At 37.8% G+C, this 72089-nt stretch overlaps 3 protein-coding genes and 1 pseudogene across 7 annotated transcripts; 1 reads left to right on the top strand and 3 right to left on the bottom strand.

Moving 5' to 3' along the window:
* Positions 1-23323: 23323 nt before the first annotated feature.
* LOC104095103 (large ribosomal subunit protein eL13y-like) lies at positions 23324-26906 on the bottom strand (annotated as a pseudogene).
* LOC104095102 (small ribosomal subunit protein uS11m-like) lies at positions 26839-30989 on the bottom strand. 5 transcript variants are annotated; one of them, XM_009601149.4, is made up of 3 exons: positions 30849-30989; positions 29609-29724; positions 26839-27709 (listed from the first exon to the last, which is right to left on the bottom strand). In XM_009601149.4, the coding sequence occupies exons 2-3, from the start codon at positions 29709-29711 to the stop codon at positions 27111-27113; spliced, it is 702 nt and encodes a 233-aa protein (XP_009599444.1). In that variant the 5' UTR covers positions 29712-29724; positions 30849-30989; the 3' UTR covers positions 26839-27110. The 5 variants fall into 5 exon arrangements, with proteins under 5 accessions (XP_009599444.1, XP_009599445.1, XP_009599446.1 ...); XM_009601150.4 differs by having other exon boundaries at positions 29609-29716; positions 30849-30965; XM_009601151.4 differs by lacking the exon at positions 30849-30989 and adding an exon at positions 30747-30844 and having other exon boundaries at positions 29609-29716.
* Positions 30990-50795: 19806 nt separating this feature from the next.
* On the bottom strand, positions 50796-51293 carry LOC138907481 (uncharacterized). Its single transcript, XM_070198080.1, has one exon. The coding sequence runs from the start codon at positions 51291-51293 to the stop codon at positions 50796-50798; it is 498 nt and encodes a 165-aa protein (XP_070054181.1).
* A 15796-nt stretch (positions 51294-67089) lies between these two features.
* Positions 67090-68456, top strand: LOC138907480 (uncharacterized). The gene is made up of 3 exons (XM_070198079.1): positions 67090-67282; positions 67846-67979; positions 68208-68456. Exons 1-3 carry the CDS (start codon positions 67090-67092, stop codon positions 68454-68456), a joined length of 576 nt encoding a protein of 191 aa, XP_070054180.1.
* Positions 68457-72089: the final 3633 nt, after the last annotated feature.

Below are 72089 nucleotides of genomic sequence, written 5' to 3'. Positions count from 1 at the left end.
ACTATCTGTAAAAGTGTGAAAAATACAGATAGAACTATTTGCAAAATGATTATTGCATGTTTTACTGGCCAACTCCGTGGCTGGTGGGATAATTATTTGACTGTTGAAGAAAAGGGAATGGTTATTAATGTAATAGCCACTGACGAAGGAGTTGATAACTTAGGCATGGCTCTTGTGAAAAATAGAGAAGATGCTGTTTATACCCTTGTTCTTACTATTTTAGAGCATTTCAATGGTAGATTTACCAATCAACATGAGACAATTCGTACTCTACTTAATGGTCTTAGATGTAGGACCTTAGGTGAATTCAAATGGTATAAGGATACCTTTATGAGTAGAGTTATGGAATTACCCGAGAATAAGTACGGCCATTGGAAAGCTAAGTTTATAGATGGCATTCCCTACTTATTTGCTGAAAGAGTTAGAAAAACTCTAAGAGGTAGCTACAGTGAAATTCCGTACAAGGATTATACCTATGGTAAATTAATAGGAATATGCACACATGAAGGGTTAAACCTGTGCAATGAGTTAAAATTGTTCAGACAACTTTAGATGGATAAGCTTAAAGAGAAATCTCAATTAGGAGACTTTTGCACTCAGTTCGGATTACCCGAGACTTCTACTCATAAGAAGAAGAAACACAAGTATCACTTAATCTTCCTGAGTCTGGACTTATTAACAAGACCTGAGAATCTACTTTGGTCCACAAATAAACAACATGAAAGATTCCTTAATACGATCAGAACTCGAGACAATACAACACATCAAGACTGAAATCAAGCACCCAATAGTCCTTTTCAATTCTCAAGAAAACTCTTCTCACCACATCCAAACCATCTGAACGCATACCGCAATCACGTCATACACATCACATAGCCATCCAACCATTCACCAAGCCATAAATTTCACTCAGAGGGACAGTACCGAACATAGAAGCCCAAAAGCACATGATCATACAACTGAAACTACCGAGCCTAAGCTGCGGTCCAAATCGGGCCTCAAGTCCTCCAGACGGCTCATCACCAAAACACAGAAAACACATCTTGCACCTCATCCATGAAATCCACAAGTCATCGATGTATAGCTGAAACCGAGCGCTCACATGTGCATACGAGTGAGTGGAAATAATTCAAAGAGATATGCTTCAAGCTACATCAATGTCGCACGATAAGGAAAGAAAGATAGAAATTTTATCCTAGATGCCCTATCGCCTCTCGAAGATAGGTATGGACGTCATCATACCGATCCTCAAGACTCTACTAGAAACTTTCTCATGGCTCGTAGAACCTATGAACCTAGAGCTCTGGTACCAACTTGTCACGACCCAAAATCTAACTAGTCGTGATGGCACCTAACCCAACCTGCTAGGTAATCCAATTAACAACAATCCAAATCAATGAGATTTACTGGAAAAAAATAATGATAATATAACTGAACTTTTATACAAAAATCCCAAGGACTGCAAGTTCAAATCATGAGCTTCTAAGATTTAGAGTTTACAAAGCTAGTATGAAATAAATACATCATCTGTTCGAAATGAACATTAACATATTTATAAATCTAAAGCTACCAAGAACAAGAGGCAGTTGTAACCGGAATGCAGGTGAATTTCAATGCTAGCTCCCACCATATACAACAACATCAGCTCTAGAATCTGCACGCAAGGTGTAGAACTGTAGTATGAGTACAACCGACCATATGTACTCAATAAGTAACAAACCTAACCTTAGGTTGAAAGTAGTAACGAGCTTGGACACCGGTCACAGTCCAACACCAATAGCCAATAAAAACTCATAACAACATAATAAAAGTAGTACAAGAAATAACTCAAGGATATGATGCTCAGCTCGTTCACAGTTACGGAAAATAGACATGCTGTTCAAGTATAACAGTAAAACAAAAATCTTTCACCGAAATCACCAAAATATGAGTAAGTCAGAAATCTATGATTTTTTCCCAAAGCCTTTCGACAACATATGAGATATTTCAATCTCAGATAGCATGAGGAAAGTACATCTCTATGCCTACATGTCAATGTGCATGTGAAGTCATGAATATCACAATATCGTACAGCATGAGGAAATGCATCTCTATGCCTACATGCCAAGTATGCATGTCGAATGTGATAAACTCATGTGCTAATGCTCACGGGGTATTCAACCTCCCTTAGCATGCTCAGTCACTCAGCACCTCCCAATCACTCAACACTCTCAATCACTTAGCACTCGCACTCAGTAGATACTTGTGCTCACTGCTGGTATGTCAGACTCCGGAGGGGCGGATCCTACCCAAGCGCTAATATAAAGCGAATCTGGCCTGCTGCAGCATGCAGCCCGATCCCACAATAATAAGCCTATAAGTCCTGCTGCGGCGTGCAGCCCGATCCATATAATAATACTCCCTCTGTTCCAGTTTATCTGAACCTATTTCCTTTTTGGTCCGTTCCGAAAAGAATGACCCCTTTCTAAATTTGGTAACAATTTAGCTTAAATTTACAATTCTACCCTTAATGAAAAGCTTTTATAACCACACAAATACTCTAGGTCCCTTTTTTGATTTGTTTAGGACTACAAATTCCAAAAGTCTTCATTTTTTCTTACACTTCGTGCCCAGTCAAACAGGTTCACATAAATTAGAACTGAGGGAATAATATTTATAAAGTCAATATAGTCTGCTGCGGCATGCAACCCGATCCCATAATCATCACTCACAATCAAGCCCTCGACCACACTCCGTCATCAATCTCTCCAGTCTCTCGGGCTCGCAAATCTCATGCCAATAAGCCAAAACAAAGATAACATGATGTGACAACAAATAATAACAGAGACTGAAATATGATATGCAAGTGAATGAATATGACTAAGTATGTAATTGCAATTTAAGCAAATAACTCAACAACATAAATGACCTCAGTGGGTCCTAGCAGAATAAGTACATAGATTAAACATGATTTCTAACATGGATCACAGCTCCATTACTGTAACACGTAGGAATTTCATGGATAGAAACAAGATTAGGTCACTACACAGTACCACAGAATTAATCGAGTCATAATTCACACGGTGCACGCCTACACGCCCGTCACCTAGCATGTGCGTCACCTCAACACCAAACACATAACACGTATGTTCAGGGATTCATACTCTCAACACCACATAATTAGGTCACTACATAGTACCACAGAATTAATCAAGTCATAATTCACACGGTGCACGCCCACACGCCCGTCACCTAGCATGTGCGTCACCTCAACACCAAAAACATAACACGTATGTTCAGGGATTCATACTCTCAACACCAAGTTTAGAAGTGTTACTTACCTCGAACAAGCCGAGTCCAATACCGAGCAAGCCAAACAATACTCTAGCAACGCCATCCCACGCGTATCAACTTTCGAACGGCTCGAAACTAGCAAAAAGCAACTCAAATACATCAAATAATGCCTAAGAAAACAAACCCAATAGATAAATGTCGAATCTTTAATCAAAGCCCCAAAGTCAACCAAAAAGTCAAACTCGGGCCCGCACCTCGAAATCCGACAAATTCACAAAATCCGATAACCCATTCAATTACGAGTCCAACCATACTATTTTTACTTAAATCCGACTCCAAATCGATGTTCAAAATTTGAAAATTCACTTTATGAAATTTTAGATTAAAAAACCCAATTTCTCTTTTGTAATCATCAACCAAATGCTAAAAACGAGGATAGATTTATGAAATTTAATCAAAACCGAGTAGAGAACACTTACCTCAATCCATATGGTGAAAATCGCCTTAAACATCATCTCAAATCCGAGCTCCCCAACTCAAAATATGAATAAATTGACCAAGCTCTCGATTTATAGCTTATGCCCAGCCATTTTTGCTTTTGCGAACAAATGAGTCGCTTCTGCGACAATACATCCGCTTCTACGGAACCAGCTGAAAACTCGACCCTCGCACATGCAGACAAAATATCCGCTTCTGCGACATCGCAGGTGCGAGCAATCATCCGCTCATGTGCAAGACCTCGCTTCTGCGCTCCAGCCAACCGCACTTGCACATCCTCACATGCGCTCAAAACTCCGCTCAGCGATCTTTCCTCACCCACCCTTTTCCTGCTTCTACAATGAACATCCCGTATCTGCGAAGTCGCTTCTCCAACCAATACTTCGCAGATGCGGCTACACCAGCACCAGAAATTCCTTTAGCAATACAACAAGAGATAAAATGATCTGAACCACGTCCGTAACTCACCCGAGCCCCTCGGGACCCCATCCAAATATACCAACAAGTCCCATAACATAACACGAACTTATTCGAGGCCTCAAATCATGTATAACAACATCAAGACTACGAATCACGCCTCAAATCAAACTTAATGAACTTTGAATCTTCCAACTTCCAAAACTCGTGTCGAACCTTATCAAATCAACTCAGAATGAAATCAAATTTTGCACACAAGTCCCGAATGACATAATGAAGCTATTCCAATTCCCATAACTACAATCCGAACCTGATATCATCAAAGTCAAGTCCCGGTCAAAATTATGAACATTCCAAACCTTCAAATTGCCAACTTTTGCCAAATAGTGCCCGAAACATTCTAGAAATATCCAAATGCAACATCGGGCATACACCCAAGTCCAAAATCACTATCCGGACCTAACAGAACCATCAAAACTCCAATCCGAGGTCAAATACTTAAAAGTCAAATATGGTCAACTCTTCCACTTAAAGCTTCAATCATGAAATTCATTCTTCCAAACTTATTCCGAAACACGTAAAAACCAAAACCGACGATTCACACAAGTCATAATATATCATATGAAGCTATTCAAGACTTCAAATGGATGAACAAAATTCAAATACTCAAAATGACCGGTCGGGTCGTTACACCAAATTTGTCTTCTTCAACACTTTTTAAGGACTTAGATTTACAAAGCTAGGATGAAATAATACAAAATCTATTTGGAATGTACATACATAGAATTTGAGTCTAATACTACCAAGGACAAGTGGTAGCTAAATCCGGAAGACAGGTACATCTTCAATGCCAGCTCCTGCCGTACACATCAGCATCAACTTCAAGATCTTCACACAAGGTACAGAAGTATAGTATGAGTACAATCGACCCTATGTACTCAATAAGTAACAAACCTAATCCCAGGTTGAAAGTAGTGACGAGCTCGACATATGGTCAGTGTCCAACACCAATAGCCAATAACAACTCGTAATAATATAATAAAGACAATAAAGTGAATAACGTAAAAGATATTATGCTCAGCTCGTTCACAGTTACAAGAAAGTAAACATGTTTTTCAAGTATAACAGTCAAGGTCTAAATCTTACCACTGAATCAATTAAACATGAGTTTATCAAAAGGACTATTTTTCTCCAATTCACAACAACAGATAAGACTTTTCGTTTACCAATTAGCATGAGGAAAATATATCTCTATTCATGCATGTCAATATACACGTCAGGTCATCAAATGTCATATTACCGTCTAGCATGAGGAAAATACATCTTTATGCATATATGTCACTATATATGTCAAATCATCAATGTCATATCACCGTCTATCATGAATAAAATACATCTCTATGCTTACATGTAAAATATACACGTCAAGTAATCAATTTCATAGTGATATCATCAAGTACACTCACTCTCAGCACACTCAAGATGCCTGACTCAAATACCCCCACTTCATCACACATGCAATCACTCAACACTGTACGGGTGCCTGACATCAATGACCCTCACCAAAGCAAGTGTATATATCATTGTGCATGCACTCACTGTTGGCATGTCAGACTCTAGAGGGGCAGATCCTGGCCCAAACGCTAATCAAAAGCCAAAATGGCTTGTTGCGGCGTGCAAACTGATCCAAATATCAATCAACAGCCAATATGGCTTGTTGAAGCGTGCAACCCGATCCAAATATCAATAAATAGCCAATATGGCCTGTTGCGACATACAACCCGATCCCAAATATCACTCATAATATGGCTTTGCGGCTCATATCAGTCAACAACCTCTCAAGTCTCGAGGGCTCACAATCTCATAGAACTCAACCCAACAGTATCACATATGGAAGACAACAACTACGTATGATGTAACAAATCATAAATGTACATAGACTAAGGTATGACATGCAAATGAGGAATCATGACTGAGTAAATAACTGTAGTTACAACATATCGATCAAAAACAGCAAGAATAGCTCCATTATATCTCAACCAAATTGTGATGACCCGATAGGTCATCTTTAAATTTAACATTCAATTCTATGCTCCAAGACCTCGAATAGCACTATTTAATATTTCTCGACTTGCGTGCAAAGTCCGTATATTTTTTCCGGAAAGTTTTATGTGAAAAATTGATAAAAATGAGAGAATAGTGCTTTAAAACTCACTTAAGTTGACTTCGATCAATATTTTGAGTAAACGGATTCGGATTAATGTTTTGATAGTTCCGGTAGGTTCATATCATAATTTGGGACTTAGGTGTATGTCCAGAATTAAATTTGGAGGCCCCTAGCTTGCATTATCATCATTTATTGAAAATTAGAAGTTTGAAAGCTTAAAGATTTCAAACTTTGATCACAAATTGACTTTTATTGATATTGGGCTCGGATTTCAATTCCAAAAGTTGGAATAGCTCCGTTATGTTGTTTGGGACTTACATGCAAAAATTTAGGTCATTCCGGACTATTTTGACGTGTTTCGGCGCGAGTTTTAGAATTGAAATTTTCATAAATTCATTAAGTTCGAATCGAGGTGTGAATTGTAGTTTTGACGTTGTTTGACATGATTTGAGACCACGAGCAGGTCCGTATGATATTTTAGGACTTGTTGGTATATTTTGTAGAGATCTTGGGGGCCTCGGGTGGATTCCGGATGGTTAACGGATCAAAATTTGGACTTAAGGAAAATCAGGAATTTTGACCTTCTGCTGAGGGGCTGGGCAGTGTGTGTAGGTGCGGAGCTTTTGCCGCATCTGCGAAGCCGCAGAAGCGGCTTGTTGATCGCAGAAGTAGAACGCGGAGGGGCGAGCTTCTTCGCAGAAGCGGACTTTTGTCCGCAGAAGCGTAAGATGTCGCAGAAGCGGGGGCAATCCTCGCATATGAGAGACCGCAGATGCGGCTAAGTGTATCGCATATGCGGAAACACTCGCAGTGTTGAAAACATAGGGGTTCTGACATTTTTATCATTTTGGACATTTCAAGCACGGTTTGGGGCAATTTTTCAGAGGGAATTCACGGGAAAACTTGAGGTAAGTTACTTTTGATCATTGTTAGTCAATAATATTGAATTATCATCGAGTATTTCGATTGGATTACGTGTTTTTGAGGTGAAATTCGAGGATTTGGGCCTAGGGATTTGAAAATAAGACTTGGAGATTTAGAGGTCGAGTTGATGTCGGAATTTGGTAAAGTTTGTATGGTTGGATTCGTGGTTGAATAGGCATTCACATTTTGTAACTTTTGTTGGGTTTCGAGATGTGGGTCCCACTGTTGATTTTTGAATTGAATTTCGGATTTTAATTGGAAAATTTAGTATTTTCATATAGAATTGGTTTCTATAATTCGTGTTGAGTATATTGAATTGTTTGTGACTAGATTCGAGGCATTTGGACACCATTTCGCGGGGCAGAGGTTTATTAGAATCTTGAATTGGTTGCAAAGCGAGGTAAGTGTCGTGGTTAACCTTGACTTGAGGGAGTAGGACTTGTTTGTCTATTTGCTACGTGATTTAATGTGCGGGTACAACGTATATGTAAGGTGACGAGTACTTATGCATTGTGGTTGAGTCAAAGCATACAGGTGGAATTTGTTTATTGTGAATAATTACCTATTTAATTAAGATATTCTTGCTTAAGTTTATTATTATTTATTTGATCATTTTTCATGAAATTATTGCTAATTTAATTATTGTTGAATATTTTGGAAGGTGAGTCCGGTATTCTGGTATTGAATTGATTGATAAGTATAGATCCCCGCATTTAAATACTCTTTCGAATTTATATTATCATTCTCATGGTAAGGAAGAGTGTAAAAGCACGAAGGGTGATGCCGTGCCATTTTCACATTATTATTTATTCATTTATAAATTGAGGAAGAGAGTCAAAGTGAGGAAGAGAGTCAAAGCACGAAGGGTGATGTCATGCCATTTAAATTATTTATTCATCATACTATGGCTAGAAAGAGAGTTAAAGCACGAAGGGTAATGCCGTGCCATTCATATTATTTATTTATCATTTCATGGGAAAGATGAGAGTAAAAGCACGAAGGGTGGTGCCGTGCCATTTTTATACTTCAGCTACCTATTTTGTTGGTGGTGCATTATTTCGCTGCTACGTGACACTCCCCTGGCTGAAATTTGTATACCATTTCCCTTCACATGTTCCCTCCCAAATTTTAAAATTTGTTAATTACTGTGTTCAATATTGCTTCGTATATGTATATACTTGCACAGGATGTTTACGTATGTGTCTTGTCATAGCCTCGTCATTACTTCGTCGAGGTTAGGCTCGACACTTAAGGAGTACATGGGGTCAATTGTACTCATAGTACACTCTGCACTTCTTGTGCATACGTTGGAGTTGGTCCTAGCAGCGTACCATAGGCTTGCTCAGATTCAGCTACCCAGAGGAGACTTGAGGTATAACTGCATAGCGTCTGCAGTTCTGAAGTCCCCTTCTACTTTATCTTAGCTGTGTATTATCTTTCAAACAGCTTGAATTTTATTCAGACCTTTATTTGTATTATTCTAGTAGCTCGTGCACTTGTGACACCAAATTCATGGGTGTAATTGGATGATTCGGTTGTTATGGTCTTTCGCACTTTATTTCAGTAATTGACTACCGTTTAATTTATTTGTTTAAAAATAGTTAAGATAATTCTAACGTTGGCTTGCCTAGCAAATAAAATATTAGGTGTCATTACGGTCCCAAAGGTGGGAATTTCAGATCGTGACAAGTTGGTATCAGAGCAATAGGTTACTTAGGTCTCATGAGTCACGAGAAAGCTTAGTAGAGTCTGAAGGATCGGTACAGAGACGTATGTACTTATCTTCCAGAGGCTATGAAGTTTAGGAACAATATCACTTTTATCTTATTATGTCGTGCGATTTTATTCTATCATCGATGATTGAACCATTATATTCTTGTTCTCTCACAGATGGCGAGAACACGTACTATATCTACCGCCGGATAGGAGCTAGAGCCCCCGGTGGCAACTATGACCAGGGGTAGAGGCTGAGGCCAAGGTGGCGCCAGAGGCCGAGGTAGAGGCATAAATAGAGCTCAGTCTAGAGCTCGAGCAACAACACCTGTTGTAGAACCTCAAGTGGATTTGGAAGCGGAGGTTCAAGCTCAGACAATACCTATTGGACCAGTTTAGGTCCCGGAAGGATTCATAGCTCTCCAGTGCTTCAGGACGCTCTAGTCCATTTGGTGAGCCTTATGGAGGGTGTGGCCCATAATGGTACATTTCCAGTGGCACCAGCCGTCTCATAGGTTGGGGGAGGAGCGCAGACTCCCACTACTCCTGCTCCGGAGAAGATGGCTCCCCAGTATCAGGCTCCAGCAGCCCCGCCAGTTGGGGTAATTCAGCCGGTGGTTGTGGCACAGGACGGTGATAGGCCAGTCATGTCTTTTGAGGCTTTATTGAGGTTGGACAAGTTTACTAATCTCTTTCCAGTTCACTTTAGTGGTTCACCTTCTGAGGACCCATAGGATTATCTTGATCGCTGCCATGAGGTACTGCGGAACATGGGTATAGTCAAGACCAATGGGGTGGATTTTACTGTGTTTCGGATGACAGGTTCCGCCAAGAGGTGGTGGAGAGATTATATGTTGATCAGACCAGATGGATTGCCTGCACTTACCTGGGATCCGTTCTCTCAGCTATTTCTAGAGATGTACCTCCCTGTCACACTAAGAGAGGATTACCGCAGGCAGTTTGAGCGTCTCCAGCAGGGCAGTATGACTGTTACTCTGTACGAGAGCCGTTTTGTGGATCTAGCCCACCATGATACTATCTTTCTCCCTACTGAGAGGGAGAGGGTGAGGAGATTTATTGAGGGACTCACTTAGCTTATCAGGCTTTAGATGGCCAAGGAGACCGGAAGTGATATTTCCTTTCAGGCAGCTGCAAATGTTGCTAGACGAATAGAGATGGTTCTTGCTCAGGAAAGGGGATAAGTGTCTGATAAGAGACCTCGTCAATTCGGTGGGTTCAGTGGTGCCTTGTTTGGAGGCAGGGGTAATTTTGGTAGAGGCCATCCTCCCAGGCCATTTCAGTCAGCACATTTCATTCCAGTAGCAGTTACCTATTCTTCAGAGCGGTTAGCGGAGATTTACATCTGCGAGATTGCCCGCCTTCACGGTGTGCCAGTGTCTATCATTTCTGATCGAGGTACGCAGTTCATCTCGCACTTATGGAGGGCTATACAATGTGAGTTAGGCATGCGGGTTGAGTTGAGTACAACATTTCATCTTCAGACGGACGGATAATCCGAGCACACTATTCAAATATTGAAAGATATGCTTCGCACTTGTGTTATGGATTTCGGAGGTTCTTGGGATCGATTCTTGCCGCTTGCAGAGTTTGCCTATAATAACATCTACCAGTTGAGAATTTAGATGGATCCATATAAAGCATTATATGGGAGGCGATGTCGTTCGCCAGTTGGCTGGTTTGAATTGGGAGAGGCTCGGTTGTTGGGTACCGATTTGGTACAGGATGCCTTGGATAAGGTCATGATTATTCAGGATCGACTTCGCACAGCTCAGTCTAGGCAAAAGAGTTATGATGACCGTAAAGTTCGTGATGTTGCATTCATGGTCGGAGAAAGAATATTGCTCCGGGTTTCACCTATGAAGAGTGTAATGAGGTTCGGAAAGAAGGGCAAGTTGAGCCCTAGGTATATCGGACCCTTTGAAATTCTTGAAAGGGTGGGTGAAGTAGCCTACATGCTTGCACTACCAGCTAGTTTATCAGTAGTTCATCTGGTGTTCTATGTGTCTATGCTCCAGAAATATCATGGTGATCCGTCCCATGTGTTAGATTTTAGTTCAGTCCAATTGGACAAAGATTTGACTTATGAAGAAGAGTCGGTAGCTATTTTAGCCCGACAAGTAAGACAGTTGAGGTCTAAAAGTTACCCATCAGTTCGAGTGCAATGAGAGGTCAGCCGGTTGAAGCATCTACTTGAGAGTCCAAGTTGGACATGCGGAGTAAATATCCACACCTTTTTACCAGCCTAAGTACTTTTTTCTAATTCCGTTCGAGGACGAACGTTTGTTTAAGAGGTGGAGAATGTGATGACCCGATAGTTCATCTTTAAATTTAGCATTCAATTCTATGCTCCGAGACCTCGAATAACACCATTTAGCATTCCTCGACTTGAGTGCACAGTCCGTATATATTTTTCGAAAAGCTTTTATGTGAAAATTGATAAAAATGAGAGAATAGTGACTTCGATCAATATTTTGAGCAAACAGACTAGGATCAGTATTTTGACAGTTCTGTTAGGTCTCTATCGTAATATGGGACATGGGCGTATGCCCATAATTTAATTTCGAGGTCCCTAGCTTGAGTTATCGCCATTTATTGAAAATTAGAAGTTTGAAAGTTTAAAGATTTCAAAGTTTGACCACAAATTGACTTTTATTGATATCGGGCTCGGATTTCAATTCTAAAAGTTGGAATAGCTCTGTTATATCGTTTAGGACTTCCATGCAAAAATTTAGGTAATGCTGGACTATTTTAACGTGTTTCGGCGCGAGTTTTAGAATTAAAAATTTCATAAATTCATTAAGTTCGAATCGAGGTGCGAATTGTAGTTTTGACGTTGTTTGACGTGATTTGAGACCCCGAGTAGGTTCGTGTGATGTTTTAGGACTTGTTGGTATATTTGGTAGAGGTCCAGGGGGCCTCGGGTGGATTCCGGATGGTTAACGGATTAAAATTTGGACTTAAGGAAAATCTGGAATTTTGGCCTTCTGGTGCAATTGCACCTGTGGATTTTTGACCGCATGTGCGAGCTCGCAGAAGCGAGACGAGCATCGCAGAAGCAGCCTGGCAAGGGGCTGGGCAGTGTGTGCAGGTGCAGAGCTTTTGCCGCATCTGCGAAGCCGCAGAAGCGGCTTGTTGATCGCAGAAGCGGAACGCGGAGGGGCGAGCTGCTTCGTAGAAGCGAGCAACCTCTTCGCAGAAGCAGACTTTTGTCCGCAGAAGCATGAGATGTTGCAGAAGCAGAGGCAATCCTCGCATATGCGAGACCGCAGATGCAGCCAAGTGCATCGCAGATGCGAAAACACTGGCGATGTTAAAAATAGAGGGGTTTCGTCATTTTTGTCATTTTGGACATTTCAAGCACGGTTTGGGGCGATTTTTCGAGGGAATTCACGGGAAAACTTGAGGTAAGTCACTTGTGATCATTGGTAGTCAATAATATTGATTTATCATCGAGTATTTCGACTAGATTACGTATTTTTGAGGTGAAATTCGAGGATTTGGGCCTAGGGATTTGAAAATAAGATTTGGGGATTTGGAGGTCGAGTTGATGTCGGAATTTGGTAAAACTTGTATGGTTTGACTTGTGGTTGAATGGGCATTCACATTTTGTAACTTTTGTTAGGTTTTGAGACGTGATCCCCACTGTTGATTTTTGTATTGAATTTTCGATTTTAATTGGAAAATTTAGTATTTTCATATAGAGTTGGTTTCTATAATTTGTGTTGAGTATATTGAATTGTTTGTGACTAGATTCGAGGCACTCAGACACTAATTCATGAGGCAAAGGTTTATTGGAACCTTGAGTTTGTTGCAAAGCGAGGTAAGTATCGTGGTTAACCTTGACTTGAGGGAGTAGGACTTGTTTGTCTATTTGCTACGTAATTTAATATGCGGGTACAACGTATATATAAGGTGACGAGTACTTATGCGTTGTGGTTGAGTCAAAGCATGCAGGTAGAATTTGTTCATTGTGAATAATTACCTATTTAATTAAGATATTCCTGCTTAAGTTTATTATTGTTTATTTGATCATTTTTCATGAAATTATTGCTAATTTAATTATTGTTGAATATTTTGGAAGGTGATGCCGGTATTCTAGTATTGAATTGATAGATAAGTATAGATCCCCGCATTTAAATACTCTTCTGAATTTATATTATCATTCTCATGGTAAGGAAGAGTGTAAAAGCACGAAGGGTGATGCTGTTTCATTTTCACATTATTATTTATTGATTTATAAAGTGAGGAAGAGAGTCAAAGTGAGGAAGAAAGTCAAAGTACGAAGGGTGATGCCGTGCCATTTAAATTATTTATTCATCATACTGTGGCAAGAAAGAGAGTTAAAGTACGAAGGGTGATGCCGGGTCATTCATATTATTTATTTATCATTTCATGGGAAGGATGAGAGTAAAAGCACGAAAGGTGGTGCCGTACCATTTTTATATTTCAACTACCTATTTAGTTGTTGGTGCATTATTTGGCTTCTACGTGACACTCCCCTGGCTGAAATTTGTATACCATGTCCCTTCACATGTTCCCTCCCAAATTGTAAAATTTATTAATTATTGTGTTCAATATTGCTTCGTATATGTATATACTTGCACAGGATGGTTACGTATATGTCTTGTCATAGCCTCGTCACTACTTCGTCGAGGTTAGGCTCGACACTTACGGAGTACATGGGATCGGTTGTAATCATACTACACTCTGCACTTCTTGTGCAAATTTTGGAGTTGGTCCTAGCGGCGTACCATAGACTTGCTCGGATTCAGCTACCTAGAGGAGACTTGAGGTATAACTACACAGCGTCCGCAGATCTGAAGTCCCCTTCTACTTTATCTTAGCTCTGTATTATCTTTCAAACAACTTAAATTTTATTCACATAATTATTTGTATTATTTTAGTAGCTCGTACACTTGTGATACCAGATTCGGGGATGTATTTGGATGATTCGGTTGTTATGGTCTTCCGCACTTTATTTTAGTAATTGACTTCCGTTTAATTTGATTTGTTTAAAAATGATTAAAATTATTCTAACGTTGTCTTGCCTAGTAAGTGAAATGTTAGGCACCATTACGGTCCCGAAGGTGGAAATTTCGGGTCGTGACACAAATAAGCACATAGCCTAAACATAATTTCTAACATGAATCATAGCTCAAATAATCAAGCGAGTAAAGGAAACACAAATATTATAAAGCATGATAGTACAACAAGTCTGGTAATAGTCTAAAATCCACTCGAATCATGAATACTCCGGTGCACGTACGCACGCCAGTCACCTAGCGTGTGCGTTACCCCAACACATCTCATATAACATGGTTCCCAGGGTTAATTACCCTCAAATCTAAGTTTAGATATGTTACTTATCTTGAATAAGCCAAATCAAATACCGAGCAAGCCAAATAATACTCTAAAAATTCCACCATGCGCGAATTAGTCTCCGAACAACTCGAAACTAGCCAAAAGCAACTCAAAATCTAATAATGCCATGGGAAATAAACCCAGGCGATAAAGGTCGAATCTTTAATCAAATACTCAAAGTCAACCAAAAAGTCAACCCAGGCACACACCTCGGAACCCGACAAAACTCACAAATTCCGGTAACACATTCGAATACGAGTCCAACTATACTAATTTCACTCAAATCTGACTTCGAATCATTGTTCAAACCCCAATTATTCACTTTAGAAAGGTTTAGACAAAAACTCTTGGTTTCTCTTTTAGAATCATCAATCAAATGCCAAAATCAAAAATAGAATCATGTATTATAATCAAAACCGAGTCAAGAATACTTACCTCAATCCTTGCGGTTAAAATTCCCTCCAAAATCGCTCAAATCCGAGCTTTATAACTCAAAATGTGATAAAATGAGCTTAAGGTCCGAAATAGAGTACTTATAAGCACTGCCCAGGCAAACCCTTCGCGATCGCGAAGAACAAAGATGAACTCAGCCAAAAATATGCTTCATGTTTGCGGCACTACTCTTGCGGCGTGATAAACACATGTACCACAATTACGCGAACGCGTCCACGACCTCGCGAACGCTAAGACAGTAGTCCCCAACTCCCCGCTGAACCGTGATCGCGAACCATCTCCTGCGAACACAAAGAACAAACTTCTCAACCCTTCGCGAAAGCGCTCTTCCTCTCGCGAACACGATGAATAAACAACGAGCAACTCCCAAAACACTACGCGATCGCGTCCTCACCTTCACGATCGCAAAGAATGCCTAAAGCACCATAACCAGCAGAAAATCAGCAATGCCAAATAGAGATGAAATGATCTGAAACAATCCCGAAACTCTCCCGGGCCCCTCGGGACCCGTCTAGACATACCAACAAGTTCCAAAACATAATGAGGACCTACTTAAAATAGTTTTTAAAATTATTTAATTTTTTTGCCAAGTACCACGTTAGTTTTACCAAGTCATTTCAAATTAAATTGGTAATAACATTGCCATGTAGCCAATAGTATTCAAGGTTTTGGTATGTGCTATTAGTTTCTCAACTTGTTAGAAGTTTGGATATCCCAAAGTCACTCACTTTTGCAACCATATCTCCATCCAAAAGTATGTTACTTGGTTTCAAATCACAATGGACGACAAATGGCCTTCATATAAATACTCCATAGAAGAGGCCACCTCAATCATCACCTTTAATCTTTGTGTTAAATCCAAAATTTTGTGGAGAGTGCAGCCAACATTCGAGGTTTTTGTTGGGCATGTACTCTAGCACCAACACTTTATAATTAAAATTCGCATACTACTTATCACCATAACAAGATTCCCATGTCGAATGCTTCGTAAACCTTGGCACTCCGCATCAAAACTTTTAAAGGCATGTTGTATTTCTTTATTGAATACCTTGATTGCCACAACCTTTCCATCTGCGAGTGTCCCTCTTTGTACACGGAATCCAAGGCTCCCCCTCCCAATCAAAGTTGTTTGTCCCTTGAGCAATATCATGTTATGAAATCCTCCTATTTACTTGACCAAATGTATTAACTAGAGGAAGTTCCCTACTACTCCTTTCTCAACACGCATTTCAGTAACCAAACGATGAAAATGGTGGTCATTACAATTCCTGAGGCAACTGATGCTAGAACAAGAGTACTTACAACCCTCTTCTTTCTTGGTCTTCTAGGGCTACTGACTCTGCATTGTATCACATTCAACTGGGATGCTCCACATAATGCAGGGTTACCCGTGAATGATTCAGCTTGGTATTTAGGGATGGTATTTATTTCCAAAGCAACTTGGTATTTAGGGATGACAATGAGACGGGACGGGGTGGGTTTGAGCGTTTGCGGGTGCGGTGCAGGAAGATGCGGGTTGAAACATTGTTATTTAAAATTCAGGGGGGTGAGGGGTGGTTGCATGTTGAGGTCATGAATTGACTACACATTGCCACGAAACATATTGCAGACTCATCCTAAACCCATTTATCTTGTTGTTTTGTCCTGCATTATAAAGAATACCAAACTCATTTACTTTTATCGGAGATTCTTAATCTAATCTTTTATTGTTTTGTTTTAAAATTCCATTTCTTTTCTTGTTTTATACCCAAATCACGCAATAACTAACAACTTTCCTCCGTCTTCGTATATATTCTTCCTTTGTCTTCCTTTTTTTGATTTCTAGTCGAGAACCCCAAAACTTAAAAGTCAAATTACCTAAATATCCTTTTTATTAAACTAAATATCTTATTTAATAAAATAAAATAAAATAAAAAACTAATGTCACAACGGTCACTTATGATAGTTAATGGCAAAAAAGAGAAGAAATAGACATTTGCACATTCTTATTTGAAACGGTGGCTTCATCTTGATATGGAGCGCTGATTTTCAGCATATGTTCATTGGAAACTTTAATTGGTTTCATGAACTTTAGAGTTTAGAATGAGAAAAGAAATTGGTATCATATCTCTCTCAAATCAACTAAGGATTTGTTTTGTAATATAATTTTTCTTATGATTATCTAACAAAAGTGCATTCGGATTTTGTTAATAATTGTGAAAAGGTCTGGTGCACTTGTAACGAATTATAATAGAATTATTTTATTATTGGTAAAATGCTGAGAAAAATATGTTGGATAGGAAAAAAAATTCAAACAGAGTAGATCAGGTTGTTGTCTTGATATCCTCTAGAAGAGATCATTTTCTGTAAGGGTGCATTAAAATGTTCTCACCCATTGAGATCCACTTTAGATGAGTCAAATTATAAAGACCGAAAGCTTTGCCTTTCGAGAAGTTGGTTGTGATTTGCTCTAAAGAATGAATTATTTTTCCTTTGTTTTGATGCTGTAAATTCAAGTCAATAAATTCCAATCTAAGACCATGAACTGATCTTTCCATAAGGTGTGGTTCATTAATATTATATTATAGGTGTTGTCACAATTTGAACATGTTTCAAGAACATTGACAGTGACAGAAGATGATGACTTTGAAGTATTGCGTATGAAGAAAGAGACAAAAATATCGGGTTCCACTTTGATAACTTCATTTGTTTTTTACTTCTCAATATTTGCCCTTTGCGTTTTCTCCTACATCTATGAATAACATGGTAGAAAAAATTGATGATTATTGTGCGTGTGTTTAAATCTATAAATTTAAAATATGATATATCATATTATGCATGCATATGTTACGACTAGGAATGACATATGTTTAAAGGTTTTAATTGTTAAACTTTCGCCACAATAAATTGACATATATATAAGTTAGAATGAAATATATTGGAAGTTTACTTTCAGGCCGTGGAATGATATAGAGTGTATTATTTAGAAGAATTATATCTATACTTGAAAGTGATACTATTAATTTGAGATCATATGAAATAAAATGTGACTTTTATTTAGATATTATTGACTTTAATAAAAGGTTTGAGACCTATTTGACGTCTCTTGTGATAAGGAATATAATATATCTTGGAGTTATTTAATTTCATATTGACACATGCTAAAATATGATAATTGTTCTCAACATCTTAGATATTTGAATTTCATGCTAAACTGTGTATATCATGCTATATTGATATTACCATGCGGGTTGCAGGTATTTTAATTTAGATGATTTAGTTTGACTTGACACAAAGTTTAAGGGAAAAAAAAAGACTTATGAATATGTGGTCCTAAAAGCTTTGTGGGGTCATGACATTTGTGTAGCTATAAAAACTTCTCATTAAGGGTAAAGTGGGTAAAATAAAAAATTTAAAGTTAAAATTATTTTCAAATATAGAAATGGTTATTCTTTTCGGAACGGACTAATAAGAAAAATGTGTCATTTAAATTGAAATAGGGAGAGTAATCATTTGTGCTCTTATGCAGCTTCTACAATATGCATAATAGCATGAATTTAAAGCCATGTGTAAATATATAAAATAAAATAAAAACTGGGGGTTATATTAAACAACATGTGAAGTATTTGCAACCCCAAAACTAAGTTGAAATCAGATTATAATTCAGTTTATAAAGGTATGTGCCTCATGTCATAATGAATTTGAAACTAACGCTTATATTCAAATAGTTTGAATATGAGAAATCAAGTTTTGATATGTAGGGCATATTGCTTTTGCTTTCAATTATATTTGGATAATTATTTTTATAGAAAGCACTCTTCTCTTGCAAAGTAATTGTTAGACTGATATATGTTCCGCAAAATAATTATAAATCGAAGATGATTGAGTTTAATTGCGTACAAATATTTTTCGTGCTTAATTAGTTTTAACTGCTTCTTTTTATTATCGTGCGTATCTTATGCGTTACTAAGGATGTAAGCGTATCAGTGAACTTAGAGTTTGAATTCTTTTAATATTAGAGATGTTGAACTTATAAAAAGTACTTCTTGATTATTGCAATTAAAGAATTATCAAGGATACAAAAAGCAAATGCTTAATGACCATAATCATAATATGTCATCTAATTTAATTTTTCTTGCTATTTTCTAAAGAAAAAAAATTACAAATCTAAATCTCAAGCTCTGTCTCTCACCTGGGAAGTGCAAGAATTGCAAGAAGGATGGGGAAGTTGGTACGACAATGAAAGATCTTTTTCTTTTAATTACATGGGGACAACTACCGTGTGATACTAGTACTAACTATAAAGATGTTTCTTTTATTACTTATGCTAATACGATAGAACATACGACTAGAATAACTTCTCTAGAACAATATAAAGGACATAAGAGAAGATAATAATTTTATTTATTTGAAAACTTTTCGAGACCTTAAAAAAAAATCCACCTATCATAAATTAAATTCTGACGTCTCTTTGTGATTTAAGCCATGTGGTCCAACACATATAAGATATCTCCCCTTCTAAAATAAAGACGAATACACATAAAAATGCAAATACAAGATATTAACCTATGCTACTCTGCTTTACCACCATTAACAATGAAGTTAATGAAATAAAAATCTTTTTATGTCCTCCAATTATATTAGGTACTCTTCTACTAATTCTAATTAATTAAATCTGCACATTACCGACTGAATTCTGCTAAATTTTACTATATATCATCAGAAAAGTGTACTACATGACTTGATATACACGTGAATCACACATGTCGAGAAACTAGTATTCAAATAAGGATAAGAGATTTCCTTTTTCGAGTCTAAGGATATTCTAACCGTAAATGGGTCTCTATATAATGAAGTACATATGACGATTTTAGTTCTCTGGAAAAGATGGATAGCGCCGAAGGTATGCCAAGGCAGTTATGACGTGAACAAAAATATGACTTGCGATATTGTCAGGAGGATAAATCATGGTGCATTAAATATTATTATGCAACATTTTTCAGCCAGTATCTAATGGTTATATGTCCATGATACGAGACATTTAAAGTTACACAGAAAAAGAAAAAGAAAAAATATATATATATTGAAGAAAAAGATGTTATTTTACGTTCGAGTCACCCCAAGAGCAAGGTGGGAAGTTTTTGGAGGGAGGAAGCCGAGGGTCTATCAGAAACTGTCTCTCTACCCTAGGGTAGGGGTAAAGTCTGCGTACACACAACCCTCTCCAAACTCCACTAGTGGAATTATACTGGGTTGTTGTTGTTGTTGTTGATGATGTTGTTTTACGTCAATCTATTTTTTAGTGAAGAGACTTGGTCACTGAAAAGCTAACAATTTTTTTAAAAAAAGAATACTTAAGCGGGGTGGGACGGGTGGACGCGGGTGTAGGTACGAGGAAGGTGAACGCATGTCCAAATGCTATGACGAGTGGGGCGGGTTGAGATTTTGCGGTTTAAGACAACCCCTCCCCCCTCCCACCTACCATCCCAAAATTAGGATCTCTCATCTCCCACCCGAGAACAAGGATGGCAAATGGGGAGGTGCGGGTGCAGGGCAGGGTGGGTTTAAAGCTATGCGGGACGGGCAGGTTTAAAGCTATGCGGTGAGGTGCGGGTGCGGAACCGGTTGAGATTATTTTTTAAAAGACTGATGTGGTGCGGGGCGGACGAAATTCCGATGGAGTTTTGGAAGAGCGTGGGTAGGGTGGGCGTGGAGTGGCTCACTGGGTTATTCAATGTTATTTTTAGGACTAAGGAGATGCCAGATGAATGGAGATGGAGTACGATGATTCTGTTGTATAAGAACAAGGAGGATATTTAAAATTGTAACAATTATCGGGGTATCAAGTTACTAAGCCATACCATGAAAGTTTGGGAGAGGGCGGTGGAGCTGAGGGTGGGGAGGATTGTGTCTATTTCTGATAACCAGTTCGGATTTATGCCAGGACTTTCAACCATGGAAGCCATTCACATTGTTAGTAGGTTGATGGAGCAGTATCGGGAGAGGAAGAGGAATTTACATATGGTGTTCATCGACATAGAAAATGCTTATGATAAAGTGTCAAGGGAGGTTCTGTGACGATGTTTGGAGGCCAAAGGTGTTCCTGTTGCATACATTAGGGCTATTAAGAAAATGTATGACGGAGCTAAGACTCGAGTGAGGACAGTAGGAGGGGACTCGAAACACTTCCCAATTATGATGGGGTTGCACCAGGGGTCAGCTCTTTCCTATTTGCCCTAACAATCGACGCACTGACATGTCACATTCACGGGGAAGTGTCGTGGTGCATGTTATTTGCAGATAATATTGTGCTGATTGACAAGACGTGTGGCGGTGTTAACGGGAGGTTAGAGGTTTGGAGGCAGACCCTAGAGTTTCAAGGTTTCAAGTTGAGCAGGACCAAAACGGAGTACTTTGAGTGCAAGTTCAGTGGTACGACTCTGGTAGTGGACGAAGACGTGAGGCTAGATTCACAAGTCATCCCTAAGAGAGAGAGTTTCAAGTATCTTGGTTCCGTTATTCAAGGGAATGGGGAGATTGCGAGGATCTCACACGTCGCATTGGGGCGGGGTGAATGAAATGGAGGCTCGCTTCCGGTGTCTTGTATGATAAAAATATGCCGACAAGACTTAAAGGGAAGTTCCATAGAACGGTGGTCAGACCGACTATGTTGTATGGGGTAGAGTGTTGGTCAGTCAAGAACTCTCATGTCCAGAAGATGAAAGTGGCTGAGATGGATGTGTGGGCATACCAGACTAGACAGGATTAGAAATAAAGTTATCCGGGACAAGGTGGGCGTGGCTTTTAGGGAGGACAAGATGCGGGAGGCAAGACTAAGATGGTTCGGACATGTGAAGAGGAGAGGCACAGATGCACTAGTGAGGAGATGTGAGAGGTTGGTCTTGGAGGGCCAACGGAGGGGTAGAGGCAGGCCGAAGAAGTATTGGGGAGAGGTGATTAGGAAAGATATGGCCTTGCCCCAACTTAGTGAGGACATGACCATGGATTGGAAGGTGTGGAGGTTGAAAAGTAGGGTAGAGGGTTTGGTAGTCGAGCTTTCTCTTTGTTTTGTTACAGTAGCTTTAGTACACCACTTAGTGTCTTTTGTATTTTTGCCTTTTTGGATTTCTGTTATTACTTGTGGTTGCCTTCGCTTCGATTTTAATTGTACTAGCTAGTGATAATTGTGTGTTTTCACTTGTTTTTCCGATTGGTTTGCTTGTCATTAGCCCTTCCCTTTATCTTTCCTAAGCCGAGGTAAGGGTGTTCATGGTTCGGTTTGGGTCGGTTTTCCCTAAAAAGAAACCAAACCAAGTAAGTCGTTTTTCAAATATTGGAATCAAACCAAACCAATTGAGTCGGTTTTTTATCGATTCGGTTTATGTCGGTTTTTCCTTATCGGTTTTTTTCTTAAATATGAGACACAACTACCAAACGCATATTCCGGCGACTACATTTTCAACGTAACACTATCAAATCAATTGCTCTTTGAGAAATATATCATTTTCAAGATATATTGATGATAGTTGAATCAAATGGTGATTAGAATTTAAGTACTCAATTAAAAATCGATTATTTTTAACATGAAATAAATTATTATACTTAGTAAAAGAAAACTACCAATCAAACTAGAATGTAAAGGCAAAGAATTAGATTATTATTATAGCAAAGAACTAGACTAAAAATACAAATGACTAATATGTACCATATAATTTTTGAAACTTTATATAAAAATATACATATATATAGGTGTAATAATAAATTTAAATAGCTATTTTTATAGTCGGTTTTGTTCGATTTTTTCGGTTATTTTTTGAGTAAAACCAAAACCAAACCAAATTTGATCGATTTTTAAAATTCAAATCAAAAATCAAACCAAACCTAAAAAGTATCGATTTTTTTTGGTCGGTTTGGTTCGATTTACGATTTGGTTCGATTTTTCGGGTTCTTGTGAACACCCCTAGCCAAGGGTATACCGAAAACAGCTCATGCCTTTTATAGGTAGGGGTAAGATCTGTGTACACACTACCCTCCCCAGACCTCACTTGTGGAAATACACTGGGTTTGTTAATGTTGATGAAATTGAAAATCCAGCAAAAAAATAATTAAGAAAAACTAGGAAAAGAAAAAAAAATTAACTACGAAGGGCAGGGCGGGGGCGGGTGTGGATGTGGGCCGGGTGCAATTGCTATGCAGTGCAGGGCAAGGCGCGGGTTGAAAACCTTAGCGGGTTTGCCCCGCAACCACACCGCACCATTTGCGGTCCCTATCCGAGAATACAGCTTACTCAAACATTTCGACATTCCAAATTAAAACTATAATTCTTACAAAGGTATGCCTGATTGATAACTTCACTTGCTACAGATTGATTGCAACTGCTACCTCATGCCACCCAACTAGCACCCAGAAAATATTCACCCCATCATCTGATCAGTCAATCATCTTAAAGAATTTTAAGTAGCCATCACAATTTGGAAAACTGACACTTCCCTAAGCTAAATGCCAAACATTCAGACACAACAGGGAAATAGTTCACATGATATTATGGTAAGCCATCAAAAGACTTGCATTATCTCACAAACAAAACAAAATTCTTGAATAAAGAGAAAAGCTTAAGTTCCTGAAAATGATTGCACCATAAACTTCATCACTCAATCCACCAGAAAGCTGATAATGCTTAACAGGCTACACGGCAGTTCTAATTGCTTATTTCTTCTCTTCCTTCTTTGCTTCAGCTGCTCTCTTCAACCTGGATCCAATGTGTCCTGCATTTGTACGCTCGATATGCAGCTTGCCATAGGCATTGAATGATTTCATCTCATCTGTGACCTTGACAAGGTCAACAGCTGGCTGCTCCCTAGTAATAGGCATGTATGGACCCTGGACCTGGGTGGCAGTAGCAAGTTCCTCTGCACTAGAATCACCAGCTTGCAAGAGAGAGTTCAAGGTAAATTTTAGGCATAATGTGTTCAGATGCCAAAGCAGGAATCCTGGTTGTTTTAAAAGGCGTTTTCGGGGCGAGGCGTACCAAAAACGTCCCGGGGCGATGGTGTGGGGCAAAAGTCTCAAGAGGCGTACGCCCAGCAATTCGGGGCGTACGCCCAGGCGTTTGAGGCGCATTCTTTTAGTGAGGAGTAAGCACCAGAGACTTTTTCAAATTAAAACAAAATTTGTTGAATAAGTCCTTCATATAATACCCAAATTCTCAAAGTCAGTTTGGTAATTACTCAAAAGGTTTAAAAAGGAACTCAAAAGTATTAAATTTAAAAGTCAAGACCTTTTTATTGATTGAAGCCCTAATTCATGGTCTTTCCCAATTCTTTATCTTGTCCGCTAGTCTGCTAATATCTCCCAAAAGTAACGAATAATTTTTTTTTTTTTACAAATACAAAGATAACTTCATTCTCCTTCATAGCAGCAAGTTCAAAGTTCAAATTGCAGGTTAATCATCCTTTTTGTTCCTCCACGTAGAAAACTTTATTCTTTTAGACTCAAGTTACTTGTGCTTGTAAGTAGCGTATAATAGATTGTTTTGACTAGTTTTTTGTGGGGATGGAGCGCGCGCGCGCGCACACACATATATATATATTTCACATATTTATAGTTTTCTTCAATTTTTATGCAATTTTACTTGTTTATAAATATTTACTGTCATTATATTATTTTATAAAATATTAAAAATTAAATACCTATGGGCTTACGCCCCGTGCCTCGGGGCTTACGCCTCGCTGAGGCATATGTAAAATGCCTCGCCTTACGCCCACGCCTTTTAAAACAGTGTCCGAACTAGCAAGGCAAATAATAATTATTTTCAAATTTACCTTGACTTTCTTAGCACGTCTAGGAAAGATGACAAGCTTAGCCTTGTAAGTCTTGAGCCTCTGGACATTTGTTTGGAGACCTTCCAAGGATCTATTCCTGCGGCGATGATCAACAGCAATGCCGATGGTTGGTGCTAGTTTCTTGGGAACACCAGCTGCCTTAAATCCGAAGCTACTTATTAATGGGGGAAATCAAACGTACAAGTGCTTCAAAATAATAGGCCGTTTAAATATAAGTTATACGGATAGCGAAGAACATGACTAACAAATAGAATTTCCATTTGTACTCAATGGGATGGCTTTTGTTCTTTTCTATGGGGGACAGGGTGGTGAAGAGGAGTAAATGACATTCAACAAGTAACTAGAATCTCACTTTCAGTTCTTCAAGAGAAAATCCCCTCCCAGCATGGACTTTCATGTTGTATTTAAGTGTTTGTCCATGAACAATAGGTTGAAGTGATCCCGCAGTTGGCCTAGGGAAGATCTTCACAGCCTTCTGCTGCGTAGCTGAAGACAACAGAATAAAGACAGGTAGGAAAATGTTAATACTGTTCAACAAAAATTGATTTTCAAAAAGAAAAGAATCATGCCAAGTAGTTCAACAAAATGGTAGCTTACCAGCACGTCTCCTTGTTTTCCTAGCTGGTTGGTTGAACCAAGTCCTTGCATAGTTTTGCCAATGCTTCTTGAAGTGCCCATTGGGTATAACGTTGTTGTGATTCAAGTCTTACCTGAAATTGAACAGAAATGGAATATCTCAAACAAACATCACAAGCTGCTCTTGTGAACTAACTAGCATAAAACTCACTTGTCTTTCCACTTTGTACTTTTGTGAACTTTGATTTTGTATTACCACAACAACAACAACATACACAGTATATTCCCACATGTGGGGTTTGGAGAAGGTAGTGTGTACGCAGACCCTACCCCTACCTAGTAAAGGTAGAGAGGCTGTTTCCAATAGACCCTCGGCTCATAAAGGTAGGAAGGAGGAGAAGAAGAATATGCAGAGGGAGAAAAAGAAGAAGAAAAAGAAAGAAAGAGGAGGGAAAGGTGGGGAGAAAAGTATTAGTACCAAAATAGTGACAACAGGAGAAAACAAACTTTGATTTTGTATTGTTCAAAGAAAATTAAACTTTAATGAAAATCTAATCAACTCATGACAAACAATCACTCATAACAGTTCATAAATGTGCAAGTCTAAATATTCAAACATGTGCTCTTCGTCATCACTAAATAGTAAATACTATTCATATGGCATTACACTTCTCTTAACAGCCTCTTTCACAAGAATAGGCATTCGCATATAGTTGATCTTTTTCAAGTTCTTTTGTTATTTTCTCCATGAAATGCATTAACTTCACTTTGGAGAGATTCTAAACATGCCCTTTTACTTACTTAATTTTCTACCAAGAATCGAGTTCACAGAAAAAACCCAATCCACTGTCGGCTGGTAGTAAAAGTTCCATTTTTGATAGCACAAACTAGTCAACAACCAGGAAAAGCCACACAAACCAAACCCAAAAAAAAAAAAAGGTTAGATTCCCAAAATCCAGGTTTTAGATACTGTATAAAAAGGAGATATAGTCCAATAACACCTCCAAATTCGTCCTACAATTGAACAAAGACTTCGCAAAACACCCTGATTTCAACATTTATTAAATTTTGCAAGCTTACTAAGGCATAACCATAAGCAAATCATATTATATCATAACTAACAAAACCGAGACACTACAAATAAACGCAAATAAATCCAAAATTCTCAGTTAACAAATACTCTAAAAGGGTCTGAACCCCCCCCCCCCCCCCAAAGAAAAGATTAGGTTCATTAACCGAGACACATTTTCATGTCAAACTCATTTGCATATACAAACTCAGTAACACATAGCTTGCAGATTCAAGTGAGGAAAATAACAAGCATTAATAAGATTGGAAATAAAGAGAGATTATTCATAAAACCTTAGGGATGTTTTAAGGAGAAAGACTGAGACATACCTGGTTAGCTAGTGCCTCTGGAGGCTATGGAATTACAAAGGCGAAGATAGCGCTTGGTTCTTTGCTTTTATAGGGCTGAACGAAAAACCCTAGGTTTTAAAGGCTTTAAAGCATGGATCACTCTGTTCAACCTGGGAACACAGTTTAGAAGTATATAGCGACAAATAAATAGCAGTACAGTCGCGGAATAAATACAGCTTTTTGAACAGGCGACGATTCAGCAAATTTTTCAAAAACAACTTCATACCAATAGTACAAACAAAAGCCTTTTCGCTATTTGACATTGTGGATAATCGATATTACATCAGATGCACTGTAAATTGATAAGCGGGAAGCAGCCTACTCCATGTACTACGACAGCTAAAGGCCACCAAAACCTGCAGGGACTATTTATTTAAGTAGAAAGGATTACATTCTCTGTAAACATTTAAGACTAAATAACTCATCGCATTCCAAATCACCGCACATATTGATCATCCAATTAGCAATTAGATGCGCCGCTTCTTTGGGAGGCGGCATCCATTATGGGGACGTCGTGTTGTGTCCTCAATGAATACCACAGGATTCTTATCTCCACGAGAATGAGTATAGCCCTCTCTGAAGCTTAGAATTGCTTGTTTCTTTTTCTTAAAGAAAGTAAAGCCATTTACTTTCATGACCACTGACCTCAAGCCCCGGTCTCTGGCTTCACGCCCAACATGTTCTGCAGTTGATTCAGCAGCGTATCTTGCAATTTTCGTTCCTTTTCCTGTTATCTTACCTGCAGTAGCCCCAAACTTTTTATTCCCTTTTGAATCCGTCACAGTAACAAAGGCGTTGTTGCGAAGAACCTTTATATGAACAATATCAGCATCCTGCTCGACATGATACCTAGAAAGTGGAGCATCACCCAGAATACCCCTCGTATTGTCCTCCGTAAGTCCTCTAACAAAGTCCATTGGTCTAGAATTGTTTCTCATCTCAGCTTCCTTTGGGCTTTCAGAATGTATGAAACACCTCCTCCCAGCATTATATGGTGAATAAACATTCATTCCCAAGTCAGAGTGCTGATTACTGCATATTTTTCTTTCAGTCTTCCCTTGAATACCTGCAGCAAAATGAACTATTGAGCCAAAAGTTCAAGAATTACTGCTGATCTAAGACCAGAATAAGAGACAAGGGCATATGCATGGCAGGTATACACAATACTGTTTTGCAGATGCATACTAAGAAGCTGGAAAAAACCAAGTAAGAGAGATTCCTGGATCTACTAAATACAAGTGAGATAGGCATTGTAATAGATTCAAACACATCCACACAATTATAAATCACAAGGTTCTACCACTGCTGGATACAATTAACTTTCTATTACTCAAGAGGTTAGTAATGGAAACCCTAATTGCAAAATCCAGAAGTTCTGCTCCACCTCCTTAGAAGTTCCCTTATAAGGTTGATGGAAGCATTTTTCTGATCTAAGACCAGAATAAGAGACAAGGGCATATGCATGGCAGGTATACACAATACTGTTTGGCAGATGCATACTAAGAAGCTGCAAAAAACCAAGTAAGAGAGATTCCTGGATCTACTAAATACAAGTGAGATAGGCATTGTAATAGATTCAAACACATCTACACAATTACAAATCACAAGGTTCTACCACTGCTGGATACAATTACCTTTCTATTACTCAAGAGGTTAGTAATGGAGACCCTAATTGTAAAATCCAGAAGTTCTGCTCCACCTCCTTAGAAGTTCCCTTATAAGGTTGATGGAAGCATTTTTCTTTCTCCCACACTTGGAAGAGTAACAGAAAAATCCAACAGGGCAGGGAAAACCAATAGAGCAACATATAAGAGAGTCAATTTCAACAAGTTCCCCTGATGGAAAGATTTGACAAAATACTATGTGGGCAACCAACAAGAAAATTTATGATTTTGAAATGCTTTTTATTTTTAAAAAAAGAAAGAGAAACAGAAGGAAGGATTATCCTTAATGTTTTATTTCTCTTACCTACTAAAGCAACAAAACAAATAAAACGAAATCACGGCAGGTAAGCAATGGGGTCTCTAAATGTTTTTTACATGTTCTTATATGGAAAAACTACTCTAGATGGTCTTGTGTCTTCCTTGCTGTTGCAGGACTTCTGTATCTCTTTATAATCCATATATTGATAGAAAGAGATGAAACACAAATAACGCTAGTCTCCTATCCTTTTTCTTTTTTTGTGAATGTAAGTAGCTTGTAAATTGAAAAGGAGAAATTGCCTAACACAAGCTGGTGCTAAGTCTCTACAAGTTATCAGGAGGCCTTCCACACAAAACAAAAAGGAAGGAATTCTGCAGTGACAAAACTATGCTTGCAGGGAAATCAATGAAATCTAACATACTTTCCCTCATATGTATGTTATCTTTCATCTTCGAACCCCTAAACTCTCAAGCGCTCAGCTGAACTCTTCCATTTACTTGGATCAAAATTTATCCATAACATTTGAAAAAAATTCAAAAATCAACCCAACTATCATCTTCCATTTTGATAGTCTAATTTAATAAATTAAACTTTTGAGTTCTGCCCCCTTATACTATCTTTTGTCCTCCTCAGACTGTAGCTTTGAGAAGTCTTTGTTATTAAAGAGAAATATGAATAGTTTACCTACAATTATGCAATCTCTAATCCTCTGATATAATTTTAATAAAAGTCCGCATGGAGAAGCTTTCACTCTTCGACTGAGATTCGAATAACCAAAAAAGGTAATGACTTACCCTACAACTTTGAGACTATCAAAGCACATGATTCAACTTATATCAAGCATAAGTTTTAATCTTTGCATAAATAAAAACGGTATTTATAAAACCATTTAAGTACTATTCACTAAAGGTAAAAGATTTTAAGCTCGCAACCATGGAAAGAAAATTGTAATGGTTCAAAATAAACTCCAAATACACACACTTTCAATAACAAAGATATGCAACTTAATGAAGACAAGTACGAATCATTTAATAGTACCCACCATAATTTGGAAATGCAGAAAAGGTCCTGAAAGCTTGAGGATGATGAGAAGAATGTAATTTGAAAGCATTGGCAGCCCATAAGACACTGCGTATAAGTTTCATCTTGCCTGTAACACTATGCAAATCACTTCACCTTAGCATTTATTTTGACCCAAAAATAAACCAGTTTAGTACAGATAATAAAAATGAAAATTAAACTTAGTCAAAATCTAATCAACTCATAACAAACAATCACTCATAAAAATCCATAGATGTGCAAATCCAAATATTCAAACATGTCCTCTTCGTCGTCACTAAATACTATGCATCTGGCATTACACATCTCTTAACAGTCTCTTTCTCAAGAATAGACATTCACATATAGTTGATCTTTTTCAAGTTCTTTTGTTATTTTCTCCATGAAATGCATTAACTTCACTTTGAAGAGATTTTAAAAATGCCCTTCTACTTACACAATTTTCTACCAAGAATCAGTAGAGGAAAAAACAGAATCCACTGCCGGCTGCTAGTAAAAATTCCATTTTTGAAAACATAAACTAGTCAACAACTGGGAAAAGGCACACAAACCAAAAAATACGTATTGTTAGAATCCAAAAATGTAAAGGTCAGATTTATACCAATTATAGGTCACATAAATCAAAAACATATCTAACCAAATACTGTGTAAAAAAGGAATATAGTCCAAACACACCTCCAAATTCCTCCTACTATTGAACAAATTGGCAAAACACCCTGATTTCAACATTTATTCATAAGGCAAAACCATAAGCAAAATTGTACCAACTTATGTGAACCCATTTGACCGGGCACGGAATTTAAGAGAAGAGAGAAACTTTTGAACTCGTGGCGTAAAATGAGTTCCATATATTTTGTGTGGCTATGAATAATTTAGGTAAATTGTTTTCAAATAGGGAAAGGAGTAATTCTTTTTTGCACGAACTAAAAAGGAAATAGGTTCTCATAAATTGAAACGGAGGGAGTAACTAACAAAACTGAGACACTACAAATAAACGCAAATAAATCGGAAATTCTCAGTTAACGTTCTACTCTAAAAGGGTTTGAAAACCCCCACAGAAAAGATTAGGTTCATTAACCGAGACACATTTGCAAATACAAATTCAGTAACACATAGCTTACAGATTCAACTGAGGAAAATAACAAGCATTAATAGGATTGAAAATGAATGACAGATTATTCATAAACCTTAGGTATTTTTCTAGGAGAAAGACTGAGACATACCTGGTTAGCTAGTGCTTCTGGAGGCTATGGAATTACAAAGGCGAAGAAAGCGCTTTGTTCTTTGAGATTTCCGAATGGGCTGTTAAATGGGCCAGATCGCTCTGTTCGACTTACAGTTTTCATACTGATGCTAAAAATTGCATATAAGCTGGGGTGAAATTCAAAATAGCTAGATTTACAAGCGTTAATTGAAAAATAGCCGCAGTTTTAAAAGTAATCGAAATTTAGTCACGATAAATCTTAACAAAAATATTGTTCAAAATTCAGAAAATATTCTAACATAATATATTAGAGTTCCAGTATAATATACTGGAGTTTCAACATAATATACTAGTATACACATATGCTCCAATCTTCAGTATATTATGCTGGAATTTTTTGTGTGTTGGAGTTCCAGCATAATATGCTGTAAATTTATACATAGGTGCACTAATCTCCAGTATACTATGCTGGAATTTTCCATGTTGCAGCAAAATAATGGCTATTTTTCAATAACTTTGCAAACGCTGGCTATTTTTTAATTTTCAGTCCGAAAACTAGCTAACCCGTGCTATTTTTACTTATAAGTTAAGCTGAGGTAAATAGGCCCAGTTCACTCTATTGGACGGACAATTTCCATTATGGCACGTAAGAGTCTGTGAACCTATTTAAATACTATCTCCATTAACTTAGCGAGCGAAATTTCTCCGTGAAAAGTAAAGATTATCCAACTACTTTTGAGGGGTCGTTTGGTTGGGAAATAAGTTATCTCATGATTAATTTCGAGATTAGTTATCCAACCCTCCCATGGGGATAGAAAAGTGCTACAATCCCGAAATTACGATTTTATCACAACCAAATATGAGATAAACACATTTCAAATTTAATTCCGAAATTAATTATCTCTTATACCCAACGAGCCCTAAAGGTAAAATTAGCCACCGGACAAGCGGAGAAAAATTAAGGAGTGACCTCTAAAAGGCCATATTATGTAAATCATCCCATTGAGTCCTGTCCCCTTTGTTGGACTAAAAGCTACAACTTGGGTGATTGGGCTGCTTCTGCCCATTTGAGTTGATGAAGCACAAAACTACTCGAATCCAATAGAAATTGGAATTTTTTTCTATATATACAAAATTAGGACAATATTTATCTGGTTTTGCTAGGTTTTCTCTTATAAAAAGTAACTAATTTTTTCACAAAATATATACAAATCCGATCAAAAACTATAAATTTACATACAATTGGTATATAACTTTTCATCGTACAAAATTCAGGCAATAGCTACAATTTACATATAACTTATACACGATCTGTAATATATTATTGTGTCAAAAGCTACAACTTACCTCCAACTTATATATTATTATGTTAATTGTATATATATTTATATGTTGTTTGTACACCTACAAAATATATACAATTTCCGTATGTCTTATTCTTCGACTTTCAATCTGAAATTCTAACCCAAATCAATTTGAATATTCACCAAATTCCCTCAAAATTGAGATATAAATATCTAATTTTTTAATTTTTTTGCTATTTTAAAGTACAATAGTCGAATTCAAAACTTCAAATCTTTTTAATGGATATCAATAGAGTTTAAACTCCTAACTAGTAACATAACTTCGATTTTGAATTCAAAGCTTCAATACTAGCTACTACCATTCAGTTGCTGCCTATGATCCATATGACGTCTAATAACAGAACTCTTTCGGTTTCTTCAGGTAAAACAAATTCCACACACGAGAAGCAATTCAGGATCTTTCAAATTTTGGTGCACTTGGCTTTTACACCTTTTAGGACTTGGTGGAGAGATTACTTTCTTGGCACATGTGGCAATTAATTTTGGACAAGAGTAAATCATTTGTTGAATTGGGTGGAATGGGGAGAAAAAATAGAGAAAAATTGGGAAGGATTGGAATCTAGTATATATATATATATATATATATATATATATATATATATATATAAAAGTATGAATACAATATTGGTTTACAAAAATAACCTTATAATATTAAACATAATAACTTATAGTAAAAGGATATAACCGAAATTCTAGACATTAGCCTTGTAATCCTATTAGTTTTAGGACATAATACTACATGTTAGGAATCCTTCGTAATTACCTTTAGGAATCCTATTAGTACAATTACTTTCGGGCATAGACATATAATACTACAAGTTAGCAATCATGGTAGTGTTAGAATTCAATCTCATTATCTCGAAATTACCTCTGTGGATACTATAAACATGTCAAAAAAATGATGTGTCTAATTAAAGCAAAAAAAGAAGAAGTGAATATGTATTAATGATTTGATGGATAGTTAGGAAACCAATTTTTAGAAGAAAAGATATACGTTAATAAATAACTCAATACATTACCACTCTATAATATTGCATACCAAGAAAAAATAAAAGTAACGTTAAACGGACTGCATAAAGTATTGAAATTGAGAAAAACATCCTACGATAATATATTATTATATAATATTTGAACTGCTTTCCTACTCAAATAATATTTTTTATTATTAATTTTTCGTAAAATATAAAAAAATATACCAAATTATTAAAGAACAACTAAGAAAGTTTTTAAGAATATAAATGTGTGAGAAAGAAAAAGAAAAAGGCTGGTACGAGTCAATACCACTAATAATTTTGCAAACATAAAGATCTAAAAATGGAATGTCATATCGATATTTTTACTCTTTGAAAATAAAATGTATGATGGATAAAACTATAATTACAGTTAAATATTCAAACATGAGATGAACTAATATTAAGAATCTGAATCAACAGAAAATAAATTATTTTTTATATTAAAACGAAATAATCAAATCTTTCAATTAATTATTTAGCAAGAGAATCCAATTAATTTTTTTTTTAAAATTCATCATATGAGTAATATTATTTTTCAAGTTAAAACAAAATCTTATGGTACATAACTTTATTCCATAAAAAAGTGTTAGAGATTAAAAGGTTTAGATCATAAAGTAAAAAAATAGTATAATATTAAGAAGGCCATACAAGTATTTAAGGAAGCACAATTAAAGCTAAATTCTGAACACGAATAAACTTTCAAGACTATATTATAAAAAGTCGACTCTGGTATAGCGAGATTATTCTTTGTAGTTGCCTCCGGCGGAATCGAAATAATATTCCGATGTCATGCATTACTTGCAAATTGTTAGATCAAGATGCATGATATTGTTAGCAATAAGAATAAGTGATGTACCAACAACTATTTTATTATGAGGTCATACAACTCACTTTTAGATTCGATATTCCTCTTCAAATAATTGAAATAACCATCACAAATATATCAAAGCAAAGCAATAGTGCTAAATTTATAAGGAAAGAAAAAGTGATAATATGGGATGAAGTGCTTTTGGCTAAGCGTCAAACGATCGAAACAATCGCCCAGAGTTTTAGAGATATAACGGATATCAATGAATCGTTTGGTGAAAAATTAATAGTTTGGGAGGTGATTTTTGTCAAGTATGATCAGTAATTCCAACATTGACGAAAGCAAACTTGCCGAAATTATACTTATGGCCTCAATTGAAAAATATTCAAATGACAAGAAATATAAAAGTAAGAACCGATCCAGCATTCAGTGACTTCTTGCTTCGTGTCAGAAACGAAAAAAGAGCATCCAATAAAAAATGATTTGGTTCTTCTATAACACTTGATTATCTACCCCAATGGAAATAGTAGTTCAATTAATAAGGAAAATATTTTCATCATTAGATTAAAACGCAATTTGTGCAAATTACACGATAGAGATTAAAGAGTTGTCTTAGCTAGCAGAAATGAATATGTTGATCAACTAAATAAAAGGTTGATTACTAAGTTTTATGATAAAAATAAAATATTTTTTAGTTCTGACTCAACAGAAGATGATACCAACAATTACAACCAAGAAGAATACTTAAATACTTTAATACAGAATGGTCTTCTACTGTATATGTTTGTTGTCAAGTTCATTGTTTCTTACGTATGTTAGTGTCACCATATATATAATAGACTAAGTTAAAATTGATCTTCCATTGCATATAGGATGATTTTGAAGAAAAATATGCCTGTCATGCTACTCAAAACTTAGATCTGTTGAATAGCTTATGTAATAGTACACATATGGTATATAGAAGTTTTGACAATATCGTTATACATGCAGAACGTATGATACTGGTCAATGTACTTCTAAGTATGTGTTTATCCCCGAATTCAACTTTCATTTTCCGAAATAAAAGAATATCCTTTTAAATTTGTGTGAAAATAATTTTTAGTATGTTTATTTTTTGTAGTTATAATAAATAAAGCACAAGGACAAACATCTTAAATATTAGACTATATTTACAATAATATATTTTCTTACACGAATAACTATATATTGCACTTTCAAGAGAGATATCAATATCGACAACAAGAGTTCTGGTTATGGCAGAGCAACCAAAGCACTAAAAGGAAACATACACAAAAAAATATCGTCTATAAAGAAGTGTTCGGTAAGATACCATCACATTAGATACCTTTAAACTATAATACATAATTATCTATTTAACATGACTAAAATTGATCAAATGTGTAAGTTCTGATGATGTCCATTCAATTTGAATTCACGTATTATGCTAACGTAACAATATTTTTGGCACTTAGATGATTGTTGTATTATTATATATAAAATTTCTCTCATTAAATAAATTGTATTGTTCCTTTATATAAATAACTATTTAAACTATCATGTGCCATTAGTAATGTGCAACGCACGTTCATAGATACTCCATATATATATATATATATATATATATATATATATATATAAAACAAGGCCACAATAGACATCAACATGACAACATCAAGGCCGGCAAGGCCATACAGAACGTACTAGACATACACCAATTAGTCTACAAGCCTCTGAGCGTATAACATTTCCCCGACCTACCCCTAATATATATATGTACATAACCATACCAAAACCTCTAGACTCGGCTAACTCCGGGAGACATGGAGCTTACTGATCGACCGCTGAACACGAGTAATCACCTACTGAGGAGGCCTGTCAGACTCTCAACCTGGAGCTGCAACATGAAATGCAGCACCACGGCATAAAAGGGGCATCGGTATGAAAAGAATGTACTGTGTATGCAAATATATGAAAGAATCAGTAAGTACAAAAGAGTGCAAAGAACAACCCGTAAGACATATGCCACATAAGGCCATCCGCGTCTGAGTATAGCTCAGTCGGTATATATATAGTAATAGAAATAATATCTCTGAATGCAGTGGTATATATATAATATAATAATATCCCCGACTGCAGTATATACAAAGATAAACATATGAACCTAGATGATATCATGAATGGAGTATTTATGACGAGACGTTTCATTAAGCTTTTCTTTAGAAAATTTTTCGTTAAGGCAGATTCATCCCGAAAAGGATCAAAGAGATATCCATTACATACCTTGATTAGCAGCCCTCAAATAAGTCATAACGAGAGCAACTCCTATAAGTTTACTCTACACAAAACAATAACCATGCTAGTGTCAAATAACCTAAAAAAAAGTAACGATGAACGACCAACCAACCACTCCACCATTATGTGACATTTCTCCACGCCCTTTCTCCTCCCAAAGCCCATAAAAATAGCAGCACAATAGACAACCCAATAACATCATGAAACATCCCATAAAACAGTCCAAAATAGTCTACTACAAGTTGAACAACTTGAACTCATGGCTTTCGATCGCAGTCTCATGAGTTCTTACTATTATGTAACAAATTTATCGATCTTTTCAGCAGAAAAAAGGTATGAAAGAGGGAAATATACTTACCTTACTGGGTGAAGAGCTCAGCTCGTAACTTGAGTTCTTCAACTCTTAGGATTTCCCCCAAACTAGAACCTGAAAAGAAAAACAAATCACTTAGGGCTTGAAGGAGCTTAGAATGGCTAGCTTTAGAGAGAGCTTCAATGGTTTCCTTTGGGAGTGAAGTTTGCTGAAATAAAGTGAGAGAGAAAGAGGATAATCGTCCCCTTTAAGGGGTCCCTTTGGATGACCCGCCCCTTTTTTTAATTTAAAAGAAAATTGTGGCCTTTCTTTTTAAGCAAGTAGGTGATGCACCTACTTGTCACCTACTTTCTTAATAGGTGATACATGCTGGTTCTTATTCTATTTTAAACACGTTTCTCACCCCCGTTTAATACTTAAGATATGTTTCAAGTAGCTAAAACAAGTAGGACAGGTAAGCAAGTAGCTCAAACAAGTAGGACGGGTAAGCAAGTAGCTCATTTATTTATCTAATTATCCCATTTCTTTTCCAAGTCTCATTCATCTTAACTTTTATTTAACACATATCTGTCACACCTCCTTTTTTCCGGGGGAATAGGAAAGAAAGGAGTTTTTCCAATTTAAGTGACATTATTCGAAATGGAATTATTTATTTAATCAGAGTCGCCACTTGGGATAATTTCTGGTGTCCCAAGTCACCGGTTTATTTGAAATCCCAAATCGAGGAAGTTTTGACTCCGAATTACGGTCCGCGAACATAGAAGACTGGGTAAGAAATTCTGTTAACCCGAGAGAAGGTGTGAGGCACTCTCGGATTTCGTGGTTTTAGCACGGTCGCTTTAATCATAACTGGCTTAATTAAATTATTTAATTACTCATTTTTAGAACCTATGTACATTTGCCTTTTTACCGCTTTTAATTGCTTTATTATTCGTAATTATGGAATTATCTTGAAACGAATCACGCGTACGTGTATTCATTTTGTTTGGTGTGTCAAGAATCATGTCACGCGTACGTATACACAATTAATAATACTTTATTATTTTTAAGATTGTTTGGCCAAAGTCGCGCGAACGCGTACCTTGATTTCTTTTGGGAATCATAATTATGTCACGCGAACGTGTACACAATCATGATAATAGATTAAGTGCCTAAAGTATTCTATGAATTAAGAATTATTTTTTCTAAAAAAAAGAAGTTTTGATATTATTGTGAAGCTAAAGTTATGGACGAGAAAGGTGATGTAATTTAGCTATGAATTATTGACGAGTGAATTACACGTGTGAATTATTACTTCGAAATCGGAAGTAATTTATTTGACCCAATGAATTCATAATACCTACAGTTCATAATACCTTCACGCAGTAAATTATTACTAAATTCATAATTTGTTTAGTAATTTATTGCTAAAGTTAACAAATCATAATACCTATAGATTTTGTTTTAGACTAAACTAGCTAAATACTCCAACTAGCGTCACGTTAATACTTAATGAATTCAAAAAAAAAAAAAAGAAATCATCCCAAACAAATCTACTGCATGACATAAAAAAAAAGAAACTAACTAATGACCTAAATTATCAAATAAAGCCAACACCCAATATTTAATTTAATATATTTAACCAGTAAAAAAGTTTTTAGTTCCTTCTTTCTCAACAGTAGCTATCCAAGACCAAAATGTCATACAATTTAATAACTGTACAATGGAACTTTTTACCCCATATTTATTCTTCTAAGGTTGACGCTACAAACATTATGAGACTTGTGAAATAAAATAAATTTTAACTTCACGCCTTATCTTTAAACAATTCAAACATCCAAATTCACACGCTAATCGCAATAACAAACACCAAAATACATGGAAAATGGCCAGTAACAGGTAAAACGATAAATTCGAAATAAGAGTTAATAAAGTGAGGTAGAAGACATATAGTAATTTTGAAATCCTTTACATTATCTTCAAGCCTACAATTCTAGAGAAAATGGTACAAAATTCTCATCATTGATTTCTTTAGCTTACGAAACCGGCCAGGAGCGAACATTTGCTTCTTCTTTTAACAAAATTTTACATCACACTAATTTGAGCAAAGATATAAGACAGAAAAGAAAACAGACGAGGGGAGTGCAGTAAAAGGCATCAATGAGATCTCGACATGAACTCTCAAATTTGAGATGAATAAACTATAATAAAAAGTACCATATTACTGCATACAACTCAGACATTTAAATCATAAAAAATTTACAATGAATACTACTAAAAATGAGAATCCAGACTAACCTTGAAAGCAGAATTTTTCTTTCAATAATACAAGGAATATCCGCAAATACAACTCCAACGTCCCAACAATTTCAATTCGAACGAAGATGCAACAAGAATCCGAAGATCGCTAACCACAAAATAAGCTTGATCAGCAACCACAAACCCAACCGAGAACTCAGATATATTCGTGGGTGCTTAGCTCTTTTTTCCAAATCTCCCTCCGTCTGTCCTCTTCCTCCCTTTTTTTTTCTTTTTATAGGGAATAATATTAGTAGTGTTTTTTTTTTCTCATTTGGAGTGGGGAACGTGGTTCATATATTGTGTGTGCAGATGGAGATGTGAGGGAGTGGGGTGAGATGTGAGTGAAGTTGGGAAATGAGGAAGTTGGGAATTGGGATGCAGATTGTATTTTCTGTTTTCGTTAGTTTTTTTTTTTTAAAACCTTTTTCTAACCCATTTTTATTAAACAAAAAGATATATATATATATATATATATTAACCAACTTACTTTTAGACTTAAATATTATATACATAAGAAAACAAAATATTTACATTGTAGTTTAAATTATATTAAGAAAAATACTAAAGTTAACTTATTTATTATAATTATAATTAAAAGAAATCATATATTTTTGTAAATTTTCATTTTATTATTTACAAATAGAAATAAAATATGTTCTATAAGTGTGTGTATATATATATATATATATATATATATATATATATATATATATATATATATATATATATATATATATATAAAAGATTAGACCTAAAGAAAATATTTACACCAAATAGTATAGAATTTGGGTGTGGTTAAAAATTAGTTGTTCACAGCATGCCCCTCTTTGCTTGGAAACATGAAGAGTTTTCAAGCAAAGAAAATGAACAAGGTGACTGATTTTTGACCTCACTATTATTTAAAAAGGAAAAAAAGAGAAACGTAAAGGTTGCGACCGAACCTTGGCTTTAGGCAGCCTACATATCCCGGGTTATAAGGGAATCAGGTCATGTGTAATTCAAGTGAAAGAAGAGTGATGGAGTATGCTTAGAGGGGGAGTCGAGTGAAGTTCCGTCGAGGTTCCGATCCGCGGTTCCTACTATTGCATCAAATGAAAAGAAAATTACATACTCTTAAAATCTGGGAGTTACAAAATTTCTATCTAAATGCCATCTGGAATCTTGTCTTGATTCTTGACCTGCTTCCCTCATTGACTTTAGACTGAAACTTGATGCTCTCAATGTAAAAGACTATGAAATATTCTCACAAGCTTGTTTTTTGATCAGATGATGAGAAAATGGATCTTGAGACCCTATGTCTTCGCATGCATTATGTCGAAGTCGGTTGCGGCTGGTGTTGAGATCAAGGGCTCCACTTTCTTTTGGCAAGAGCTGGAATCTTATTTTTGCACATCCAATCCGCGCTTTGCAGAAAAACCTACAAGCCATCACAAACAAAAAAAAACGAACAAAAGTTTTCTGCCCCAGTTTGCACTAGAAAATTTTTGTGAGTTATTGAAAATATATTAAACTATCTTTGCTATTGCAGAATAAAGAATTGAAAAAAAAACACGTACCCTATGTTAATAAAAAGGAAGGCAACCAGGGGATGTAGTACCCTATGTTGACAATAAGATGAGGCTCGTGGCACTCTGAGATGCTACTAGGGAATGTCGTACCCTATGTTGGCAGAAAGTAAGGCAGCCAGGGGATGTAGTACCCTATTTGGCAATAAGGTGAGGCTCTTGGCACTCTGGGATGCTACTAGGGAATGTCGTACCCTATGTTGGCAGAAAGTAATGCAGACAAGGGATGTAGTACCCTGTGTTGGAAATAAGATGAGGCTCATGGCGTTCTGAGATGCTACTAGGGAATGTCGTACCCTATGTTGGCAGTAAAAATAAGGCTCGCGGCACTCTGGGATGCTACTAGGGAATATTGTACCCTATGTTGGCAAAAAGTAATGCATCCAAGGGATGTAGTACCCTGTGTTGGTGATAAGATGAGGTTCGTGGCTCTCTGAGATGCTACTAGGGAATGTCGTACCCTATGTTGGCACTAAAATGCAACCAGGGGATGTAGTACCCTGTGTTTGGCAGTAAGATGAGGCTCGTGGCACTCTGAGATGCTACTAGGAAATGTCGTATCCTATGTTAGCAATGAGAAATGCAACCAGGGGATGTAGTACCATGTGTTGGCAATAAGATGAGGCCCGTGGCACTCTGAGATGCTACTAGGGAATGTCGTACCCTATGTTGGCACTAAAATGCAACCAGGGGATGTAGTACCCTGTGTTTGGCAGTAAGATGAGGCTCGTGGCTCTCTGAGATGCTACTAGGGAATGTCGTATCCTATGTTAGCAATGAGAAATGCAACCAGGGGATGTAGTACCATGTGTTGGCAATAAGATGAGGCCTGTGGCACTCTGAGATGCTACTAGGGAATGTCGTACCCTATGTTGGCACTAAAATGCAACCAGGGGATGTAATACCCTGTGTTTGGCAGTAAGATGAGGCTCGTGGCTCTCTGAGATGCTACTAGGGAATGTCGTACCCTATGTTGGCAATAAAATGAGGCTCTTGGCACTCGGAGATGCTACTACGGAATGTCGTACCCTATGTTAGCAATAAAAAATGCAACCAGGGGATGTAGTACCCTATATTGAAGATAGGGTATTAATTCCCTATAATGAAACTAAAAATAACATGATTACATGTATTAGGAGAAAATCAAGGATTTGAGAACTTCACTTGGTGATGTTCGTCTTTTCACGAACTGTTTCCTAAAATTGTTATGTTCCTGTTCTAAACAAAGAAAGATTTGTTAGTTTTAAAATGGTGGTCGGTTTGTGGCCTTGATTTCTTGGGCGACTTGACCTTGCGTCTATTACACTTGTTAGAAAAACTAACTCCGTCGATGATTGTACAAGTTGCATAGAGATTCTGTCTTTTCTTTCTGGAGATCTTCTTTCTCAACATCAAAACCTAACCATTTTGCGCCTATCACCATTTGTGTTCATGGTGCAAACAACCTTGCTTCCCAAAAATCTTTTAACTGAGTAACTTTTGTTGACCCTTGGAACATTATTTAGTCCTTCCAGCCTTTTTCTCGTCAAGGAAAATCGCAGATAGCTTTATGCCTTTTCCTATACGGTTTATGCCCAGCAATCTTTGCTTTATATAACGGGGAAACTGTAACCAGTTTTGCGGCCTTTTCTTTGCTTTGCTTTGACAAAATTAGATTGAAAGAGACTCAAAAAAGTAATGCGAAAGAAAATAAGAAGGTGAACTAATAGGTATTACAACTTAATCAAGAAGTGTCCCTTTCAGAGGAAAGAATAAGACAGGACTTATCTAGAGGAAATATGCTGACTTCAATGAACATGACATGCACTTTGGACTGGATGCCCGATCCGTTTGAACCGTCTAATTCTCAAAATCTGTTGTAAACTTAACTTTGAAACTGAGTTCTTTGTCTTGACCATGCTTGTGTCGGGATGTACGAAGCCTTAAATCGATCAATGATGCCCTTTGTGGGTTTTCACCAATTGACCTCTCTCATCTATCTTTCTCTCAACTCACCATTGCCTTATAGTGCCCGCGAGGGTTTTCACCAATAAGACTCTCTCATTTATTTTTCTCTCTTTACAATGACTGCGGCATCACCCGTAGTATACTGACTTAGCATTCTCGAAAGTTGATCAGAAGGTCTTAGCAGGGAAAGGTAAAAAGAAATATTCAACTGAATTACAACTTTTGGACCCATTTTGATGGAACAACCATCGAAAATAAAATAAAACCATGCCCCGGTTTATTTGAATACTGGGGACATGTGGATTTTTGTTTTGGTGTGACCGAACCCCAGAGTGAGGCTGCCTACGTATCCTTTCGAAATCAGGTCGAACGTAGTTCAATTAACATGTACTTAATTTGATGATTTTTTTTTTAGTACATTGGTTCCAAAAGAGGGGAAAACAAAGAAATATAAACAAGGCTTCAAAGGGATAACTAGGGTTGACCAGTGTTTGGGTAGCGAGAATGATAGCCTTTCATCATCCCAACCTGAGAATGCTAAATATAAGAATGCCCCAACATAGCCATGTCATACATAGTATCTCTTGACCGCATCTGCGTTGACGGATATATCAGTCACCTTTCCTTCTATATCTACCAAGTGTAGAGCTCCTTTTGACAATACTTTCTTGACGAGGTAAGGACCTTGCCAATTTGGGGCGAACTTTCCTTTTGCTTCTACCTGGTGCGGAAAGATACGTTTCAAAACAAGTTGTCCTACCTCGAATTGTCTTGGGCGCACTTTCTTATTGTAAGCGCGTGCCATTCTTTGTTGGTATAACTGACCAAAACAAACTGCCGCCAAACGCTTTTCATCAATCAAATTCAACTGTTCCAATCGGGACTTCACCCATTCAGTGTCCTCAATCCCTGCTTCAACAATGATTCGGAGAGAGGGAATCTCAATTTCAGCAGGTATGACCGCTTCAGTTCCATAAACCAATAAGTAGGGTGTTGCGCCAACTGATGTACGGACAGTTGTCCGGTATCCCAAAAGAGCAAAAGGTAGTTTCTCGTGCCATTGTCTAGACCCTTGGATCATCTTCCTAAGAATCTTCTTGATGTTCTTATTCGCAGCTTCAACAGCTCCATTAGCTTTAGGACGGTAAGGAGTAGAATTGCGATGCTCAATTTTAAATTGTTCACATACCTCCTTCATCAGATGACTATTCAAATTAGCAGCATTATCTGTAATAATGGTTTTTGGAATACCGAAACGATAGATAATGTTGGAGTGAACAAAGTCTACTACTGCTTTCTTGGTAACTACTTTCAATGTAATAGCTTCCACCCATTTGGTGAAGTAATCAATTGCAACCAAGATGAATCTGTGCCCATTTGAAGCTTTTGGCTCGATTGGGCCAATGACGTCCATTCCCCAAGAAACAAAAGGCCAAGGAGCCGACATAGGATACAACTCTGAAGGAGGTGAGTGAATCAAATCACTGTGAATCTGACACTGGTGGCACTTGCGAACAAAACGAAAGCAATCTCGTTCCATAGTAAGCCAATAATATCCTGCCCGAAGGATTTTCTTTGCTAGAACATATCCATTCATGTGCGGACCACAAACTCCCGAATGCACCTCATTCATAATTATTTCAGCTTCTTTGGCATCCACACATCTCAACAAATTCAAATCCAGAGTTCTTTTGTATAGGATTTCCCCACTCAAAAAGAAACCATTAGAGAGTCGCCTAATAGTTCTCTTTTAATCCCTATTAGCATGTTTCGGATATTCTCTTATTTTCAGAAACTGTTTAATATCACGATACCATGGTTCACCATCTGGTTCTGCTTCAATTGTATTGCAATAACCATGTTGATACCGAATTTGAATTTCTAATGGGTCAATGTGAGTATTACCCGGATATGGAAGCATTGAGGCTAGGGTGGCCAAGGCATCGGCTAATTCATTGTGAAACCTGGGAATGTACCTGAATTCGATGGACTTGAACCTTTTGCTAAGATCCTCCACACATTGTCTATATGGAATGAGCTTGATGTCTCGAGTCTCCCAATCACCTTGAGCCTGCCGAATAAGCAAATCTGAATCTCCCATCACCAACAGTTCATGCACATTTAGATTTATTGCCATGTTCAGACCCATAATGCAAGCTTCATATTCTGCTGTGTTGTTTGTACAGAAAAAACGAAGTCACGCCGTAGCAGGGTAATGTTGCCCAGTAGGTGATACCAGAATTGTCCCAATCCCTATGCCTTTGATGTTGACAGCCCCATCAAAGTATAGTTTCCAAATTTGACTATCATCTTGGACTATTTCTTCAACTAAATTAACCTCTTCATCTGGGAAATATGTGTTCAAAGATTCATACTCATCATCAACCAGGTTTTCTGCCAGATGATCAGCCAAAGCTTGTGCCTTCATGGCAGTGCGAGTGACATAAACAATATCAAACTCTGTGAGCAAGATTTGCCACTTTACCAATTTGCCTGTTGGCATCGGCTTCTGAAAGATGTACTTCAGGGGATCCATTCGGGATATGAGGTAAGTTGTATAGGTCAAAAGATAATGCCTAAGCTTCTGGGCGACCCAGGTTAAGGCGCAAGATGTTCTTTCCAAAAGAGTGTATTTGGCCTCATAAGTGGTGAACTTTTTGCTCAAATAATATATTGCTTGTTCCCTTTTGCCTGCCACATCATGTTGACCCAGAACACAACCAAAGGAACTATCCATTACTGACAGATATAAAAACAGAGGCCTATTAGGTTCCGGCGGGACCAAAACAGGGGGATTTGACAAATATTCTTTGATCTTATCAAAAGCTTCTTGGCACTCATCTGTCCACTTGATAGCGGCGTTCTTTTTCAACAACTTAAAAATAGGCTCACATGTGGTTGTAAGCTGCGCGATGAACCTGCTGATGTAATTCAACCTCCCGAGTAAACTCATGACTTCTGTTTTGTTCTTTCGGGGGAGGCAGCTCTCGAATGGTCTTTATCTTGGAGGGATCTAACTCAATGCCTCTTCGACTAACTATAAAACCCAAAAGCTTCCCAGAAGGAACTCCAAATGCACATTTGGCTGGATTGAGTTTGAGATTGTACCTTCGTAGCCTTTCAAAGAACTTTTTCAAGTCTTGCACATGGTCAGCTTGTGTTCTCGACTTAATGATCACATCATCAACATACACTTCAATCTCTTTATGCATCATGTTATGGAATATGGTGGTCATGGCTCTCATGTAAGTTGCCCCTGCATTCTTCAAACCAAATGGCATGACCCTATAACAATAAGTTCCCCATGGAGTTGTGAAGGCGATCTTTTCTGCATCTTCTTTATCCATCAGAATTTGGTGATATCCGGCATAACAATCCACAAAAGATTGGATTTCATGTTTAGCACAATTATCAACAAGGATATGAATGTTGGGTAAGGGAAAGTTGTCCTTTGGACTTGCTTTGTTTAAATCCCTATAGTCAACACAAACTCTGATTTTCCCATCCTTCTTTGGCACTGGCACAACATTTGCTAACCATGTAGTGTATCGGACGACCCTGATCACATTTGCACTTAGTTGCTTTGTGATTTCTTCTTTAATCTTATCACTCATGTCTGTCTTAAACTTCCTTTGTTTTTGCTGGATTGGTGGAAAATTAGGATGTGTGGGAAGCTTATGGACCACTAGATCGGCACTCAAACCCGGCATGTCATCATACGACCAAGCAAATACATCTCTGTACTCGAACAAAACTTGAATTATGGCATCTCTCGTCTTTTGTTCAGTATGAATGCTTATTTTTGTTTCTCTGGTTTCTTCAGGACTTCCCAGGTTAATTGCCTCAGTTTCATTTAAGTTAGGCTTAGGCTTATTCTCAAATTGATCCAATTGCCTTTTCATTTCTCTAAAAGCCTCATCTTCGTCATATTCAACTTCTTGATTCATTATTTCGAGATTAGACAGCTTTTTAAGATCTGGGTATGAATTCCGCATGCATGTCATATTTTTAAAGCCAGCATTATCGAAACTGAAAATGATAAAAAATTAACAAAAATTAGGGAAATAAAAAGATAGAATTTTACTACGAAAATGGAACTTCATTTCATTGAATTTGAAAGGATAGAAGGGTTAACATCACAGCAAAGCAATTAAACTAAAATATCTGGATTACAACCCTTAAAATAATCCAAATAGAGAAAAAACAACAAAACAGGCTACCAAGACTCCTTCCTGATGGGAAGAGGAGTTGCTTCCCAGTTGCTGAGCGAGGTATCTGGACCAATCAGTTGAACACTTGCACGGCTAGGGCCCTCCCCAACTTGAACCATATTAATCTCATAGAACATCTCCTTGAGACCCTGGCAAACTCCGTCAATGTCATCCTGAGTAGAAGGATTTTGGACTTCTTCAAATTGTGGCTTGACAAAAGAGTAGGCAATGTGAGGGATTGGTTTGGACAGATTCTAACCATTCTTTTTGCGGGCCTTGGCTCTTTCTATGTCAGCTGATGTTGGTTTAAAGCCCAAGCCAAAGGTATTTTTCTTCAAAAATAGAGCAATGGGGTTCATAATTCCTTGCAGAGAGGATCCCAATCCTTTTCCTGGTTCATAGCCATTCCTCAACATCAGCGAAGCTACCATCATAGATGTGGCTGAAAGACGGGGATGCAGAATTGGTTTTCCTTCTTCCACTTGGTCCACCTCTATCACCTCAAATGCTTGATATATGATGGATTCACATCCTTCCTTGGCCTCGATATATGGAATGGATGGGCCTTTATAGACGGATGAGTCGTCCTCCCCATGAACAACAATTTCTTGCCTGTCACACTCGAATTTGACCATTTGATGTAGGGTGGATGGTACAGCTCTGGCCATATGGATCCACGGCCTTCCCAAAAGAAAATTATAGGAAGTTTCCATATCTAACACTTGGAAGACAATGTTAAAATCAACCGGGCCGATTGTCATGGTGAGTTCGATTTCTCCAATAGTGTCTCTTTTTGAACCATCAAAAGCTCTGATGCTGACATTACTGGTTCGAATTCTGTTATTGTCGATGTTCAGCTGTTGTAGAGTAGAAAGAGGACACACATCTACACTTGAGCCTCCGTCAATCATGACTCCTTTTACGTAGTGCCCTTCACATTTGACCATAAGATGCAAAGCTCTATTGTGGCCAGCCCCTTCCTCAGGCAAATCATCATCGCTGAAAGTAATTCTATTTACTTCAAAGAATCTTTCAGCCATTTTTTCTAGCTGATTCACCGTTGTCTTTTCTGAGACATATGCCTCGTTCAGAGTTTTGATCAACACACGACGATGCTCTTCTGAATGCAAAAGCAGAGATAACAAAGATATCTGAGCAGGAGTTTTCCTTAGTTGGTCAATGATTGAGTAGTCTTGCAATTTCATCTTCTTAAAGAATTCCTCCGCTTCTTTTTCTGCAACGGGTTCTTTCACTGGCAAGTGACTTTCCCTGGCTTGCTTAGCTTTTCTCAATTCCTCTGGTGAATAACACCTTCCAGAGCGGGTCAAGCCCCCCATTTCACCTGTTTCTTCAACTATCTCTTTTCCTTTGTATGTCATGACAGTCTTGTTATAATTCCAGGGAATAGCTTTTGTGTTTGTCACTAGGAGTTGGGCAACAGGTCGGATCACGACTGGCTCTGTTATATTCCTCAAACCATTATTCGGAATGATCTTTTGAATGCCTCCGGGGATGTAAAGTTTTGGCCCACCCAATTGAACCTCAACCTTTTTTGTGCTTCCAGGAACATAGAGAATCATTTTTTCAGAACATGCCAAGTTCAAACTAGAATTCGCACCTTTCACCATCAATGGTGCCAATTGCGGCGGGCTCACTATCACTTTTGGTTCTGGCCCTATGGTTCTAACAACCATCTCTGTCTTGCCAGACTGCTTATAATCCCGATCATCACAAATCATCCCAATAAAATGTGTATTATCATGAGTTGGGAGTGGATTGTTTGTGATATTAGGAGTATCCTCATTGTTTGTTACCACAATTGCCTTTGCTTCAATCAAATTTTCAATGGCTTTCTTTAATGTCCAACAGTTTTCAGTACTATGCCCTTGGGTGTTAGAGTGATACTCACATCTTGCATTTTTGTCAAAACCTTTTGAATTTGGATTCACATAACGCGGCATAATAGGTTCAATCAACTTCAACTGCATCAACTTTCAAAATAGGCTTGTATACGATTCTCCAATTGGGGTGAACTCTTTCTTTGGCTCCTGTTCTCTCACATATTCTTGTCGGGGACGAGGATTATATGGTGCCTGAAAATTCGGCCGGAGTTGACGGGAGCCTTGTGGAATCGGTGCCCGCCATTGTTGGTGATTAGGAGGCCTAGCATAAGCCTGAGCATTAAACACTGTGTATTGTTGCAGGGGAACTGAGTATCGGGGACCTTGAGGCGGATAATAATGTTGAAGAGAATTGGATAGTCCTTGTTGAAATTGCACGTAAGAAGGAGCTATTCCTCTTTGAACTTCCCCGAACCCAGATGCCATCATGGATCCTTCCTCCTTCTTTTTTCGATTTCCGAAATTGCCTGACCCGCTTTGAATTGCTTGTGTGGTTGCCTTAAGGGCTGCCTGACTCACAATTTTGCCTGACTTCGTGCCATTCTCAACTATTTCACCAATCTTAATTGCCTCAGCAAAAGGTTTACCGATGGCGGCCAACATGTAATGGAGGTAATCTGGATCCTGAGCTTGGAGAAAATAGTCAATCATTTCTGCCTCTTTCATTGGTGGTTTGACACTAGCAGCCTGCTCTCTCCACTTGATTGCATATTCTCTGAAGCTTTCTGTTAGTTTCTTCTTTATGTTGACGAGAGAGGAGCGGTCTGGCACTATATCAATATTGTACTGAAACTGTTGGACAAAATCTTGAGCCATGTCATTCCAAACGTGCCAGTGAGAGATGTCTTGATCTATGAACCACTCTGAAGCAATTCCTGTCAAACTTTCCCCAAAATAAGCCATGAGCAATTCTTCTTTGCCTCCCGCTCCCCTTAGTTGGTTACAATACCTCTTCAAATGGGCAATGGGATCACCATGCCCATCATACTTGTCAAACTTGGGGGTCTTGAAGCCGGGTGGCAAATGAACATGGGGAAACATGCATAGATCGTTAAACGAAACACTCTTGTGGCCCCCCAAACCCTGTATGTTTCTCATGGTTTGTTCCAAGCTCTTCATTTTTCTGGTCATTTCCTCTTGTTCTATATTCTTTTTGGGCTTTTCGATCTCAATTGGGAACACATTATGAGGAGTGTGCTCGTATGAATCTGGAACCTTTAAAGTCAGTTCTGGAGAGTACTGTTGGGCATCATGAGCATCCAGCTGTGGATCATTATTGGACTTTTGAGCAAGAGCCGGTTGAGGGACAGTGAAAGTATGGACAATGGGTATAGTAGGTGGGTCATTTCTGAGGGGTGCGATTGGAGGACGTGGAATGGAGGTACTGGGGATAGTGGGAAGGTTAAAAGCTCGGACTGAATCCAGGTTGGTACAATGGGTTACTTGTTATGGAGATAGGCACTTGAGTGGCAACTGACACATTATGAAGATTGTCCGAAGGCCCTATGGGTAGTGAGGGCGGTGCTTGTCCATTCACCCAGGCTTGGTACATCTCTGCCAATTGTTGCTTCAACACTCTTACTTCTTCAACCAGTCCTGAACCTTGTTCAACCAATTGTCCATGGACATCATCATTATCTGACTCATTCTCACTGTTGTTTGCCATTCTACTTTTTCCTTTTGATCTCGTGTTGTAAGGGTGAGTCGCCAGTTTAAACCACAAACCAACCACCTCTGTTTTACTTTATCTTAAAAAATGACAAACAACAAACGTGTTAGAGTTAGGCATTTTGCAGATATTAATCACACATTATATGTTATGCACCTAATGCCATTTTCATTTCTAAAATGATCTTGGAAGGCTTTATGTTTCATCCCAGCTTATTGATTTATTGGTTTATTTTCATCTTGAATTTAGCGGGTTTTTTTTTTCATTCATTTTTTTTATAGATTAATTATGGTTATGATCGCATCCGATGAGGATTGCCTACGTATCATGACGCCGCATGAATCAGACCATTACGTAGTTCAGGGGAAAATAATAATAGTAGTTTTTTTTTTTTTTTTTTTTTAACAAAACGAAATAATACAATAACAGAAAGGACATTACATTGAAAATGACTTACCAAACTCTGACAAGACTAAAAGACAGCGATTTTAAAGATTCAACAATGACTCAAACTAAAACATAACTACTACATAAAAAGTTCTAACAACTACGACTATAATTCAACTCCACAATCTTCTAGCTTTCAAACACTGGAACATCTGCTCATGGTGGGGCTTGCCCTGGTTGACCCCCTAATGTACGGTACATCCTTTCTAACTCTGCTGCAAGATGACGGGCAAAAGTAGGTGCATGAACTTGCTCTTTGAAGTACTGGAAATTCTGGTCTTGATCTTGTAACTGCTGCTGGCGAGTGGTGGCTATCTCCCTTATGTGGCCCTCACGATCTAAGGCTGACTCCAACTGAGCCCGAAGTCTAGCCTGCTCGAGTCTCGCCTGAGCCATATCCCTATCAAAATCTGCATGCTGGTATTCTCTATTGTACCTTCTCATTTCTTCCAACTGTGCGTGGAGCTGAGCTTCTGAACGTACCCAATGGGCCTTCTCTCTCTCAAATTGAGCCTTCTTTTCTTCAAATTGTGTTACTTGGCGATCCTTACTTGATTCGGCCTTCTCATTTAGCTGTACGATCTTTTCATTGGCTTTGTCCAACGACTTTTCAGTCTTTGCCAAGAGGGAATCATAATCTTGCACTTTTTCCATCAGATTGGCAATGGTTCTCTGGTCTTTTCAACTTCTCACTGGCACTTCAGAGGCTTTCTTCATCTGTTGAAGTTGAGCACGAAGGGCTTCATTTTTGCAGAACAGACTCTTCTTTTCCCCTTCGGCTCCTTGTTCTTGCAAGTCTTTCTCAAAATTGAGGTTTCTCAGCCTTTCTTCTAAGGCATGAATAGTTGTTTTGTATCCCTTTTCCCGTTCACCCCAAGCCAACCGTTCTTGGATTTTATCATCAAAGGCTTGAACATGCGGCCTTTTTGTGGGCCTTTTGGGCTCTGGCACATCATCCACGTGAGACCTCTTCCCAAATCATATAGCATAACCCGGATCTACCTCACCTCTCGCAGGATCTGGCACATGAGTATCATATTTCAAGTAGCGACAACCATTCCAAATTTGCTGGATTAAAGCTTCAGGGAGTGGGGCTTCGGGGTGTAGCTCAATAACTTGCACACTCAAATCTTCATCCTTAGGTACTACTTGGTACCTTCCTAGCTGTCTTAGAACTCTGTGTGGCACATACGGCTGGACACTTCTCAAACCCAACAATAGCAAATAACTTTTTAGGGCCGACATGTGTATCACCTCTCTTAGCGGGAGCCATCCCAAAGTCCACTCAATTTGACTTGCATTTAAAGATCTTAGGTAGGATATCCAGGCTTCCACCCCTTCTGGAGAGTTGTAATCTTTTACTCTTTCTTCGTAACTCTCAATGAAATTGTCCTTGTTCGGACCATAGCTCCTGAACTTGGGGTGATGTCGGAGATGCTCAATCAATCACATTTGTAACAAAATATTGCACCCTTCAAAGAATTTTGCCCCGGACTTGCACAAAGTCAACGCCCGATAAATGTCTGATAAAATGATCGGGGCAAGAGTGTGATGTTCTTTGGTAGTGAGGACCTATACAACCCTGGCTATGCGGGTATCAATTGTCCGCTTCTCATTTGGGAAGACCATAATTCCCAGAAACGCCATTATGAAGGCGAAGCGACGATGAATCTGCCATGTGTCTTTGTTCTGCTTGTTGTTAAGGCCCTTTTCATGCATTTCAAACCCATTTGGCTGCCCGAACCTAGATTACAGGAAGTAGAAAGAACAACACCCTTCGACTACGTTGGTCTTTCTAATTTGCTTACTGATATTCAGAAGATCGAAGAATCGGTGTACAGAAAGATCCCTCGGGAATATGAGCTCATGTTTTCTCAAATCCCTGCCAAACCCGGAATATCCAGCTATCTCTTCTAAAGTGGGAGTTAGCTCAAAATCGGAGAAGCGAAAAACATTGTGAACAGGGTCCCAAAAAGTCACTAGTGCCTCAATCAAATCGTCCCGTGGTTTAATTTTCATAATATCTGTGAGGGCTCCCAGGTGCTTGGTGACCCATTTCTGACCATCTTCTCCTAAATCATACCACCACATCTGAAGCTGAAGTGGAGCCTTGTCTACAACTGTGAACGGTGTGTTCTGGACAGTGCTCATTTTGTACCTGTGGGTGGTTAAGGTTAGGGTTGACACTAGTCTCAAGAGACAGAACCAATGCACTCCTTTTGCAAACAATCTTTTGTAAATAACTCAATTTTAAGAAAAATAAACGAAAAGGGGGCTATTTTTGCAATTGTGACCGAAGAAAGGGTGGCTATTTTTGCAACTATGGCCCCTTCTTACTTTCAAGGATAGCTTTAGGGCCGGGGGAAGGGCATTATGGTAAAAGTGATTTTCAATTGACAGACACGTCCGTTCTTGCGAGAACAGCCCTTCAACAATTTTGAAGATGTTCTAAGGCTATTCCGACAGGAACGATTTGGGATTAACCGAAGCTGGATCTGCTTATTTGTTTTTTGATTAAAAAAACACTAGACACATTTCTTCTTTTTTTTTTATAGTTATTTTATAAAAATGGGGCCGAACCCTATGAAGCTTGCCTACGTATCTCACATCCGGTGAGAATCAGACCCGCGTAGTTCATAAATATTTCAGGAATAGGATGACACTTTATTTTTTTTGAAAAATTCAGGCTTTTTTTTGGGGGGGGTAAATACTGAGATTTTCGAAAATCGGGCAAATTTTCTCCCTCATATTTTCTTCTTTCTGGTTTTCCCTCAATATTTTTATATTTTTATTTTATTTTAAAAACCGGTCAACATGCACAAACCAAATTAAACATAATGCACAAGTAGCACATAAGATGCATCAGGATGGTCTTGTAATTTCGGGTACACCTATCCTAGACGGACCCAACCCCTGTGTTGAGTCCCCAAAGTCAAATGCACATGATGCAAACAAACGTTCCTACTAGGGATCCGACATGAGGCTATGTTATTCTAGGTTTAAATCCTAAGGGGAGTGTTTTAGACCTGGCTTACCCAAGCGGACAGCTCAAGCCGAGGTGAGGGTAATGTACCGGGAGCACGAAAGTCTACCCGGCCTAGTTACTGACCCAACCTTGTTCTAATTGGTATGACTTCTAACAGAAAAGTGGGCCACGCGCACGTGTGCACCATAAATTCAGAAGACTCAGAAAGGAGGCGTAAGAAGACAATTTAATACAGTTCAAATAATATCAAAGCGGTAAATAAGCGACAATTAGCACATTAGACCCAAAAATACATTAATAACATCAAATCAATAAAGCCAAGTATAAATCATCTTATAAGCTCGGATTCTGAACCCCGAACCAGAAGTTCTGGGTTCTTGTCCCCAGCAGAGTCGCCAGAGCTGTCACACCTCCTTTTTCCCGGGGGAATAGGAAAGAAAGGAGTTTTTTCAATTTAAGTGACATTATTCGAACTTATTTATTTAATCAGAGTCGCCACTTGGGATAATTTCTGGTGTCCCAAGTCACCGGTTTATTTGAAATCCCAAATCGAGAAAGTTTTGACTCCGAATTACGGTCCGCGAACACAGAAGACCGGGTAAGAAATTCTGTTAACCCGAGAGAAGGTGTGAGGCACTCTCGGATTCCGTAGTTTTAGCACGGTCGCTTTAATTATAACTGGCTTAATTAAATTATTTAATTACTCATTTTTAGAACCTATGTACATTTGCCTTTTTACCGCTTTTAATTGCTTTATTATTCGTAATTATAGAATTATCTTGAAACGAATCACGTGTACGTGTATTCATTTTGTTTGGTGTGTCAAGAATCATTTCACGCGTACGTATACACAATTAATAACACTTTATTATTTTTAAGATTGTTTGGCCAAAGTCGCGCGAACGCGTACCTTGATTTCTTTTGGGAATCATAATTATGTCACGCGAACGTGTACATAATCATGATAATAGATTAAGTGCCTAAAGTATTCTATGAATTAAGAATTATTTTTTCTAAAAAAAAGAAGTTTTGATATTATTGTGAAGCTAAAGTTATGGACGAGAAAGGTGATGTAATTTAGCTATGAATTATTGACGAGTGAATTACACGTGTGAATTATTACTTCAAAATCGGAAGTAATTTATTTGGCCCAATGAATTCATAATACCTACAGTTCATAATACCTTCACGCAGTAAATTATTACTAAATTCATAATTTGTTTAGTAATTTATTGCTAAAGTTAACAAATCATAATACCTACAGATTTTGTTTTAGACTAAACTAGCTAAATACTCCAACTAGCGTCACGTTAATACTTAATGAATTCAAAAAAAAAAAAAAGAAATCATCCCAAACAAATCTACTGCATGATATAAAAAAAAGAAACTAACTAATGACCTAAATTATCAAATAAAGCCAATACCCAATATTTAATTTAATATATTTAACCAGTAAAAAAGTTTTTAGTTCCTTCTTTCTCAACAGTAGCTATCCAAGACCAAAATGTCATACAATTTAATAACTGTACAATGGAACTTTTTACCCCATATTTATTCTTCTAAGGTTGACGCTACAAACATTATGAGACTTGTGAAATAAAATAAATTTTAACTTCACGCCTTATCTTTAAACAATTCAAACATCCAAATTCACACGCTAATCGCAATAACAAACACCAAAATACATGGAAAATGGCCAGTAACAGGTAAAACGATAAATTCGAAATAAGAGTTAATAAAGTGAGGTAGAAGACATATAGTAATTTTGAAATCCTTTAAATTATCTTCAAGCCTACAATTCTAGAGAAAATGGTACAAAATTCTCATCATTGATTTCTTTAGCTTACGAAACCGGCCAGGAGCGAACATTTGCTTCTTCTTTTAACAAAATTTTACATCACACTAATTTGAGCAAAGATATAAGACAGAAAAGAAAACAGACGAGGGGAGTGCAGTAAAAGGCATCAATGAGATCTCGACATGAACTCTCAAATTTGAGATGAATAAACTATAATAAAAAGTACCATATTACTGCATACAACTCAGACATTTAAATCTTAAAAAATTTACAATGAATACTACTAAAAATGAGAATCCAGACTAACCTTGAAAGCAGAATTTTTCTTTCAATAATACAAGGAATATCCGCAAATACAACTCCAACGTCCCAACAATTTCAATTCGAACGAAGATGCAACAAGAATCCGAAGATCGCTAACCACAAAATAAGCTTGATCAGCAACCACAAACCCAATCGAGAACTCAGATATATTCGTGGGTGCTTAGCTCTTTTTTCCAAATCTCCCTCCGTCTGTCCTCTTCCTCCCTTTTTTTTTCTTTTTATAGGGAATAATATTAGTAGTATTTTTTTTTTCTCATTTGGAGTGGGGAACGTGGTTCATATATTGTGTGTGCAGATGGAGATGTGAGGGAGTGGGGTGAGATGTGAGTGAAGTTGGGAAATGAGGAAGTTGGGAATTGGGATGCAGATTGTATTTTCTGTTTTCGTTAGTTTTTTTTTTTAAAAACCTTTTTCTAACCCATTTTTATTAAACAAAAAGATATATATATATATATATATATATATATATATATATATATATATATATATATATTAACCAACTTACTTTTAGACTTAAATATTATATACATAAGAAAACAAAATATTTACATTGTAGTTTAAATTATATTAAGAAAAATACTAAAGTTAACTTATTTATTATAATTATAATTAAAAGAAATCATATATTTTTGTAAATTTTCATTTTATTATTCACAAATAGAAATAAAATATGTTCTATAAGTGTGTGTGTGTATATATATATATATATATATATATATATATATAGACCTAAAGAAAATATTTACACCAAATAGTATAGAATTTGGGTGTGGTTAAAAATTAGTTGTTCACAATATCTATACCAGGACCTTTAGAATTTATTACAACTTATTTTTCTCACGTTCAAGCATGTTCGTTGACCTTAACTTAGTCGTAAACATGTTGAAAGGTACGTGGTATTACATTTCGAGAAGTTTGGGAGAGTTATGGAAGAAGTATTTTTGTTTTCAAAGCTTTAAGTTGTTGGAGTTGCCCAATATTTGACTTTTATGCAGACAACTATGGATTGATGCTTTGATGGTTTTTAGCATCATATGATGATTTTGGACTTGTACGTATATTTGGTTCGGGTCTCGGGTGACAAAGGTTATTTCGGCGCTTCAAGTCGAAAGTAAGATATTTGAGTTCATGAACAATGGAATTTATGAGTTTTAATTCTTGATTCTTGATTGTAGATATTATTCTTATGTTTTGAGCTTACGAGTAAGTTCTTGTAAGTTTATTATACTTGTTTGAGTGTTTAGAGTGAGGCCCGAGGGGCTCGAGCGAGTTTCAGATTGGTTCGGGCTATTTTGGAAAGTGTTGTCATTGCTAGTGTTGTAGATATCACACCTGCGATGGTCGGGTGCGTAGGTGGGAGCTCGCTTCTATGGGAGTTTGGTTCACATCTACGAGATTTGCAGAGCTTAGGAATTTTCGCTTCTGCGGAGAGCTGAGCGCAATTGAGGGATCTTATCTGCAGACATTGGCTCACATTTGCGAGGGGCTCAGCTAAGGGGGAAGGTTGCATCTATGATGATTGTCCTGCAGATGCGATGGCCGCTTCTGCGGAAGACTCGTTGCTTCTGCAGAATACTCGTTGCTTCTGCGACATTTTCACCAACTCTTGTTTGCATATGCGAACTTCTTTGTCGCTTTTCCGGTCTCACTTTTGCCTACCTTTTCCGCACATGCAACATTTGCAGCCAGTAAAGGAAAGCGTTTCATATTTTTGCTCATTTTCTCCCATTTTTAAGATCTAGACTTCGTGTATAGGCAACGTTTGAAGATATTTTCATTCCAACATCATAAGTTAGTAACTTTAACTTATTTTTGATTAATTTTCATGATTCTTCACAGACTTTCATCTCCAAATCTAGGATTTTAAAGTGTAGAAATAGATTTTTGGGTTTGAACTTAAGGGAGCTAATTTTTGGAAATTTGGACCTCAATTTTAGATCGGATCTTGAAACCAATAACATATTTGGACTCGTTAGGTTATGATCATTGGGATTTTGTCTCGATTTCACATTTAGACCATGTGGGTCTGGGTTGACTTTTTATTGGTATTTGAAATTTCATCAAAGATTGAACCCTTATTATTTGGAGATATTTCCTTTAGCAGTATTTGACTTCCTTAGATGATATTTGATAAGATTTTGATCATTTTGAGGAGTATTTCTAAAGAAAGCAATATTGGGTTATTGAACTTGTTCTGAAATGAGTAAGAGTCTTGTAGTTTTAGTTTGAGGAAATTTTCCTAATAAATAGCATTATTTGCTATATGTGAGGGTGATACATATGCAAGGTGAAGAGCGTATATGCAAGTGCTAGGGTTATCCATGTTCGGGGTAGATTATATGCTTCTTTGTGTCTTGTTGAACTTTGTGCTATTCTTGAAATTTGTCGATATACTTGATTTGATTGTAGTCATGCATTATATCATGAACACATATCTATATCTGTTATCTTATGCTACTTGAGCTTCTTTATTCATAGTAAAGATCATGATTGGGGCCTTAGGGCGATATTTCACATGATGGGTATTTCAGTGCGGTTGCTATGATATTAGTACGACAGATGTTTCCGTGCGGTTTGATATGAGATTGGTACGTTAGATTGTCTCCTTGCAGAGAGGATTAACTTTGGACTTCACATTATATTTATTCATTTCTTCTATACATATATGCACTTTACCTTGATTGTTTCCACATGCCTTCCTATCTTGTTTGTTACTGTTACATTTATGTTTACTATTTGTTTACCATTATGGCTATGCTTTGTACTTGGTTCATTACTGTTACATATTTGTCTACTACCTAGATTATTGTTGTTACACTTGTGCCTTTTACCTTGTTTGTTATTGTTATGTATATACCTTCTACCTTGTTAGTTGATGATAATGTATGCCTCCCCATTGTTTGTTATGGTTACATTGTTGTATTGTTTGTTTGGTTGTTATTGTTTTTGTGTTTGATTGATATAATGGGATCGGGTGCTCGCTGCACAATATTATATGGGACCGATTGCATGCCGCACAATATGTCCATATGATCGAGTTACACGACTGTAACAATGCTATGAGCGGATGGGTTACCGCCGCAACAGTGTTGTGATTTATTGAATTGAGTTGTTGATATGTGAGACATATATATATACATGCGTTTATGCAACCTACATATACTTATCTTCATATTCTTTTCAGACATTTTCTTACGTATGCATAGTACTTGTTAATGAACCACATCCATATTTCCTATCTTGTTTGCTACTGTCACATCTATGTTTTCCTATCATGTTTGTTACATGCCTTTAGTTCTTTCATGCATCCACTTGCTACATGCCTTTACTTGTCACATGCCTTTATTTGTTAAATGTCTTTACTTATCACATACATTTACTTGTTTCATGCCTTTAGCTATCTCATGCCTTTACTTGCTCTATGTCTTTACTTGTTTCATGAATTATTCTCCTATGTTATGTTGGATCATGTGACTATTTAATTTTTCATGTGTTGTAGTCCTTGATGGGATATATGTGTGATGCTAGCTTTTGGATATTGGATTTCCTATCACTTCTTTTTCGTGTTCATTTTTCCTTAATGAATTATGCGTATTTGTCATCTTTTATGTTATGATGTAAATTTTGCCATACTTGGTTGCTCGACGAGTGTTATCATATGAATTGGTATGTTGGATCAGGTGCACACCACACAACATATTATGATAGGATCTGGTTGTCACCGCAATAATTTTGTGTTTAGGATCTGGTTGGCTCCCCAACGTATATGTTATGAATTTTGGTATTTGCCTTGTGATGTCGTCCTTATTTTTTGTTTGGCTATGTTATTTTTGAATATCGCTTTATCGCCGTTGACTTGAGCTGTTGAGGAATGTTTGGTTAATTTTATTCGAGAAACGTGGTTATTACTTCTTTTATTGAATCCATTTACTATTTTCCGCCTATATTTCTGTTATTACTACTGTTATTTCTCTTGCTATTTCTATGCTTGTACTCTGCACAAGTATAGTAAGTAAGTATCTTTTGACTTAAAAACCTCGTCACTACTTCACCTAGATTAGTCAAGATACTTACTGAGTACATATGGTCGGTTGTACTCATACTACATTTCTATACCTTGCGTGTAGATATTTGGAGCTAAGCGGTTGTGGGGTTCGAGGTCGAGCGTTGAAGACTACAGTGTTCCAGTCATCTACTATCATCTTGTTCATTGTAGTATAGGATTTGTATTTTTATTTATGTTACTTCCAAACAGATAATGTAGTTCTTCTTGCTAACTTTATAAATTCCAAATCATAGTAGCTCATGACTTGTACTTCCGGATCTTGGGGGTAGTTATATAAATTGTATTCTTATTTCTGTATTAATTGATGATCTTCGATTGGTATTGAGAAGGTTTTATGTTAGTGGACTTACCTAGTGGATTAGGTTAGGTGGCATCATGACTTGGTGGAGTTTGGGTCGTAATATTTGTTGATGTAAAATGCTTCTCATGCCCATTGTGAATCTGTTGGCTAGATCAAATTAAACTCCAAGAGTTCTTCACGCTCCTTTTTTACAAGTTGAAGATGATCATGGTTCATGCCTGAATGACTGCTTTTGTTGTGTTGATGGTTTTATTCTTCTTGAAAGGGAGCTTGATAAAAAAACTAGTTGTTCTTCCATGTCGGACTCATGCCTTTCTTCATAAAATCCTTGTAGAATTGCCCACATGAATGCTCAACGAGGTGTTGTTCAATCTCCTCCGTTCGTCATTTGTGATATGGAATAGCCTTGGGATCTCTTAATAAGTTTTAAACTGCTTCTTAAATGTTATCCCATTTGCCCTGATCTGGCGCTGATCTTTCAGCTGTATGAAAATATCAAATCCCACATTAAGATCTTTTCCTGGTATATCAGACTCTATTCTCTTGGCTCTGAATTGACATAATACATAAACAAGCCCTCAAACTTGGCCTCATATGGCAAGTATACCCTCTAACTTTGGGTGTGCACAAGTAGGCACCTCAACTTATCTCCGCTTTATTAGTTGAACACTCCAACTTACAAAATGATAATCTAGACACTTCCAAAATTTATGTGCCACATCAGCATTTATGTTTATGTGTTAAACCTTTATACAAGTCGAGGTGCCTACTTGTGTACACCCAAAGTTGGAGGGCATACTTGCCAGCTGAGATCAAGTTTGAGGGCTTGTTTATGTATTATGACATTAAATTTCAATCTTGGGAAAAATCAATTGTGATAGGGTGCTTTGTGATAATTATGGTAGTTAGGATCCCATTTCATGCAGTGTTAAAATCCTTGAAATGCGGCACCCATTGGTCTTCAGGGGGAACAACTAGATTCATAAGTGTACAAGCAGCTCCGGTGTCAATTAATAGCAATGACTTGAGTTGTTTTATCTCATTTAGATGGGTAAATATTGAGTTCCACCCGAGGGATAAATATGAGAGTGTTGATCTCCTCTCGGGCTTTCACTGTTGGTTCTGTAATTTGGTAATGGTCATCACCGTAATCTATATATATATATATATATATATATATATATATATATATATCGAGCGAGAATAGAGTTCTTTAGTGGGTTCATCATCCATTAAGAATATGGATTCAAGGTCCTCTTCTTCTCCAAGGTGAATTCCAGTGTAATCTTTAATTTTTGAAAGAGGTTTAATAGATCTCCGTAATTGGAGACAATATGTCCAATCTTGTTGCAAATATAGCACCACCTTTTTTTTTTGAAAATTTCCTAGCCCACTTCCTCTGAAATATTTTGTGCGTCCCCTGGACCTTGTCCTCCCATCTAGAATTCATGGCTATTTGAACTTTCTGAATCCTTTTCGTCGCCTAGGTGTGTGGCAGGAACACCGTGATCCGGTGATCAAATCGGTTATGCGACAAGATTTATCAAGCACAAGATTATTTTGGATAATTTATTTTAGGGAAGATTGTTTTCTACAAATGTCCTCGAGTGTGACAAAAATATTTTCCTAATGTAGGCGACTTGTGGGACTATTATTTACTAGAACATTTCTTCAATGATGGTCATGGTTCAACCTGCTAACAATTTGGAAAGAGAGGAGACAAAGGCTTTCTTTAGTATAATATATCTACCTATCTCAAAGTATATTTTTGCTATTTTCAGAAAATGATTATTAATGTCATTTTCCTCAAATGAGACACACTTCATTTCGAAGTTTTGCCTTCAGATCTTTTCTTGTCTCTGGCTAGTTTCTCCATAAAAATATTCATGTACGATTCTGATGTTGAAAGAAAAATCTTGGGAAGTGAAAAAGTATTTTGGTCTTGAATCTTGAGTGAGTTCCATCGGTCTCTGACGATTCTTGAGAACCTATAACGACTCGATAGGTCATTTTGAGCTCTAGCTTGTAGTTTCATGATTTGAGGCCTTGAATAGCTTCATTTGATATTTATGACTTGTGTGCAGGGTTATTTTCGATTTCTAAAAAGTTTAGATGTGTTTTGGAAGAGAAATTCTAATTTTTGAGCCTTTATATTGTTTGAGTTGATCACAATAAATATTCTTGGTAAACGACCTTGGATCGATGTTTTGATGATTTCAATGGGTTTGTATGATGATTTTGGATTAGACATATGTTTAGTTTGGGCCTCGGTGACCCGAGGCCGTTTCTACGCTTATAGTTGAAAGTTAGAAAATTTGAATTTATGAACTTTGGAATCATTGGTTTGATAGTTGATTTATGATTTTTGATGTTATTTTGATATTTTGAGCTTATGAGCGAGTTCGTATAAGGTTTATATACTTGTTTGGATGTTTGGACTAGGGCCAAGGGGGCTCAGGTGAGTTTCGAATTGGTTTCAAACATTTTTGTAGATTTTGTTATTGATAATGCTGTTATTGTCACATTTGCGTTGACCAACTTGCAAATATGAGGTTTGCATTTGGGAATGTCACCTCGCATTGGAGAGGATTATGGGGAGCTTAGTGTCGTAATTTCGATGCTGAGGTTTGCAATTGTGAAGTCTGCTACTGTAAAGGTCTTGTCGCATTTGCGACTGTGTAGGATCAAGAGGCCTTTCATATTTATGACCAATGGTTCACATTTGTGAGCCGCATAACTGCCAAGAATGTTTTGCAATAGTGATATATGTAGCTGAGCAAAAAAGGAAGGGCTTCGATATTAGCTCATTTTATTCCATTTTTAAGGTCTAGACTTCGTAAGGAGGTATTTTATTTAGAGGATTTTATTCACAACTTCAAAGGTTAGTAATTTTAACTTAGTTTTGATTGATTTCCATAAATTCTCATAGATTTTCACCCCAAAATCTAGGATTTCAAGAGTAGAAAATAAGATTTTTGGGTAGTACTTAAGATAGTATGCAACGATCTGGCCTGTCATTTTGTGTATTTGAGCCCTGTTCCCTTATTTGATGCTTTATGTATGTGTGATTGTTATTTTTTTGACTTGTGGAGATGGTTGATTTTGCTTCGGGAATGTCCGGGAGTAATTTGGAACACTTAGTATATTTTTTGGAAGCTTATGTTGTAACAGTTGATCGAGGTTATCTCAGAATAGTGTATGGGAGTTCCAATAGGTGTTTATAGTGCTTTTGGAGTTAGGCGTTTGTTTGAAATTTGATTTGGATGTTCCTAGGATGTTTTGGTGCTATTTGCCAAAAGTTGGAAATTTGTAGGATTGGAGAGTTCATAGGTTTGACTGAGAGTTGACTTCGAGGTTATCGGATTTGAAGTTTGCTTCCGAAGGTTGGAATAGTTTTTTTTGGCCATTTGTAACTTGTGTGCAAAATTCGGGTTTAATCCGGATTGGTTAGGCTTGAATTAGACGCTTGGTTCGAAGTTTTGATGTTAATGAACTTAAGAAAAGCTTAATATGTGTTTTGATCGTCGATTCATAGTTTTGATATTATTCATTGTGCTTTGAGCATTTGTATAAGTTTAGATTAGGTATTGGAACTTGTTTTCATGATTGGACGGGCTTCCGAGGGTCTGGGTATGATTCGAGGTGGTTTCTGACAATCTTTCCTTTATTTGGAGTTGCTGGTTTTATGATGTTTTGCATTGCTTCGCGATGGCAGAGCTTGTCTCGTGATCGCAGAGAAGGGGGAGCTGGAAAGAGATCTTTCCTCTACGTGTTTTCTAAGTAGGAGACACATTTGCGGACTGTTGGAAATAGAAGTTTCGCGTTCGCGACTACGTGTCGCGTTCGTGATGGAGAGGCGCCAGGTAGTGGGTCAACCTTTGCGTTAGCGGATGGGATCCTACGTTCGCGTGGGCTTGACTGGTGAAGTGTCATATTGGCATGAGTGCCTTTGAGTTCGCGAAGGGCAGTTTAGAGCTGGTAAGTTTTTGGCCTTCGCGATAGCGATATAGGTCCCGCAATCGCGATGCATAAGGCTGGGCAGACCACTTTAAGTTGGAATTTTGAGATTTTACGCATATTATTATATTTTGATCCCTAGACTTCGACAATGGGAGATTTTGAAGAGCTATTTCACTACATTATTGGAGATAAGTAATTTGCACTTGAATTTGAATTTATATCATGATTTTTCATGGATTTCTAGACCTAAAGCTTGGATTTTAAAGTAAAATTTGGGGGGTTTTGGTAAAACTTTTGGAAAGCGAATTATTGAAATTTAATCCCCGATTTGGAGGCGGTTTTGGATGAAACTTATATATTTGGACTATTATCAAAATGGGTGTTCGGTATTTATGAATTTTATCAGGTTCCGGGAGGCATGCCTGAGTTATTTTATGGTTGACTTTGTGTATTTGATTAAATATTTAATCTTTATTGATTGGGTAGGTTTTTATGGCTTTGTTTAATGTTATTAGGTTGCATTTGACTAGATTCGAGCCGTTTGGAATTGGATATTTGAGGATTTCGTACTTTTGGTGATTTTAAGGCTACCGGGTGGAGGTAAGTCTTTTGGATAACCTTGTTAAGAGGGAAACCCCTAGGAGTTGACTCATTTGCTATGCGTTTAAGGTATTGGGGGTGATGTATATACGCGGTGGTGAGTGTATATGCATTTATCGAGTTTATATCAGTACTGGGGTAGAATTGGAACATTTTATGCTTTATTTTGACTATATGTTCATTTGATTCACAATTTATTTGACTTATGTGACTATGTTTGCTCTCTTATTCATTTTAGAAATCATGCCTAGTCTTGTATTAGTTTTGAAGGCATGGGAACTTATTCTTGATATATTAAATTGCTTAATTATCAGTAGTCACATAGAGATATTATGAGCATATTTCTGTATGATATTTATTAAGTTCTTGTGCACCTTTTATCTATAATTCTTGAGCATATACATACATTTTGAATAATGGATACGTGATTTGGACTGAGGCTTTTTGCACGAAGGGTAGGCGTGCAGATGAGATACATTTGTAGCATGTTGGACATGGTGTTCGGATATTGATTTACGAGGGATGCTACTATGCCCTTCTTTGCGCTTGGATTTGGATCAGTCCTTTCAGAGTCAGGTGATTATCCATATTACCTTGGGCCCTATGAGCGTGGTCGGTACATGGATTTTTTACTGGGTCGATACATAGATAATGTATCGGGTTATGTTTATATGTGGATTGTGTATCGGGATACATGGATCTTATACTGGTTGAGCATGTACTCTTACTATTGACTTATTTATAAGTATTTATTTAACATCCTTATATGCTAATTGGGAGTCTGGCTCCGTTATTCGAGCATGCTATCTTTTATTTCTATATCTGAGCAGCGTTATGATTATTTGATATATGACTCTTGTTATTCATGATATTACTTATTGCTTCAGTTGTTAATTCTGTTATTATACTTGCGTGATAAGTATTCAGAAGCATCTAGCCTTGCCACTACTTCTTCGAGGTTAGACTTGATTCTTACTGGGTACCAATTTACTTCTATACATCTTTTTGTGTAGATCCTCTGGTGGGTCCTAACAGAGTTTTCTGATTGAGCTAGGAGATTTAACAGAGACTTAGGGTGAGTTGCACTTCAGGGATCTACTTTGCAGTTCCCGAGTACCTGTTCCTTTTATATTTCTAGCTATTTGTATCTCACACAGCTTGACATATATACAAACTTTATCTCTTTTTCGTAGTTTGCTCGTGCACTTGTGCCACCTAGCCTTAGGAGTGTACTGTATTGACCGTGTTTAGGCCATACTTGGGTTTATCAAATATTATAATTATTTTGAGACTATTCTAATCTTTAATTATTATATATCTCTGGTAAATAATGAAAATGAGCTTTATTTGTTGATTATGAGCTGACTTGCTTAGCAAGTTCGGCTAGGCACCATCACCTTGAGGTCGGATTTTGGCTCTTGACAAGTTGGTATCAGAGCTCTAAGTTGTGTAGGTCTCACGAGTGACGAGCAGATCTAGTAGAGTCTTGTGGATCGGTACAGAGACATCTGTATTTATCTCCGAGAGGCTACAAGATGTTAGGAAACTACCTTTCTTTCATTCTTATCGTGCGACTTTATTGATCCAAAGTCAAATGCTTGTCTTTTTAGTCTCTCATAGATGGTGAGAACACGTTCATCAGGAGTAGTTGGATAGGCACCGGTCCCTTAGGCTAAGGCCATGAGAGGCCATGGTAAGGGTAGAGACAGGGGCGGAGCATGCGCTGTAGTTAGAGCCCCTACTAAGGCAGCCGTTATGGAGCCATCAGTATCTCCGGCTGAGGAGAAGGTGTTTGATCAAGGTGAGCTAGTTGGACTAGCTTAGTTCTCGAAGGGGTTTATTACTACCCTAGTACTTTAGGATGCTCTTGTTCGATTGGTTGGTCTTGCGGAGGCCTTAGAATAGATCGGGTTACTTCCTGTGGCACCAACTACTTCTTAGGCCGGGGAGGGGCACAAACTCCCGCTACTCACACTCCTGAGCAGGTTGCTGCTATTTATCAGATGCTAGGAGTAGTACCGATTGAGGAACTTCTCTCGTGGTTGTTGTTAGGCTGATAGTGGATGCCACTATGTCTAAGGAGGAGCAGAAGAGGTTTGATCGGTTTAGGAAGATGGGTCCTCCATGTTATGACAGTGATCATTTGGAAGATGCACATGATTTCTTAGATGGTTGTCAAGAGATTTTGCGGAATCTTGGTTTGTTAGAGTTCAGTAGGGTCGCATTCACTACTTTTCAGCTTCAAGGGCTAGCCAAGAGGTGGTGGTGGTCATATTATCATAGCAAGCCATCATGGTCACTTCAACTCACTTGGAGTCAGTTATCATATCTCTTCTTAGAGAAGTTCATTTCCCTCACAAGAGGGAGGCGATGCGTGGTTAGTTCGAGCACCTTCAGCAGGGTCGTATGCCAGTGATGGAGTATGAGATGAGATTCACAGAGCTATCCCAACATGCAGCTTTTCTAATTCCCATGGAGGTTGAAAAAGTGAAGAGGTTCATTGAGGGGTTGAATTTTTGTATCAAGATTTATATGGCTAGGGAGGCGGAGAGTGGTACTACATTCCTTAAGGCTGTGGATATAACGCACATGATTGAGTGCATTAGGGGTTAGGACAGGGAGGCTATGGTGGCAAAGGGAAAGAAGCCCCGATATTCTATCAGCTTTAGTGGTACCTCGTCTGGAGGTAGGGATCATTCTGGGAGAAGCCATCCTAGCAGGCTAGTAACTTCTGCTTATCAGCCCGCTCGTGGCACTCCAGTTCAGTCTTCATTCAGTACACTACCACTACAGAGTTCCTACCATATTCCTTCAGCCCAGGGTTCTTCTTGTAGGTACTTAGGTTGTCAGAGGCAACCTTAGATTCAGGAGTTATTCTCAGCTCGAGGTTGTTTTGAGTATGGAGAGGTAGGGCATATCAAGAGGGATTTCCCCGGGCATGGTAGAGGCATAATACGGAAGGGTTCTCAAGCAGCGATTCCAGTTCCAATTTCTACGCCACCATCCCCACCAGCTAGAGAGGGAGCTCAATCAGTCAGGGGTCATCCCAGAGGCGAAGGTTAGAAGGGCGGAGGTCAGGCTCGCTGCTATGTATATTTAGTAGACCCGAGGCAAAGGCTTCTAATGCAGTTATTATAAGTACCGTTTCCGTCTGTCACATGGATGCATCAGTTCTATTTTATCTTGGTTCTACCTATTCCTATATGTCATCATTGTTTTCATCGTATTTAAATTTGCCGTGTGGTTCTCTTGATATTCTTGTTCATGTATCTACACCAGTTGGTGACTCTATTATGGTGGATCAGGTATATCGGTCTTGTTTGATTAATATTAGGGGCTATGAGACTAGTGTTGATCTCTTGTTGCTTAGTGTGGTGGATTATGTGATTTTGGGTAGGGACTGGTTATCTCCGTAATATGCTATTCTTGATTGTCACACTAAAACCTTAATATTGGCTATGCCAGGGTTGCCAAGGTTTGAATGAAAGAGTTCTCTTAGGTATACTTCTAGTAGAGTGGTTTCATTTATGAAGGATCGTCGGATGGTTGAGAAGGGGTGTTTGACATACTTAGCCTTTGTGAGAGATGTTAGTGATGATACTTATACCGTTGAGTCAGTTCTAGTAGTGAGGGAATTTCCAGATGTGTTTCCCACAGATATACCAGGCATACCACCCGATAGAGATATTGATTTTGGTATTAACTTGGTACCAGCCACTCAGCCCATATCTATTCCATCGTATCGCATGATCCTAGAAAAGTTGAAGGAATTGAAAGAATAATTACAAGAGTTGCTGGATAAAGGGTTCATCAGGCCTAGTGTATCACTGCAGGGTGCAGTGGTGTTGTTTGTGAAGAAGAATGATGGTTCCATGAGGATGTGTATTGACTACGGGCAATTGAACAAGGTTACCATCTAGAACAAGTATCCACTGCCTCGCATTGATGACTTATTTGATCAGCTTCAGAGTACTAGGGCATTTTCGAAGATTAAATTGAGATCGGGGTATCACCAGTTGAAGATCAGGGCTTCGGATATTCCTAAAACAACTTTCAGGACTTGTTATGGGCATTACTTGTTTTTGGTGATGTTTTTTGGTTTGACTAATGCCCCAGCAACCTTCATGCATTTGATGGACAATGTGTTCTAGCCTTATTTGGATTATTTTATTATTGTGTTCGTTGATGATATCATGGCGTATTCCCATAGTGCAGAGGAGTACAAGCAACATTTGAGGACCGTGCTTCAAATTTTGAGGAAGAAGAAGTTGTATGCTAAGTTCTCCAAGTGTGAGTTTTGGCTAGACTCGGTGGAATTCTTGGGCCATGTGGTATCTAGTGATGGGGTCAAGGTGGATCCGAAGAAGATTGATGCAATTTAGAGTTCGCCTAGACCTTCTATCGCTACTAAGAACAGGAGTTCTTAGGTTTGGTAGGGTATTATCATCGTTTTGTGGAGGGTTTTTCATCTATTGCAGCCCTATTGACTTAGTTGACTTAGAATGGTGCTCCGTTCAGGTGGTCAGACAAGTGTGAAGAGAGCTTTCAGAAGCTCAAGACGACATTGACTATGGCTCCAGTTTTGGTATTGCCATCAAGATCGGGGTCGTACACAGTCTATTGTGATGCTTTGATGGTTGTTTTTGGATGTGTATTGATGCAGATGCTGGGGTGATTGCCTATGTGTCGCGCTAGTCGAAGCCCCATGAGAAAAACTATCAGTGCATGATTTGGAGTTAGCTGCTATTGTACAAGTGCTCAAGATTTGGAGGCATTACTTATATGGAATGTCTTGTGAGGTGTATACGAATCATCGGAGTTTCCAACATCTATTTATATAGAAAGATTTGAATTTGAGGCAGCGGAGATGGCTGGAGTTGTTGAAGGATTATGATATCACCATTCTTTATCATTCAGAGAAGGCCCATGTGGTAGCTGACGCCTTGAGTATAAAGGCGGAGATCATGGGGAGTTTAACATTCATTCCAGCTGTGAAGAGGTCATTAGCTCTAGATGTTTAGTCTTTGGCCAACATATTTGTGAGGTTGGATATTTTGGAGCCTAGCTAGGGTACTTGCTTGTGTTGTGTCACAGTCGTCTTTGTTTGAGCGCATTAAGGCTTGCCAGTATAATTATCCCCACTTACTTGTCCTTAAGGATTCAATGCAGCGAGGTGGTGCCAATGAGGTAGCTATTGATGATGATGGGGTCTTGAGGCTTCAGGGTCGGGTCTCTCAAGGTGGATGATTAAAGAGAGTTCATTCTTGAGGAGGCTCACAGTTTGCGGTATTCTATCCACCTAGGTACTACAAAGATGTATTGTGATTTGAAGCAACATTATTGGTGGATAAGGATGAAGAAGGACATTGTTGATCATGTTTCAAGGTATTTGAACTCTCAGCAGGTCAAGTATGAGCATAAGAGATCGGGTGGGTTTCTTCATAGTTTAGATATACCAAAGTGTAAGTGCGAGCGTATCACTATGGATTTTGTGGTTTAGTTACCATGGATCTTGAGGAGATTTGACATTGTGTGGGTCATAATGGACAGACTGATCAAGTCTACATATTTTATTTCGGTCATAACTTCCTACACTTGTGATAAGTTGGATCGGATTCGTCATAGAAAGATTGTTCGCCTGCATAGTATGCCAGTGTCTATCATCTTGGATCGAGACACTCAAGTGTCTATCATCTTGGATTAGAGAGTAGTGAAACGTGAGTTGGGCACACAAGTTGAGTTGAGTACTGCATTCCATCTTTAGATAGACGGGCAGTTTGAGTGGACCATTCAGATCTTGGAGGATATGTTGAGAGCTGCGTCATTGATTTTGGAGGCTAGTGGGATTAGTTTCCACTGTTAGCAATGTTTGCCTACAATGACAAAAATTAGTTGAGTATCCAAATGTCCCCGTTTGTAGCCTTATATGGTAGGCGATGTCATTCTCCGGTTGGTAGGTTTGAGCTTGGGGAGGCTAGATTATTGGGCACTGAAGTTTATTTAGGAGTGGCTTCGCATAGAGCAGTCCAGAATGAAGAGTTTTGCTAATAGGAAGGTTCGCAATGTAGCTTTCATGAAGGGTGAGAGGGTTCTTCTTAGAGTTTTGCCTTGAAGGGCGTGATGAGGTTTAGGAAGAGGCAAAGTTGAGCCCGCGGTACATTAGTCCATTTGAGGTTTTGGAGAGAGCAGGTGAGGTGGCTTACATGCTTGCTTTGCCACCTATCTTGTCAGGAGTTCATCCGATATTTCATGTTTCCATGATTTGGAAGTATCATGAGGATCAGTCACATGTGTTAGATTTTAGTTTGGTGCAGTTGGATAAGAATTTGGCTTATGAGGAGGAACCAGTGGCCATTTTGGATAGGCATGTTCGGAAGCAAAGGTCGAAGGATATTGCATCGGTGAAGGTTCAGTAGAGAGGCCAACTAGTCGAGGAGGAGACTTGAAGACCAAGCATGACATGTGGAACATATATCCTCATCCTTTTGGCATTCCAAGTATATTTCTAAACTCGTTCGAGGATGAACGTTCGCTTAAGAGGGAGAGAATGTAATGACATGACCGATTGTTTTGTGTATTTGAGCACCGTTACTATAATTGATGCTTCCCGTATGTGTGATTGTTGTTTTGTGACTTGCCGAGATTGTTGGTTTGGCTTCGGGAAGTTTCGGGAGTGATTTGGAACAATCAGTGTCATTTTTGGAAGCTTAAGCTATAAGAGTAGATCGAGGTTTGACTTTTGTGTAAACGGTCTTAGAAATGATATTTTGAGGTTTCCAATAGGTTATGGTGATTTTGGACTTAGGCGTATATTCAGAATTGGATTTGGAGGTTTCTAGGATTTTTTGGTGCTATTTGCCAAAAGTCGGCACTTTGTAGGATTGGAGAGTTTATAGGTTTGACCGGGGGTTGAGTTAGAGAATATCGGATTCGCATTTTGATTCCGGAGGTTGTAATAGGTTTTTTTTGTTATTTTGAACTTTCTTGAAAAGTTTGGGTTTAATCTGGATTGGTTAGGCTTAAATCAAACATTCGGTTCGAAGTTTGAATGTTAATGAACTTAAGAAAAGCTTAACATGTGTTTTCATCATCGATTCTTGGTTTTGATGTTATTCGTTGTGATTTGAGCATTTGGATAAGTTTGTATTAGGTATTAGAAATTGTTGTCATGATTGGACGAGGTCCCGGGGGCCTCGAGTGGGATTCAGGGTGGTTTTAGATCATTTTTCCTTTGTTTAGAGTTGCTGGTTTTCTAATATTTTAAGTGCTTCGCGATTTCATAGCTTGTCTCGCGATCGTGGAGATGGGGGAGATGGCAAGGGATTTTTCTTCTACGCGTTCGCGAAGTAGGCGATGCGCTCATGAGTAGGTGTCACGTTCGCGATGGAGAGACGCCAAGCAGTGGGTCAGCCTTT

This window comes from Nicotiana tomentosiformis, chromosome 3 (genome assembly GCF_000390325.3).
Source record: "Nicotiana tomentosiformis chromosome 3, ASM39032v3, whole genome shotgun sequence".
Taxonomy (NCBI): Eukaryota; Viridiplantae; Streptophyta; class Magnoliopsida; order Solanales; family Solanaceae; genus Nicotiana; species Nicotiana tomentosiformis.
Note: the sequence above shows the minus strand (reverse complement) of the source record. Positions and strands in the feature narration are given on the sequence as shown.

What these genes read in the sequence shown, in the direction of transcription:
- LOC104095102 (XM_009601148.4), bottom strand. Translation starts at nt 30,808, where the DNA reads ATGAATAATCTGTCATTCATTTTCAATCCTATTAATGCTTGTTATTTT. An exon ending in TATTTTCCTCAGTTGAATCT is followed by an intron (nt 29,725 to 30,746) that starts GTAAGCTATGTG and finishes TGATTTGCATAG; the next exon opens with TGTTACAGGCAAGATGAAAC. An exon ending in TTCTGCATTTCCAAATTATG is followed by an intron (nt 27,710 to 29,608) that starts GTGGGTACTATT and finishes ATTTTGCTGCAG; the next exon opens with GTATTCAAGGGAAGACTGAA.
- LOC138907481 (XM_070198080.1), bottom strand. Translation starts at nt 51,293, where the DNA reads ATGGAAAAAGTGCAAGATTATGATTCCCTCTTGGCAAAGACTGAAAAG.
- LOC138907480 (XM_070198079.1), top strand. Translation starts at nt 67,090, where the DNA reads ATGGAGTATGAGATGAGATTCACAGAGCTATCCCAACATGCAGCTTTT. An exon ending in CATGATTGAGTGCATTAGGG is followed by an intron (nt 67,283 to 67,845) that starts GTTAGGACAGGG and finishes TGGATGCATCAG; the next exon opens with TTCTATTTTATCTTGGTTCT. An exon ending in ACTCTATTATGGTGGATCAG is followed by an intron (nt 67,980 to 68,207) that starts GTATATCGGTCT and finishes TCATTTATGAAG; the next exon opens with GATCGTCGGATGGTTGAGAA.